At 41.2% G+C, this 72,089-nt stretch overlaps 2 protein-coding genes and 1 long non-coding RNA gene across 7 annotated transcripts; all 3 read left to right on the top strand.

Annotated features, from left to right (window-relative positions):
• Nucleotides 1-26,082: 26,082 nt before the first annotated feature.
• Nucleotides 26,083-58,556, top strand: LOC131221089 (chromatin modification-related protein EAF1 B-like). 4 transcript variants are annotated; one of them, XM_058216201.1, is made up of 23 exons: nucleotides 26,083-26,414; nucleotides 32,699-32,824; nucleotides 32,981-33,035; nucleotides 33,113-33,210; nucleotides 33,300-34,737; nucleotides 34,833-34,952; nucleotides 35,234-35,518; nucleotides 36,715-36,906; nucleotides 37,176-37,256; nucleotides 38,044-38,104; nucleotides 38,180-38,754; nucleotides 38,829-38,882; nucleotides 49,513-49,570; nucleotides 49,690-49,886; nucleotides 50,895-50,948; nucleotides 51,039-51,119; nucleotides 51,305-51,442; nucleotides 51,592-51,708; nucleotides 53,101-53,201; nucleotides 53,360-53,578; nucleotides 53,674-54,067; nucleotides 56,248-57,967; nucleotides 58,507-58,556. In XM_058216201.1, exons 1-22 carry the CDS (start codon nucleotides 26,410-26,412, stop codon nucleotides 57,877-57,879), a joined length of 6,081 nt encoding a protein of 2,026 aa, XP_058072184.1. In that variant the 5' UTR covers nucleotides 26,083-26,409; the 3' UTR covers nucleotides 57,880-57,967; nucleotides 58,507-58,556. The 4 variants fall into 4 exon arrangements, with proteins under 4 accessions (XP_058072184.1, XP_058072185.1, XP_058072183.1 ...); XM_058216202.1 differs by having other exon boundaries at nucleotides 32,608-32,824; nucleotides 53,113-53,201; XM_058216200.1 differs by having other exon boundaries at nucleotides 26,083-27,134; nucleotides 32,608-32,824.
• A 51-nt stretch (nucleotides 58,557-58,607) lies between these two features.
• Nucleotides 58,608-59,095, top strand: LOC131221091 (uncharacterized). Its single transcript, XR_009158979.1, has 2 exons — nucleotides 58,608-58,750; nucleotides 58,994-59,095. It is a non-coding gene; the product is annotated as an uncharacterized LOC131221091 (long non-coding RNA).
• Nucleotides 59,096-66,764: 7,669 nt separating this feature from the next.
• On the top strand, nucleotides 66,765-71,581 carry LOC131221086 (polygalacturonase QRT3-like). Of its 2 annotated transcripts, XM_058216196.1 has the most exons (4): nucleotides 66,765-67,264; nucleotides 67,663-67,902; nucleotides 70,382-70,508; nucleotides 70,539-71,581. In XM_058216196.1, exons 1-4 carry the CDS (start codon nucleotides 67,034-67,036, stop codon nucleotides 71,459-71,461), a joined length of 1,521 nt encoding a protein of 506 aa, XP_058072179.1. In that variant the 5' UTR covers nucleotides 66,765-67,033; the 3' UTR covers nucleotides 71,462-71,581. The 2 variants fall into 2 exon arrangements, with proteins under 2 accessions (XP_058072179.1, XP_058072178.1); XM_058216195.1 differs by having other exon boundaries at nucleotides 70,382-71,581.
• The last annotated feature ends 508 nt before the right edge of the window (nucleotides 71,582-72,089 follow it).

Genomic DNA, 72,089 nt, shown 5'->3' with positions numbered 1-72,089 from the left:
AAACCTGGACGGTGAGTATCAGTTTAAAATAAAAAAAATTTAAAAAAAAACAAATAATATAATATAATATTATATATACATATGATATACAAATGTATGGGGTGGGCCCCACGTGGGACCCACCTTCCATGGCTGGTCTATCGCACCAACTACACGCTACTGTGGTGGCGTTACCAGGATGTACGTGGTCCCACACCGTCTGTCCGTTTTGGCAGATGTGGCACCCACGACTGATGTATGTGCTACATCCACACCGTCCATCACCTGGACGTGGACCCCACCTGCCGTATGATGTCAGCCGTGTGTGGGTCTGATCATGGAGGTATGTGTATACCCACACCGTCCACCTGTTTGCCAGCGTAGGACCACCGTGATGTATTTGTATCATCTACACCGTCCAGACCATCTGGACGGTGCTGGACTGCTTGGATGCTGCTGTGAACTCCACCGTGATGTAATGTTTTATCCAAACCGACAAAGGAACAGTGGGTCCCAGCAGCATAGCTGCTGTGTTTGATGCCAGTGTGTCCCACTGCTGCTGACACTTACAAGTTTTGTGGGCCTTGATCATGATGGGTGTTTTGATCCACACCATCCACCCCAAATGAAATGGATTGGCTGGTTTCCACACACACCAGCTATATGGCTGTGTGTTGACGCAGCAGGTCCGTGGGACCCATCTCTGATGTATCTGTCCCTCCACACCGCCCATCTAGTTTAAGTCCCACACAGCAGGCAGCTGCTGCCGCCTTGGACGCCAGTGAGTTCTGTGGACTCCATTCACTGCACGTGTGTAGTATCCAAACCATCCACTTGTTAGGGCAGCAGCAAGGTCCAATCAGGTGGGACCCACCTTGGTGTATGTATTGTACACCCACTCCGTCCCTTTTACACACCTTCCGTCTGACGGGTCCACCTTGATTCATGTGTTTTAGCCACGCCGTCCATTCCGTTAGATTTGTGGCCACTTGATAGATGTGTTGCACATCCATGTTATCCATCTGGTGGGCCCATTTGGAATGTGCAGGCCGACCTGCTGGTTGTGCAGGCCCACATACTACGAGGCCCTTGTATGAGGCCTAATGCGGTAAACTATGTGGCCCATTTGATATATTTGTGGCCCATCCATGAGGCCCACCTTGATGTATTCATGGCCCATCCATGGGGCCCATTGACGTAGTCGGCTTGATGTATACAAGGCCCATTGTGATGTACATTAGGCCCTTGTGTGAGGCCATAGGCCCACTATATGTTTAGCTCTGTATAGGCCATTGCTTGGGAGTAATGCTGGTTAAATGACCACATTGATGGACAATGATGGTTAAATGTCCACATTGTGACCTTCCATTAGGCCTTGTTAGGCCCATTCTTACAGATCGATCCCGATTGTTGTGACCGATTTGCCGATTTGATTATCGATCGATCCGATTGTCGTGACTGATTTGCCGACTCTGATTATCGATCGATCCCGATTGTCGTGACCGATTTGCCGATTTGATTATCGATCGATCCGATTGTCGTGACCGATTTGCCGATTTGATTATCGATCGATCCGATTGTCGTGACCGATTTGCCGACTCTGATTATTGATCGATCTCGATTGTCGTGACCGATTTGCCGATTCTGATTATCGATCGATCCGATTGTCGTGACCGATTTGCCGACTCTGATTATCGATCGATCCCGATTGTCGTGATCGATTTGCCGATTTGATTATCGATCGATCCGATTATCGTGATCGATTTGCCGACTCTGATTATCGATCGATCCGATTGTCGTGACCGATTTGCCAACTCTGATTATCGGTCGATCCGATTGTCGTGACCGATTTGCTGACTCTGATTATCGATCGATCCGATTGTCGTGACTGATTTGCCGAATCTGATTATCTATCGATCCCGATTGTCGTGACCGATTTGCCGATTTGATTATCGATCGATCCGATTGTCGTGACCGATTTGCCGATTTGATTATCGATCGATCCGATTGTCGTGACCGATTTGCTGACTCTGATTATTGATCGATCCGATTGTCGTGACCAATTTGCCGACTCTAATTATCGATCGATCCGATTGTCGTAACCGATTTGCTGACTCTGATTATCGATCGATCCCGATTGTCGTGACCGATTTGTCGATTTGATTATCGATCGATCCGATTGTCGTGACTGATTTGCCGACTCTGATTATCGATCAATCCCGATTGTCGCGACCTATATGGTGTATATGTGACTCGTAGTTGAGGCCCATTGTGATGTATGTTAGGCCCATCGTGATGTGTATTAAGCTCTTGAGTGAGGCCCATAGTGTTGTATATTTAGCCCTTGTGTGAGGTCATGGGCCCATTATATGTTAGGATTTATGAGGGCCCTTCCTTGGGGGCAATGTTGGTTAAATGTCTACATTGTCGGAGCCGATTGTTGAGGCCGGTTATTGATACTGATTATGAGTATGTGACAGCATAACATCATCATACATGCCCATACGCATCTTCTGCATGTTTGTTATGAGTTGTGGTTGACCATTGCATATGTCGTTGGGCAGATTGTTATGAGACTCCCTGATAGGCGGAGGTTATCTCACATGAGTGCACGGTATGCGCAGGATTAATGTATGACTGTATTGTATGACTCATGCATCTTGCATTGTATGCCCTAGCGACATCAGGGCCGTAGCCTCCACAGGCATATCGTGGATGGCCAGATGGGACACCGAAAATGTTTGGTTCTAGCATACGGGCGCCATAGATGTCCCTGGGTGAAAATTTCTAAACCTCTGAGGCCAAGAGACGCCCCAACGTCGAGATCGAGTGGATACATGAGCGCCCGAGTGCCAAATACCAGGAGGCCGCGTCTCCCACTGTGCCGTGGTCGGTTGGGAGGGGGTGTGGCCTTACCCGCCCGAGGGTAGAGGGCATTACTAGGCTGAGTTTGACCAGCTCGTGAATGGGTCCGCTATCGACGTGCCGGATAGGTATTGACAGACTATTGGCTAGGCGGATAGTGAGGTTTCTTACGCTTACTTGGACTGTGCTGTTGGGAGAGAGACAGTGCCATTTGGAGTGTACTAAACTCCGGTGATGATCCCAGAGATGAACCGTACTGATATGTGGACTTAGTGAGTAGGAGTTGCATACCCATTCATTCATTCATCATTCACTATCCACTCGGGCTGGTGGTGCGCAACTATTTGTTACGTGTACCTTCGCAATGGCCAGGATTTTGGTGGGGCATACGACTACCCTGAGATCAGGAGTTTACCACATTATGTTTGACTATCCAAATTTAAGTATGGGACTGGTTTGGATAGAACTCCCTTGTGATGGACCCCAAAGCCTGCGATACTACATACTATCATCCCGACTTCACTCCAACTTAGTCATTTCATTCGCACTGCATGTTGCATTACATCTGCAGCATATGGTATGGTTGACGCTATTCATTTTACTTATCAGGAATGTATATTGCATTGCATCCTCTGCATCTGATATTTGGCTCTCTACGACTCTTCATTTGCATACTGATTTGTAGTGTGTATTTTAATATTGTATGATTTATGCACTTATCAATATTTTCGCTTACTCTGTTATCGTGTGATTTATGACCTTGTCAGTATCTCTGTTTACTCTGATAATTCCTGCTCTTGTCAGTATTTCTGCTTACTCTGATAATTCATGATCTTGTTCGTATATCTGTTTATTCTGATATTGTACGATTTATGGATCACCAGTATTTCCGGTCTTATATGATGATGACATTGTCTTGAATACTTAGCACTTATCTTGTGCACACACTTGCACCACCCTCTAAGCTTTCTATAAGCTTATGCACGATAGATGCGTGTAGGAGATGTTAGGTTGCAGCATTGTTGAGCTTGGAGCGTGCAACGGTCTTCTGGAGCTTGATTTTCGATTTATGTATTTTTCTTTCAGCATTGTACTCAAATGATTATATTAGTGGATATGTGATGATGATGTTGTTGCCTGTATGATTTGGGTATACTTGTGGTTATGCTTATTACGAGATAAATGTACATTGGCGAAAAATAAAAATAAAAAAAATCCTCCTTGTAGGATCTCAGGATCGGAATCTGGCGTATGAACGCTAGGATCCGAGAATGGGTTACTATGCAGGCTGTCGGCACCGGATTCGGCGATCGGGATTCCTGTGAATCCGATTTCTAGGTTTGGGGCGTGACAGAAGTGGCAGCAGCAAGGTGGCCTCACGATCAGACGGTCAGGATCATCTTGCATTGTGGTGGGCCATGAGGTATCACAAAAAGAGAGGGAGAGAGACAGAGAGAGAGAGAAACGTGAAGGGGAGGGACCCCGCCACTATTGGGCCCTCCCTTATACAATGCATACATCAAGTGGGTCCCACAATAAGTGGTCTCTTAAAACAAAATCAACAGTGGATCACCCACCTATTGCACTCCTTCTTGGTTCCTTGGCTTCGATCTTGATGGAGGATGATGAAGATTGGATGGCTAAGATGGGAGATTGGGGTAGGAAAGTGGGCCACACTTGGGTTGCTTGGGAAGCTTGAACGTTGCTCTCTTGGAAGATTGAGAGTGATGAGAGATAATGAGAGAGAGAGAGAAGTGATGGATGAAAAGAGATGGGATGGGTATAAGGAAGGGATGGGTTGGGTTGAATTTTGGGTGAGAGAGGGATGGGTGGAGAGAGAGAGAGAGAGAGTTGACTTTAGGTAAGGGTGGTGTAAGAGAGGGATGGTTGCTTGTACTTGACTTGATTTGATTGATTGATTGATTGATTGATGGGATAGGTTGTAGAGATTCTCTCAGAATTCGCACGCTCAGTATTTTTCTCGAAATGAACGCGGGTCTACATCTTCTGGTCTGGGTATCGCATCGACGCGGGAGACGCATCGTTGGAACCGCGGTGCGGTCACTGCCATACAAGTTTCGAGTCGAGCCGATATAGATCTTCGAGATGCAACTTAGGGTCGCGGGTAAACACCGATTACAAGTCGCGGGTTACCGAAATTCGACCGGGAGGACCGCGGAAGCCTGCGGAACGGTACAGACTATGATACGGGTCTTACACAAATACTTAAGGAAGATGGGCAGAGCAAGAAAACATAATGACCGGGTTGAACTAGTGAACCAAGATCAGTAATAAGGTTCATTGGTCAACCCCTACCTCGACATCAAGTATTGAAGGACGTACCAACTAAAAGACATTGAGCGTAAGCTCTTACCTCACCCATAGAATGCCGATCATCTAAAAATCTACTACCTATGAGGAACTCTGACGGGTGAAACAATTGTGCTTGATTAATAGCCTCAGTAGAAGCTAGTCGTGTTCGACTATGAAAAACCTCCCTCATTTAAAGGGAAGAAGGTTCTCTCCTTTTTATTTATATTATTTTATCTACCATTTTTATCTACATGTTCGACTGTGAGTAACCTCCCTTTGTAAAAGGGAAGAAGGTGCTCGTGATACTGCTACCGTTTATCCTTTACTATTTTATGAATTCTATAAGGAAAGAGCTTCTTCAAGTCAGGAGAAGAGAATTTCTTTCAAATCCCAACTATCCGAGCTGTACGATCGACCACAAGGACTTCCCTTAATTTAATGAAAGAAAATCATTCTTAGTGCTTGGCTTACTACGATGTCTATTATTTAATGGTCAACCTATTGATTCTACCATGCATAACCTATCACTACATACTCAACTTCGCAACTAGAACACTACATACTCGACTATCGTATCTACTAAGTCACCATACACAACCACCCATATATAAAGGCAACAAAATCGAGGAACATACATGGAATGAACTGACCTTCTCATACATTAGTTCAAAAGTTACTTCTCGAGCTCATAAAGTATATAGCTCGAAAGTAGGAGGCTACAGCTATGGGTAAAATGAAGCTAAACAAATGTATGAGACATATGAGCCGAGCAGCCGAACTTGATGACTATAGATTGCTTGAAGGCTGAAAAATCACCCTAAGTACCGACCTCGATCTCAAGGGACGACCTTGACCTCGGAGGTCAGCCTCGACCATAGACATCGACCTTGGAATAGAAAGAAGAATCATCCCCGTATACGAGTGGAATTACCTCTCGAGATCTCTATCGAAGATCACACCGATCAAGATAAAGTTGGATATATTCTTGAAGTTAGAGTCCAACTCCAATACGACACCTCTAGCATATCCAACAAATCAACTCGAATACGAGACCGCTTAGAAAGCCTATAAATATACTCCCACCATGGAACAAGGTGCACACAAATATACCGATTATACTACACTTACTGTGACTCCATAGGCCTGACTTAAGCATCGGAGGGTCCCCGACCTTAGTCGATGCCCCTAATGTATTCTCTTATACTTCTATTAATTTGCAGGTACTTAGCAGCTCACAGGAGGTGAGGTGGGACTTCTCTTATTCTCCGTTAAATTGCAGGTGGAAGGCAGGCTAACAAGGATAACCAGATTTCAGCATCAACATATATATATATGGGAAATGGTACTATACGGTCGAGCATATGAAACCCTAACATACGGTTGAGTCATGTCTCGTTTTCCATCGTTGGATGATAAATTTAAAAAATATACTGTATGCATGCCAGCTACATAAACAAAGGTAAAACCGGCGGAACCGACATTACCCATGTACTACTTATTGGGAAAGTTCTCGAGTCAGTGTGATATCCACACCATTTGTCATTTTAGAGATATCATTTTAAATCATGAAATCAAAAATTAGGCAGTTCCAGCTCTCAAATGAATCACACCATAGAGGGTAGCGGGACAATGATGACCACCGTTGAAAACTTCCTAGGATGCAGCATGATGTTTATTTGTTATCTAACCTATTCATACTGTCACACAGACCTGGATGAAAGGACAGAACAAATACTAGCTTGATCCAAAACTTTTGTGGCCCCTAAGAAGTTTTCAATATTTTCAATGGTGGACACTCAATCTCCTTTGTTTTCTGTGTTGTGGTCCACTTGAGCTTTGAATATGCCTTATGTTTGGGCTAATGCCATAAAATAATCTCACCAAATGAATGTACGGTGTGAATATTACACTTACATCATGGTTGGGCCACGACGACAACACAACAACACCGAGGTCATTGCACATGTTAGACGGGCGTAGATTTCTTAAAAAGCCTTTGGCCCTAAGTTCCTGTGTGGGGAAGTAGGTGGGACCACCGTGATGTTTGTGATAAATCCATCCTATCCATCCTTTTTGCAACCTTGGTTTAGTTTTCGCAACAAAAAATGAGCCGAATCCAAGTCTCTAGTGGGCCATACAATAGGAAACAACGCGGATTGAACAGTCACAGTTGAAACATTCATATGTCTACAAAAAAATTGTATCAGGCTCAGTTCTTTGTGTTTTTAGTTCATCCCAATGGAAAAGAACTCATAAACGGTTTGGATGTCATGTAAACATCAAGTTCGAACACAGGAAGGTTTCAACGACAGGTATTTTTCCCTAGATTTTCCCTCTCGTGTGGTCCACTTGAGTGTTGGATCAGGATCAATTTTATTTTTATCTCTTAGAACGAGCTCGTAAAACTGATGAACGGGTGGATTTCTCACAAGCATCACGATGGCCCCACCTAAGTTCACAAGAACTTCCTACAAAAGGCTTCGCGGGAAATTCACGCCCTGGCACACAAGGCATTCTGCTTCGACACGGTGGGAGCACATTATATGCAACCCCGACCTCACCATTGACAGTCGGCCCTAGCTGTTGGGCCAACTTAATCCATTTATTTTATATCCATGACGTCCATTTGTTTTTCACGATCATTTTATGTCATGAGTCCAAAAATGAAGAAGACTTAAATCTCAGATGGCCCATAGTAATGTCCATTGTAATGTTTTGTTTTCATCAAACCTGTTGATAAGGTCAACCAGACATGGATGAAAGGAAAATGTAAAGATAAGATTAATCCAAAACTTTTGTTGCCCATAAAAAGCTTTTAATAGTCATTCATCACTATTTCTAGTGGTGTCGTCCACCTGACATTTGAATCTGCTTAAGTTTTGGGATTACGTCCTAAAAATATATAATAAAAAGGATGGAGGGCATAGATATATAAAAAAATCATCAAAGTAGGCCCCACACAATAAGTGTAACAAAGGTGTTACTTGACAGCACCTAGTCCGCTCCCCTTTTTGTGAGCGGCTTGCGCGGGGTGCCACGCACCACCAATTTAGTTGCTGCAACGACGTCACCAATTTTGTGGGCTCCACCATAATGTATGTGCTATATCCACATCGTCCATTTATTTGCCTAGGTCAATTTAGATCATCAGCCTGAAAATTATAAAGATCCAAAGCTCAAGTGGATCTCACCACAGAAAGCAATGGGGCACCGTGACACCCAGCTTTAACACATTCTTGAGGCCTACCATGATGTTTATTTGCAATCCTACTTGTCTATAGGGTCACCCAAACATAGATGAAGAGAAAAAAACAAATATCAGCATGATCCGAAACTTCTATGGGCCTAGCAGTTTTCAATGATAAGCATTCAATCCCCAATGCTTCCTGTGATGTGGTCCGCTTGAGCTTTCGATCTGGCTCATTTTCATGAATGTGCCCTAAAATAAACTTGGCAAATGGATGGACAGTCTGGATATAACACATTCATCCAACATACCGCTAAGGTCACACCACGCGATCCAATGATCTCTTTCTTCACAGGTGAGTAAATTGCTCCACCAGTTTCACCGGTTTCCTTTTCATTAGAAGCTATTATTATCCAAGCAGTATATTTTTCAAATTTATCGTCCAACGATGAAAAATGGGACACGACTCAACCGTATGTTAGGGTTTCATACGCTCGACCATATAGTGCCATTATATATATATATATCACAAACAAATATTTATAATTCAAAATTTATTCATGTAATAAATTACCTATCAGAATTGATTTCAATTTAATTAATTTCAAGAGTTATATAAATTGAACAAATAAATTATAACTCATGCAACATGAGGTGGATGAGTCAATCTAACTTAGTTCGTTTCAACACTGAGGTCTTGGTACCGATTTCCTAGTGGGGGTGGCTAACAGTGGAGTGTGTACAAACATTGGGGTATGTACTAACAAGCTAACTCGAAAAAAAAAAAAAACTTATTTATAATATAAAATTTTAATAATTGAATAAAATCTAATATAAGTGATAAAAATAGCGTCTATGATTAAAAAATAATAATTAAATAAAATAAAATCATAAATTAAAACTTCAAAATGATCACCCTTACATTTTCCTTTCTTTTTTTATTTGTCATATTTTTTTAATTTTGAAATAGGAATATGTCTTAATGAATTTAAATGATTCTTAACATTTAAATCTAAACTTTAATAATTATCATAAGTCAATTATTTTCACACATATAGTCAAATTTAAAATCAGTGAAATTGAATACCATTTAATTAAATTATTAAACTTTCTCATTCTTAATTTAAAATATAATTTTAATCTACTTAATAAAATTTGCATCAATAGTACATATATAGTCTATATCATATTCTAATTAATAAAATCATTATTAAATATTTTTAATTAAAAATAAAATTTAATTGATTATATCATATTTAAGCTAGGACTAATTTAACTCTTATTATTATTAATTATACCAAAATTTAGATTTATATCTAATTTAAATTTAAAAGTAAAAAAATTACATTAAATTATATCATAAATTTATTATTACAATTACAATTTTTTTTATCAGATTACTAATTTGACCTCAATCTATAACAAAAGAAAGACAAAACTTATCATCTTGAATTTAATTTAACAATTATTTGACATAATCTATAAAAGCCAATGACATGGAATAATCTATTAAAATATCAAATGATCAAGTGAACTATTATGTTGAATTTAATTAATTAATTATAATAAAGAAAATACATTAAAAAAATGAATTTAAATTACATAAAAATCTAAAATTTTCATATTCGCATAAGATCACCTACCTTTGATAAAAGGAAAATAATTTATTAATTAAAACATGATGTGGCTCGAATGTAACTCGAATGATAGAATTCGATACTGTTCTCTTTCTCTCGACCACTCGTTTACTCTCTCTTGTTATCTATAGAGTTATCCCTTTATGTTTTTTATTTTTTATAAAGAGGAGAAGAAACGAAATGGAAGAGGAAGTTAGGTTCGCGAACGACGTGCAACTAAGAGAGGGAGTTAGATTCATCCGATTTTCGGATTAACATTGCACATTATTATTATTAAAAATATAGATTAGGTCAGATTGGCAAGACCCATTGCAAAAACGATTTAGATCGGATGAGGTCCCACTATGGTGGATAACGGAGAAGTGGTGGGTCTGAGTCCGCCTCCTGCGAAACGAATAAGAAGGAGATAAGGAGAGGAAGTCGAGAGGAGTTGGGTTTGGGTGATAACGTGCGCATTGTAAAAAAATTCTTTAAAAAAATATGTTGGCCCCACTGTGATGTCGTGTTGAGGCACAAAAAATATTCCATTGCATGTCCATTGCATTGGTCAGAGAATTCCATGGTACAGATCCTTCCCAGGGTTGTGCACTCCTTATTTTGGTAAAAATCAGTGAATAGGGGTATTTTGGTAAAAATCAGCGACTGAGGGTATTTTGGTAAAAAGCAGTGACTGGGGGTATTTTGGTAAAAATCAGTGAATGGGAGTATTTTGGTAAAAATCAGTGAATGGGGGTATTTTGGTAAAAATCAGTGAATGGGGGTATTTTGGTAAAATCAGTGACCGGGGGTATTTTGGTAAAATCAGTGACCGGGGGTATTTTGGTAAAAAGAAATGAGTGAGGGTATTTTAGTAAAAAGAAGTGAAGAGAGTATTTTAGTAAAAGGGGTGCATGGGTGTCATTTTAATGAAGAAGTGGTTGTACACCACTATTTAAGGAAAAATGGTTGAACACCACTATGTAAGGAAGGAGGGTGGAAGTTGTATGAAGAAAGAAGTAGTGGTGATCACCACTATGTAAGAGAGGGATGCCAATAAATACCCCTACACATGCCACATTTGAGGAGTTGTTGTTGGTTGGAAGACAATGAGGTTGGAGGAAAAGAAGGAAGGAAGACAAGAGACAAGAGAGATAGAAGGGGTTTGCGCGTAACCGCGCAATGGAAGTTGTTTGCGCGCAACTGCGCAATGGAGGTTGGAGAGAAACTCCTTTGCGCCACTCTCTATGGGACTTTGTCCAAATGCAAAGCATTTACGCCACTTCTTAAGGAGAGCCTTTACACATTCTACTTTGCAAAAACCCTTTGTACGAGCCCGTGCAACCATTTCTGCAAAGAAACCCTTTGTGCGAACCTGCACAACCATTCTTGCAAAAAGCCTTTGCGCGAGCCCGCGCAACCATTCATACAAAGATATCCCATGCGCCACTTCATATGGGCCTTGTCTTGAAGACAGGCTTTTGTTGTCTTAATATATACTCCATGCGCCACCTCTTTCTCTCATTGTCTTGAAGACAGGCTTTTGTTGTCTTAATGGATACTCCATGACTACCTCTTTCTCTCCTTGTCTTAATGTAAGGCTTTTGTTGTCCTGAAGCCTACCTGTAACACCCCGTACTTTTCAATACTCGGGTGTTACCGTGTAAGTTAGCTTAACATAAACATGAACCAACTTGAGTAAACATTCACATGCTTGCTAGCCTAAATCAAACCATTGAGAGTAATCTTCATCCATAAATCAAGTCACCCAATTGTTGATCAGAAATAACCGTTGATCTTCACTCAAGAAGGTTAGGGGAACCCGTGCTCCAATTAGATCGAAATTTTAGGGACATCAAACCGCTACTCTTACGTCAAGACAAAGTTAGACAATTTAGTGGTAAATAGCCATGAGTGGAGTACTTTCGGTAGAATCGACTATTAATCTGAAGAATAAAACCATTCATCTGCCACATAGCAGCTAAAATATCCAAGAGGACTCGAGTCATATCTATAGGGTGGTCTGCTTCTCAATTGAACCCATTACAAATAACAAATGAGGAAGCAGGATTACACTGTTTCATCGTTCCCGACCGGTCGATGAAAATTTATACGCCGACACCGGTTCATGACAAATCCAAATCATCCATCCGCTTGTTGGATCAATGTATAAATTAAATCTCATACCAATATGAATAGTAGGTGCCATCCTCATTGGCAGCTCAAGGAAACCTAACCGACCATCAGGGTTACCATTGTAAGGCTCATCATTCAAAGATACAACCAGCTTATTCTAGTCTATATTCAGTCCCCATATCACACCTAAATACCCGTTAAGATCTTAGGACCATTGATAGTCAAATGTTAGTCTATCCAACCATCAGATCATTTAAATAAAAGATCGTGAATGGCTAATGTGTCATTCGTGTGGGATGGCCCACATAACGGTCAACCAATGGGTGTCCTAACCACCCAAACAAACCCTTAATGCCCTTTTGGACATTGATAGTCAAATCAGGATCAATTTAACCATTGGATTTATATGGGCCAACAATTTGAAACCAATAAGGCCATAGGATTTCAAAGACGTGTAATTAACTATTAGGGATTTTAATTAAATCATTTTATAGCCCACATATCTACATGACCACCTTAAAATAAGGCCCTACAATTTTAATATAAAAATAATAATAATAATAATTATAATAAACGTTGAAATTATTGTAATAATAACATTTAATGTTCTAAATTTATGGAACACGGGTTCCAGTCATCTAAATGAATTCCTAGGACCATTTTAACCGCTTATATTCGAATTCGGAGTGATCCGACCGTCAGATCAGTAAGAATCCACCAACATGACCCAAAATAAAGATGTGGGGCCCACTTATCCACCAACATGACCCAAAATAAAGATGTGGGGCCCACTTAAGCAATGGATCTGCTGGATATGTGGTTATAGGCCTTTACTTGCGCCCCCTAGTTAGCATGGATGGTGCAGATTCCACTGATCAATGTGATGGACCCCACTTTAGAAGTTGAAATTGCACAGGAGGGCGTGCACCCGCAGTGCACTGAGCTGAGAAGCTCGGTCAAATCACTCTGACCCGAAATTTCTCTAAATAGAGAGATTTCTCTCTCCCTGTTTTCAGCAGCGGACGGACGTACGTCTGTGTTTTTTATCGTGGCCCACGAATTAGGGTCCACACCCATGATCCAGACCGTCCATCTAGTGCGAACGTTTCTTCTTACCAAATCCTAGGCAGTTTTACATGTAGCTGCATGCAGATATGGACACAAACCCAGACGCAATCGGACTATGGAAAACCACGTTTCCAGAAATGAAAAACTTCACTCTGCTGCTTGCCACGAGGGCAATCCGCGTGAAACCTCTCCCTTATCATGTCAGCCCTCTATTCCTTGAAATCTTAACCCTCCATGTGGATTGGATCCTCCATTCCTTGTAGCTGCACCCAAGAAAGAAAGAGAAAACGGCCGTTTCCCTTCTCCATTCGAACCCACCGACCCATCCTCCTCCAAGTTTCAATAGAGCTTGTCCACAAGCTTCCAAGGGTCCTCACAGACCTCCTGCAAGAGTCGGATTGGAGGGATGTGAAGGGATGGTGAATCTGCCATTAAAGCTCGGGTTTCTTCCTCGTTCGAACCGCACCGTCTGTCCGAGCTTGACGCCCACTGCTGGACATTTCTAGCAGCAGAAAGGGGGAAGGAGAGAAAGAAAGATAATAGAGAAGAAAGAAAAAGAAAAAAAAAAGAGAAGAAGGAGAGAAATGGAAGAAGAAACAGAGAGAGAGGGAGAGAGAGAGAGAGAGAGAGGGTGCACCTGCGCTGCACCGTGACTCACTGCCGAGTCCGCCGAGTTGGGCAGCGTCCAGGTGAGTCCTGCACCTCTGATAGTTAGGGAGAAAGGGAAAGAGAGAGAAAAAGAAGAGATGAAAGATGAGAGAAAGAGACAGTGAGGGAGTTGAGTTGGTTTCGTTGCTACCGAGCCAACCGGACTCGACTCGGTTTGAGTCACTGCTCGAACTGGTCAGCTACCTTGCTGGGATTTTCCAGCAGTAAGAGAGGAAGGAAGAAAAGAGGAAGAAAGGAAGAAGGAAAAGGGAAGAAAAGTGAGAGAGAAGGAGGAGGAGAGAGAGAGAGAACCTTGAGTTTTGTTGGCTGCCAAGTCAACTTGGCCAAAACCGAGTTTGGCTGGGAAGTTGGGATTGGACGTAGTCCGGGTTTGTTTTGTCCACGCCATTGCTAGGCATTCTCGCATGAAGGAAAGAAGAAAGAAAAAAGAGAAGAAGAGGAAAAGGGAGAAGATGGAGAAAATGGTTTGGGTGGTTGTGCTCTGACTGAGTCAACTCAGTTGAGCTATCGGGTCAACTCGGCAAATTTATTGGTGTGCAGCTGAGTTGACCCGGTTCAGGTTGAGTTTGGCCAATTGTTGGTTGAGTAGGAAAGAAGAGGAGTGAAAGAGGAATGAGGGAGAAAGAGAGAGTGGAAGTGTTGCCTAAGTTGCCACCAAGTCAGCTCGACAAGCTTCATCAAGATCGTTGTCGTTGGAATCGTTAGGGGCCAAATCAAGTTAAATCGGGTCAAGCTCAGCTAGGTGAGCCAACTTCATTTAAATTTGACGTCAAATCATGTCTAACTATGTTATTATTTACTAAATCTCTATTTAATACATAGATCCTCTTTGCTTGAACTAACTCAAGTCCAAGACGGTTTAGTGGAGGTGTTGAGTAGAGTTTGTGCATATTGGAGTGGTTCAAGTTGATGTCGTCTTAAATTGACCAAGGTGAGGACTCACCCTTTGAGCTTCCCACTTACTTTCATCAATCTAGATATAGATGATGGCATGATTCCCCTAACTGAGTTACTTTCCTTATTATTGAATGTGCTAGTTTGTTGTACAATTAATTCATATGTTAGAAGATAGACATCTCTCTTTAATTATAACATGCATAAATGATTTGATGCTATCTTTTGTTGTACCTGTAATAATTAATTTTATGCTTCCACTTGCGCTTAAATGATGAATTGAATGGAACGTACCTTGGATTTATCATCCTACGATCCACATTTGCCTTACACATCTTAGATCGCATAGTTGCCTTGCACGGCTTAGATCGGTTATTGGTGCCCTTCATGGCTTATTGGTTATATTTGCACATCTTGTTGATTTTCGGGTTATTATGCGGAGTTCGTTATGATTTTCGGGTGGAGTTAAAGTTCGCTTGTCGATTTTCTAACCATCTTGCGGAGTTCATACGATTTTCGAATGACGCCGAAGTTCCTATGTTGGTAATCTCTTCATCTTACGGAGTTCAGTCGTACGGTGATTTCCAGGTGGAGCTGAATTTCGTTTATCGATTTTCTAGCTATCTTGCGGTTTCACATACGATATGATTTTCGGGTGAAGTAGAGGGTTGTATGTTGGTTTCTTAGCCATCTTGCGGTGTTCAGTCATACCATGATTTTTGGGTGGAGCTAAAGTTTGCTTATTGATTTTCTAGCCATCTTGCGATATTCACGTACGATATGATTTTCGGGTGGTATAGAGTTTGTATGTTGATTCTCTCTTCATTTTGCAGAGTTTAGTCATACCATGATTTTCGAGTGGAGCTGAAGTTCGCTTATCGATTTTCTAGCCATCTTGCAGAGTTCACGTATGATATAATTTTCGAGTGAAGTATAGGTTTAAAGGTTGATTTTCTATTCACCTTATGGATTTCACTTGTACCATGATTTTCAAGTGGAGTTGAAGTTCGTTTATCGATTTTCTAGTCATCTTGCGGAGTTCACGTACAATGTGATTTCGAGTGTAATAGAAAATCGTATGATTAATTATTTGACTATGTGGACATATTCCCTTATATTACGATTGCTATAATATTCTGATTATGATAAGATTCTATTGATTGGTTTAATTTTTTAGTATATTCGTATGATTATGAAATGCCATGTTTACTTGCATTTCATATTGATTATGAATGATGAGTGCGCAATCTTAGAGGGTGCTCCTCACTGCGATAGCCATTGACGTTATCAAACCGTAATAGTTGGTGCAGATGTAGAGCGAGCCAATGTCGTTCATTAGGTCGCTAAAGCAGATCGGGTAGCTAAGGAGCTAGACGGGGTCCTTGCGGCCCGCATTGAGCTCCACCACTAGTTGATAGATTTCTATTTTTGCTTATATGAACTTTGTATTTAGGATTGTATAAGTTCTATATGGGCGCTACATTTGGATATTTATGATGCTTGAAATGTTTTCTATACAATGCATGGTTTACTCTAGCTTTATTGTTGTTGACTCTGATTAATGATAAACGGTTCAAATTTACACTGAATTTTATAAGCTAATACTCGAGTTTTTGGAAAACGAGTCATATACTCAGGTTCCAAAAACAGGGGCGTTACACTGCCCCATGCACCACTTTATGTGGAATACTGTCTTAATACAAAGCTTTTATTGTCCTAAAGCCTGCCACATGCGCCACTCGTTGTGGGAACTTGTCCTAATGCCTGGTTCTTGTCCTGAAGTAAACCTTGTGCACTCCACATTCCCTATCTAAACCTGTGCACTTCCATCTTCGGACAGATGACCTCTACACTTGTTGAATGTCTATAAAATAACTCTCTCATACCTCCATTTAGAGAGGGTAGTGAGAGAAAAAAGCAAGAAGGAGAATATTTTTTTTTAAAGAGTTAGAGAATCTCAAGAAGCCCATAAAGGAGAGAAATTCCTCAATTGTTGGATTCACAACAAAGGGGAGTGCACAACCTTTATGATAGAGTACCATGTGTTCACAAGTGTTTTCTCTAATGTGCACCCACACAACTCAGAATCAAGAGCTTTGAGTTCGCATAACCAAGCCCGCACAACCTATCCGCCTTGGTGATGAACATCAAAAGCATTGCAATGCTGCTGAAATTACCATTAGATTGTCTTTTCTATCATTCATTGTATTCTGTCTTCAGAATCAAGGGAATGCGAGTATGTAAATGAACTCAGACTGAATAAGATATCTTATGATCAATGTTTTCTCATATCTCTTTCTTTGTTATCATTGAATAAATTTCCCCAAATCAAACGCATTCGTTTCTTATTGAAACATGTCGTTATAAATCAACTTCATCCATAAACTTTTCCTGCCCCTATTAGGACATGGGCCCAAAAATAAGGTTGATCCAAAACTTAGGTGGGTCACACGAAAGAGAATGGTGGGATTAGTTCCCACCATAAAAAACTGGTTGTTACAGTTTGTAACCCAAACTTGATAGGTTCTTTTGTAAGACCTAGGCTCTTGTGTAGGGCCAAATCCACCAACACGGGTGTGTACGTATTAGTCTATATGGGAGTCTCCAGCGGGAGCAAACGTAGGTCTTTGTAGTAGAACCAAGGTTGTTGGTTAGCCGCTTGAAAACCAACTAAAGTCTTTTGTGAGAGCCTCCGATAGGAATGTCCGTTAGATATGTTCTTGTATAGAATAGCGATCCTTATATATGGTTGTAAAGGTTAAAGATGAACCTGATATAAAACATCCTATAGTGAAAAAATTTTGTACACTCATTGGTTGATTCCGTCCGTTGGGAGTGAAGTAGGGAAACTGAACCACTATACATATTTCTGTTTGGGATCATCTTTTGAGCACATTTATAATTATGATTGTGGATTTAATTTGATAAATTATATGTATGGATGATTAGATGAATGTTATGATTTAATAGTTAGCACATCCCACATACACATGTACACTATCATGTTTATAAACTAGTTGCTTGAATTGGAATATTATTTGTAGCATATCTTATTGGATCCATTATTAGCTTGGAACCCTTAGCGTTAATTTGTCTTACTTATTTTAATTGATAAATTAGTTTTAGTTAGGCAATTGTGCTTTAATTGGTAAGTTTTATTTTGTCATAATCAGTCCCCTTACGACATGGCCAAATTTTTATAGCTATGCCAAGCTTCTGTGCGTAAATATGGTATCCTACACCATATGTTATTTTACTTTGTTCATCTATTGCGCCAGCTCATTGCAATACATTGTACTTAAAGTGGAATGGATTGTTACTTATTCAGTTCAATATAGTTACATTGGTATATCCATTATTAAATTTTTTATAGGATCACCTATCTTTTAGATTAGGTTGAAATTTATGTTTCCTCTTCATCCCCGCTCACCTGAGAACTTGATAGATGACACATATGCATTACGGTGGGTCTAGAAAATAAAGCTTCCTAGTGGGCATCCTCATCCCACAATTTCCTATGGGTGACTCGTTTTGAGGTTTGGATGGAGTATTTCTTGGCTCACCTACTAACGTGAGTTGGATGGGCATAATAGATTTCATGGAGGAAATCATATCACGCATTGAGTTACTCAACATGCTTTTTATTGTACTGAGTAAACTTTGTTGGCCCACCATAAATGTATGTGGTTTATCCACGCCATCCATCCCTTTTTTTGGCTCATTTTTTGGGTTTTAGCCCAAAATTGAAGCATATCAAAAGCTAAGTGGACCACACCATAGGAAACAGTATGAATAATGATTTCCATGTTGAAACCTTCTTAAGGATCACAATGACGTTTACTTGTCATCCATCCTATTTATAAGACTACATAGACATGGATGAAATGTAAACACAAATATCAACTTGATCCAAAACTTCTATGGCCTGGTAGACATTCAATTCACATTGTTCTCGTGGTGTGATCTACTTGAGCTTTTGATATGCTTCATTTTTGGGCTCAAGTCCTAAAATTATTTGGTAAAATGGATGGACAATGTGGATAAAATAAGTAAATCACAATGGCCCCCACAAAATTTAATCAATACACAGTTTGTAGTCATTTAGGTGGGGCCTATGTAGTTCCACAATAATGTCCATATGATACATTAGAATATGATCATAGAAAGTTATGGTAGTATGTGATCTAAAACACGGAGTATATTAGGAATTCAAGTTTGCCACACTACATGAAAATAGTGGGAATGGTACTACAATGTTTAAATGACGTCCAACTCATTAATAAGATGTTCTCAATGAAGGGGACGTAGTATTGCTGATGACATTATCAATTGTGTATGGTGCTCTGTGGGCTCCACCATGATGTATATGTTTTATCCATGTCGTTCATTCATTTTCTAGATCGTTTTAGGGCGTGAGCTTACAAATGAGGAAGATCCAAATTTCATGTGGACCACACCATAGGAAACCATGGTGATTGAACACCCACCATTAAAAAGTTTTTAGGTACCACAAAAGTTTTGTATGAAGCTGATATTTGTGGTTTCCCTTCATGTATGTCTGTGTGACCTAATCAACGGGTTGGATGGTAAATAAATATTACAGTGCGCCCTGAGAAGTTTATAATGATGGACATTCAATCGTTACTGTTTTATTGTGGTGTGGTCCACTTGAATTTCGATTTGTCTTATTTTTTAGGCTTATGCCCTAAAATGATCTAAGAAAATAGATGAACGACTTGGATAAAACACACACATCATTTTGGAGCTCACAAAGCACTATCCAATATCCACCTTGTCATTGGCTGCTTCAGTAGGCAATGCTTGTTAGATGAAGGGGAGCACAAATAGTGACTCCTCTCTCTACCTGGTTTTTGGATTCTTATCCTAATTTGTGTTGAAGGGAGTGATGGACAAACTCAATTTGGTATGGACATCGTGATGGGTCCCATAGAGCTTTGATTTACAACAATGGCAAGGTTCGTGTTACAAGAAACTGGACGTTTGGATCCAACTCACGTTTCGCTCACATTGCAAAACCATCTTGGTGGGTTGTACAAAGTTATTTTCGTTACATGCATGGCAGGCACGGATTCAATCAGGTTGGCCCACCTTGATGTATGCATCATGTATCCACACCGTCCATCCATTTTTCTAGCTCATTGTAAAGTATGATACAAAAATGAAGTATATCAAAATTTCACACCACAAGGAAACAATGTTGATAACCATGAAAAACTTTATGAGTACAAAAGTTTTGAGCTAAGCTGATATTTATGTCTTCCCTTCCCTTCATCCAGGCTTGTGTGACCTTATCAACAGGTTGGATGGAAAATAAACATTCTGGTGGGCCCTAAGAAGTTTTTAATGGTAGCTATTTAATGATTATTGTTTCCTATGGTGTGGTCCACTTGAGGTTTGGATTTGCTTCGGTTTTGGGCCCAAGTCTAAAATGAGCTTTCAAAATGGATGGGTGGGCTGGATATACAACGCATATATCAAGGTGGCCCTACGGTCATGTCCCAACCTCACTCAATATGAGCATGTACTGGCTCCCTGCAACACTCTATAAAAGGGTCGGGCTTGGTTGCCTTTAGCTTGGATTTTGAGCAATTTCAGGTTGGGCCCATAGGGCATTTTGTTCAAAAATTGATTTGATCAGGCCCGAGCCCAACCAGTTGACAGCCAGTAACAAGGAGTAACTCAGTTCGGTCCTCGAGCCTGACTGGCCAGCTTAGCTCGGTTCGATCAGCAGCTTGGGCCAGTTCGAGCCAAGATTGAGTTGAGTTCGCCTGTACAACATTTTCACAGACACATGGTCTGCACCTTTAAAACCTCACAGTATGTAAAACAACAGCAGTGGTTTTACAGGTATTTTATCAAACACCTTGTAGGCAACATAAAAATCAAGAAAAAAATGGTATTTTTTCATATACGTACCTTCCTTGCCACCAACCACACTTCATTGAGTCATTTCATCAAACACTTAGTGAGCAACAACAATATCAAAGTAACCAAGTCACCGAACTGGTTCGATTTAAGTTGGGTTCGATCCAAGTCGAGTCAAGCTTGCAAGCTTGAACTCAATTCAAAATTTTTTCGAGCTCAAAAAATAAGCTTAACTCGGCTCGAACTCAGTTTCGAACTGAGTGGAATTGAGCTTTTTCGAGTCGAGTGGAGCGAGCTAACCAAGCTAACTCTGCTCATGTACAGCCCTAACAGGGAGTACCTCGTCGCGACACAGATCGTTGGTGCATCCCCACCCACTTTGATTTGGACGGTCCAAATTATTTTAAGCACCGGAAATAAGCTCTTGACTCACAATCTCATTTTAGATATGATCATAACCTTTGATTTTTAGAGTCTAATGGTTGCTGCTGAAAATCTTATTTCCATTGCTCTAGATACATCCATATACAGTGATCGTCACAATCATTATTTCAGCGTGATTTTATGTGGGTGTATCTTCTTGAATATAGTCCACAAGATAGACGGTTACGATCACTAAACCACTCAGCATGAGTGGACCCGTGGCAGCAACACATGCTAGTTAGAGAGTGGCAACGGAGGGAAAGACGATATGGTTAGGGATGAGTTTTGCTACTGAAGTGACGTCACCAAGTTTTGTAGGCCCCACCATGATGTATGTGTTGTATCCACACCATAAATTCATCTACATAGATCATTTTAGGGCATGGGTCAAAAAATGAGGCAGATTAAAATCTCAAGTGGACCTACCACAAAAAAAAAAAGAAAAGTGAAGATTGAACGCTTACTAATAAAAAATTTTAAAAGGTCACAGAAGTCTTCGATCAACTGATATTTGATTTTTCTCTTCATTCACATCTTTTTTTTTTAACTTATTAACAAGTTAGATGTCAAATAAACATCATAGTAGCCCTAGGAAAGTCTCAACGGTGGGTGTCACTGTCCCCACTGTTTTTGGTGGTGGGGCCACTTGAGATTTGGATCTGACTTGTTCTTTTGATCATCCCATAAAATGATCTCTCCAAATGAATAGACGGTATTGACACAATACATACATCATGGTGGGGCCCACAGAACTAGGTGACATCACTTCAGTGGGGAAATTGGCTACTCAACCCGTCAGTGGCTAATCCGCGTCCACTAATAACAGATGCTACACCGATTGCATACTAAGTAACCTTTATGGGCCCCACCGTGGTGTATGTGTATTATCACTTTGTCCATTCGTTTTTCCATTTCATTTGAGGGTATTGTTCCAAAACTAAAGCATATAAAATCTCAAGTGGACTACACCATACGAAACAGTTGGAATTGAACGCAAAGTGTCCAAAACTTTGCCACGTAAGTTTTGAATCATGTTGATATTTGTGATTTCCATTCATCCATATCTTTCAGACATTATGATGATAAATAAACATCAACATAGCTTATAAATGTTTCAATAGTGGGCAACGTCATTGTCATTTTCTATGGTTGTGGCCCAGTGGAGCTTTGGATATGCTTCAATTTTGGACTCATGCCATAAAATTACCTAAAAATCAGATGAATGGCATGGATAATGACTTGTACATCAATGTGAGCCCCATAAAATTATGTGCTATATGTACATCACAATGGGGCCTACATAATTGCTCGGTAGGGAGTAGATTAGGGGCAGCCCCTGCCTCACCCAAGAAGATGTTGCCCTTGCCATAGGGCATATATATATATATATATATAAAACATCCGGTTTGCTCATTATTTTTTTTAGATCATTTTAGGTCATGAGCTAAAAAATGAAGTAGATCCAAAACTCTGGTGAACTGTACAGTAGGAAACATTTGTGCTGGAAGGTGTTAGCATTAAAAAATTCCTGTCGTCCAATATGTTGATGAGGCCACATGAACGTGTATGATGACTAAAAACAAATATTAGCTTGATTCAAAACTTTTGTAGCCCATTAATGAACAGTCACCATATTTTTCTAAGGTATGGTTCACTTATGAATTTACTTCATTTTTTGGCTCCTGCTCTAAAATAATTTAAGAAAACAAATAAACAGCATGAATCTATAACAAATATATCAATATGGCCACACCATCTCGGGTGGTCACTATCATTCTTTCAGCGTGAGTTTTTGGAGGTGTCTTGTAGAATATTATCTACAACATAGATAGTTATGATTGTCATATGACTTAGCGTGTGGGCACCGGTGACACATGTTGGATCATGAGTCGCGACGAGGGAAAGACCGACTTGTAACAGGTGGGATGCTAGTTGTGTACTAACTCTCTAGGCTCACCATGATGTATGTGTATTATCCACTCAGTCTATCCATTTTTCCATCTCATTTTAGAGTATTGTCCCAAAACTGAAGCATGTAAAAATCTCAAGGGGACCACTCCAAGGGAAATTGTAGGAATTGGCCGACTATTAAAAACTCATTAGGGCCATAGAAGTTTCAAATTTAAATAACTATAAAGACCCCACCTCAGGGTGATAAACTAATTGAGTTTAGATGGTCAACCAAGACCATAATCATAAATCCCAACCTTAGAAGCCTAAAATCCAAAGATCATAATGCTAAAGCCCTAAACTCAACCCAATTAATCTAACTTGGAAATCCTATAAACCCAAACATTATAACTTGGAGTCAACTCAATGGATTGACTCATTGAGTTAACTCATCCAGTCATCTTACCATGCCTAACAACCCAATAAACTCACCTAGTTAAAGTTCAAGACCAAGCTCGAATAAAAAGCCCAAAATCAAGCATAATCGGAGTACAATGCACAACATCAATACATCATCATTCACAGCATAGCCTCCACGCAAGCATGGGAAGCTGTATGTCAAAGCAGGAAATCCGCGTGTGAATTGGCGACACCTTGGTTGCCGCCAGCCACGTGGCATTCCCCCTCTTTGGGCTCACACCCCTCGAGTATGAGGAATCTCTCTTCAATAGCCCTTAAGTGTGTGGTTGGTGTATATTTAATCTGATACCCATCTCTATACCCAAACATACCATTTTACCACCTTATCCAACCCATGAGATGATGCCATGTGGCAATCTTAAATCTAAATCATCTAATCATATTTTACCACTGGACTTATCATGAATCACATAAATTTTGGGCTCATAGGCTATAAAGACCCCCCCTTCTTATCATCAACCAAAATCCCCTCGAGTATGAGGAATCTCTCTTCAATAGCTGCTAAGTGTGTGTATTTAATCCGATACCCATCTCTATACCCAAGCTTATCATTTTACCACCTTATCCAACTCATGAGATGATGCCATGTGGCAATCTCAAATCCAAATCATCTAATCATATTTTACCACTGGACTTATCGTGAATCACATAAATTTTGGGCTCAGAGGCTATAAATAGCCCCTCGTTATCATTAACCAAAATCCATTAAATCCTCATATATTTAGAAAACACCTAAGTATCTAAGAAATCCCCTTCCATCCCTCCACCAAGCAGAGTGAGAGAAAGAGAGTCCAACTCTGGTCTAGTTTAGCGTAGCCAAAGTCCAAATCTCCTGAGACACTTTAGCTTTGATCTAAGCTACTCAATCTCGCCTTTGCGATGCTATCATCCATTCAACCATTCAACTTCAATCAGCCTCATTTAACTATAAACATTAGCACTGTGCAACACTCACTCCCCTCTCATCCCTATACTCCTCAAATACATCATAATTGCATTGTATTACATCATTTTTTTTTGCATATAATTGACTTGAAAGTATACTATGTGGCTTGCCGATATAATCGGAGCCTGCCCACAAAAAACCTAACCAGTTAGCTTATGTTTTGTCATAAGCATTAATACAACACCAAACATTCATAGCATTTAACACTTGGTTAATTGAACACATGCTCTCCGGCTTGCTAGTATAGTTGGACCCTGCCCATCAGAAATTCGAACTGATCGGGCATTGTCATCATTGTATTAATTATATCCTTTGTGTGTGAGAATTAATCATATCCCTCATAAGTTAATCAGATCTCATGAAGTAAAGATCGTACGTTCATATGAGTATAGTTGGTGCTGAATACTTTTCCTTTTGGTAATCGTGGCCTCTTATTCATAAACTCTAAGCGTAACTTAAAGAGTCATCTTAGGACAAAAGATCCTTGGATTCTTAGTCCTAAGTGCTTATACAAGGTTTAAAAGACTGTAGATTCCAAATAATTGATTAGTGATGACTCTGGTCAAAACACAATACTCTCTTAATTACAACCCCACAAAGGCCCTTTATAGAGAGGCACCCCTTTGAAAGTGAGTCAATTCCATTCGGAATCCATCATCCACATTGATCCTTGTGTTTTCCCTTCATCCATATTTGTTTAACTTTATGAACAAGTTGGATGACAAATAAACATCACAATGGCTAGAGCTAGGCATCGAGTCGAGTTGGACCGAGTTAGGGTTGACCCGACTCGATCCATTTTTGAAATAGGCTCGACCTGAACTTGACTCGACATGGTATTGAGTCCAGCATGCTTGACTTAATCCGAGTCCGGGTTTGGGTTGGATTGATCTGAACTGAGTCTGACTTGGCATAAATACCGAGTCAGAGAGAGAGAGAGAGAGAGAGAGAGAGGGGGGGGGGGGGTGCAGTGATGGTGGTGGGTGGCTGTCAGGCTTGGGAGAAGAGGAGGGAGGGAGGGAAGGAGGAGGGTAGTGATGGTGGTGGGTGGTTGTCATGCTTGAAAGAGGAGGATGAGGGAGGGAGGGAGAGAGAGAGTTTTCGATCAGGTCGGGTGCGATGGATAGAGTTAAAGATACTTAGAAATTAGTATTTTTTATTATATATATACTTGAATATGAGTTGAGCCCGTCGAGTTGAGTTATTGAGTAATTCAGACTCGACTTGACTTGAGTTTGGATTGGGCAAAGCCTACTCGGTTTTGGGCCGACTCACCCATTTTGTTCAGATCGAGTTAGGGCTGAACGATTTAGATACGTCGAGCTAGCGAGGCGAGTCATCTCGTGCCGAGCTCTAACTGTGGCACAGGAAGGTTTCAACTGCGGACATCATTATCCCTACAGATTTTCTATGGTGTGGTCCACTTGAGCGTTGGATATTCTTCAATTTTGAGATCGCGCCATAAAATGATCCGGAAAAGCGGATGGACCGCGTGGATAATGACAAGTAAATCTAAGTGGGCCCCACAACATTATAAGCTACACGTATATCACAGTGGCCCATAGAGTTTACTTATTACGCTACTCAGTACGGAATCCACGTCGTGGAGCAACTTAAACTCGCGTCCCTCAAGTAGCACACACGATTCGCACGCGCGCATGCAAATTTAATTTAATTTTTTTAAAAACGAAAATGACGCCTATGTCCCCACAAGCTCTATTTCGTTGAAAAAAAAAAAAAAAACGGAGAAGAAAAAGGGGAAATAATGGTTTTCTCGCAATAATCCGGCATTCCCCAAAATCGCACGACGATTTCCTTCTTCCCTCCTTTCTTTCGATCCCTCCTTCCAAACCAAGCCCTAGAAAATACAAAAACCAGAAGAACCTCTCTCTCTCTCTCTCTCTCTCTCTCTCTCTCTCCCCAAACCCTAATCCCCAAATCATCCTCCTCTGTCTCTGAACCCTCGAAACCCTAATTCCTACCCTTCTTCTTGAAACGCTAATTCCTGCCTTCCTCTTGAAACCCTATTCCCAAGGACTGTCGGAACTCTTCCTTCGCGCATGAGGTAAGAAGAAAATGCGAATTCCTTCAACTCTATCATTCGTGGATTGCGTTTGGTTCTTCAACTGCTTCAAACCAATGCCATTTCGAGTCTGAATTGAGAAGAACGTGGAAATTAGGGCAATTTAGCTTCGAAAACCTCACTCCATCTCTCCCTCTGCCTCTGTTTTGTATGAAGAGGAAGATATTTCTTCTTCCGTTTTTTATAGTTTCTGTTTGAACTGGATTGGTTTCGGAATGTAATATTTCTGTGAATTGCGATTCATTTCGTTCCGGTTTTTACTACAATTGCGGTTTCGTACTATTAGGGTTTTTGCTTGCATTATTCATTGCACTGATAATGGGAAGTGAAGTTCGGTAGCAATTGTGAATAGCAGTGGTGTGGACACTGACTTGCATTTTCTTTGGAGCTGCTTGGTGTTGTGTCTGTCGAAGATCCTAGCCGTCCGGTCTTGGGCCCTTCTCTAATGTCGAATGTGGACCATTGCTGTATTTTGTTTCTCAACTGCCTATTTGGAGGACACCGATTGAAGGGTTAGGATGGTCCCACTGGGGCAATTTTCGGGGAGATGGTTCATCTCTGTTGGGTCTACTAGATCGGTGGTGTGGATTGCCAAACCATGGGCCCACCTGTAGGAACTCAAGGCTTGAGGACGGCATACATATTCTCGGCTGAGGCGTGTATCATTTTGCTTGCCTCTCTACAGTACGCGGATTCTTCAAAGTAGGTAACATGTCCATGGATGCATCTATGTCCGCTACTTCATTGTCCAGGGTAAAAGTTTACACTTTGTCTGGGAATCACAAGTCTCTCCCATCTGTGAATGATTGATCAGATAAAACGGTGCTTCTGTTTTGAACCATTGGCTGTTCAGGTGGGGCCCACTTTTCAATGATCTAGGCTGCCCATTGTTAGGGCCCATTATGATTTGGCATGCCACATAAAACTATCTATGCCAGTCAATAATAGCTGTCTTATTGGCAAATGGATGGTTTGTCTAATAGTCCATAATGAACGGGAATAGAGTAACTGGTTGTTTTGCTAGAACTTTTGGAAGGAGGATCTTTAGGCATGGTGAATTCCTGATGAGCCCACCACATGAACATTTTGGATCACAGAGAGGTGGGGCCCACCTTCACTGTTACTGGAAGCAAACAAGCTGTTTTAGTTCCTCCTGATGTTATATGTCTTTTTTCTTCCAAAGGCTGGTGATGAAGGTTTGACCTAGATAAGGACTATTTCAAAGGTGGACCTTTGGTTTTGTTTTTGTTTTTTTTTTTGGATCCAAGTAGAGGAGGTGTCACTTGGAGACTCAATTGGGCATTGTGTGTATGTTCTGTTAGCTGAAGCTAAGTATCATAGTTGTAACCTCTCTATATTTGTGTAATAAGATTATTGAATCGCATGCGATAATCCGGTTGGTTGACCAGGACTTGTCCAATTTGATCCAACCTAGTACTAGTAGTACCTTTGTTCCATTCTTCTTTTGCTTCATCTATTGGTTTGAGTCATTCATAGTGTTTTGAGGAATTGCCTTCTTTCCACGGAAGTCTGGGTTGAAGGTGATTTCATGCACATTGTCATACGGGCTAAAGCTTGTTAATCCAAACCACCTCATCAAGATAATCATCATTGATCAGTTGGGATGCCTAAGCTATGCCTCATGATTTGGTTTCTTCATTGCCACCATCATCATCATCTAAGCCTTATCCAAATTAATAGGGCCGGCTACATGAATCCTGTTATGCCATTCCAATTTGTCAAGGGCCAAACCTTTAGTTAGACTACAGGTCATCATCTTTTCTTACTACCTCCATCCACATCCTCTTGGGCCTTCTCCTCGCCCTTTTAGAGCCTTCAACTTGTACTAACTCAGTCCGACACACTTCTTGGTCTTTGTTGCACACGACCAAACAATCTAAATCTACTTTCCCTCATCTTATCACCTATTGGTGCTACTCATGTTCTCTCAAATGCATTCATTTCTAATTCTGTCCTTCCTTCTCTTGCCACTTGTCCTTCTCAATTCTCAACATCCTCATTTCAGCTACACCCATCCTATGAACACATTGTTTTTTAATTGCCCAACATCATAAAACATGGCTGGTCTTATAGTTATGCTATAAAATTTCCCTTTTAGTTTGACCGGTACATGATGATCACATAAAACTCCAGAGGCACATCTCCATTTGTTCGACCCAGCTTGAATTCTATGGGCAACATCCTTTTCAATATCTCCACTCTCATGAATTACTGACCCAAGGTATCGAAAGTGGTCATTTTGGGTAACTTCCTAGTAACTAATTCCTGATTCACTCCTATTATTACTAAATTTGCATTCCACATACTCTATTTTAGGTCGACTAATTTTAAATCCTTTAGATTCTAACATCCCTCCATAAATCCGTGCCTTTTCAATCTATGGGCAACTCATTCATAATCAATGCAAAAAGGTATGGGCTCAATGCTTTCCCTTGGTGTAAGCCTACAATAATTGGTAACTCACTCATCTGGTCAATAGTGGTCCCCACATTTCTTATGTTTTTTTTTTTTTTTTTTAAGAGGTAACAAAGAAATTTTATTGAAGACTGTGAAAATGGGAAAAATACAAAGATAAAAAAGAAAACCAAGAGGGAAAATCAGTGAGCTTAGCTGATTTAACATAAAAAGCCCATTCCGAAACTGTAGATGTAACCAAGCGAATAGTTTCCAAAATCGTGCATTCTTTGTTTCGAAAGCAACGATGGTTATGAGCCCTCCAAATAAACCAAAAAATTCCGGTCGCAACGAGTTTCCAAATGGCTTTCTGTGACTTTTCCACACCACTCCCATGCTAGGCCCACAATAACTGATCAACTGACTTAGGCATTACCCACGTGATATGAAAAGTGCGAAAGAAGTGCTCCCAAACTCGCCGGGGCGAAGGCACAATGGATGATGAGATGGTCAACGGATTCTGTTGCCCTCATGCACATGAGGTAGATATTCGGAAAGATGAGAGACCTTCTTTGAAGGTTATCTATTGTTAGAACTCTTTTCTTGCTCACAAGCCAAACGAACGCTGCTATCCTTGGGGGAGTGCCATACGACTAGTGGAAATAAGGGAAAGAATGTGATTGACTGGAGCAGGAAGGCTGAAGCCGGAGTAGCAACCCATATAACGAGTGCACATAGAAACGACCGGAAGCATGAACTTTCCAAACCAAAGAGTCTTCATCTTGCTTCGAGGGCATGATAAGGTTCAACAAATTGAGAAGAGTGAGAAGCTCATCCAACTCCTCATTTGACAAATTTCGCCAAAAAGGGGAGACTAAATTACAACAACACCGAGATGAGAGAAACATTGATCCACCATGACGAACCGGTCGGGAGTGAGCCTAGCCAAACCTTGTAAAAGATCTTGGAGCGGAATATCTCCACACTAAGTGTCCAACCAAAAGCGGATACGGTTACCCTTTCCCAAAGAGAAAGCAATACCCGTACGAAAGAGATGATCGGTAGCAGAAATGGCTTTCCAAATATGAGAAGCATGATAAAGTGAAGATGATTTTGTACCTCAACCGCAAGGTTGAACATCATATTCAGAAACAATAATCTCTCTCCACATCTTCCTACTCTCAGCCGCGAATCTCCAATTCCATTTACTTCTCCCTCATACATATCCTTAACAATGTCAATATATCCTCGTGAAACTCCTTTCTTTCCCAACTCCCACTAGATTAACTCTTTAGAGACTCTATCATATGTTTTCTCTAAGTCAATAGAGACCATATGGAGATTCTTCCTCCTCTACCTATATTTCTCTATCAATCGTCTAAGTAGGGAAATAGCTTCTGTGGTAGACCTCCCAATCATGAAACTGAACTGATTTTCTGATATGTTTGTTTCCTGCTATAGTCTTTGCGCAATCACTCTTTGCCTAAGTTTTATATTATGGCTCATAAGTTCAATACTTCAATTCCATGATAGTTAGTGCTGCTATGTGCCTCCTTTGTTGTTATAAATATGTACCACGGTACTTTTCCTCCATTCGTTTTGCATGAGATAAGCTGATCATGAGGCGGGTCAATAAACAAAAATAGGGTTTCAAAGAACTTATATTTTACTGGCAACTCTACCCCTCTGGCGATATCTATTCTTTTTGTTTGAGGAAGTTATGTTATTGATTGAAATGGAGGTCCAGTCTATTACCGATGCAGTTTCTTTATCATCATCAAACTGCATTACTCTATAAACTGATCTCTGAGACCTGGTGCTATTTACTTCTCCACACATTTAGTCAATTGAATTATTGTTACTTTTTATCAAAAAATTCTACTTGGGGGTCCTTAATCCTAAAGAATGAGATGGCTTGTAACATGGATTCATGAACTTGTGTGGTGGTTAAGTTTGGGAGAATGTTCAGACCAAATAATGTCTTATGGCGATCCATTGATGTCTCAAGGCATTGAACTTCTGATCAGAAAAGCAGATATCTCAAGGAAGACTTATAAATTAATGCTGTCCCATTTATCTTTCGTGGCCAAAAAAAAAGAAGGAAAAAGGAAAAAAGAAAAACAAGGAGAAAGATGATAAGGTGCTCACATTTTTGATGCTTTATGAGGCAGAAGAGAGTGAGCGATCTGATGCCTTGTTTTTCATGGCTTTTTGGAAGCAGTTAACTTAGATCTGTGTATATAATGTTTCTTGGCAATTGGCATTCCGAACGAGCTCTTTTTCCATAGACACGGTCTTAATTTTGACTAGGAATAGTGGAGAATCTTCAAACCTTGTGGATTTAGTGGTGTAATTTGTTGTCTGAATGTTGTGAAGATTGAGACCATCAAGAATAAGATTTAATTCTCAATTCAAAAGAAAAAAAAAAAGGAACAGAAAGAATAGGTTTAATTCTATTTTGATATGGATATCTGCCACCAATCTATGGATTGAAGATGAATCTCATACTGTTGTTAGGTCTAACTGTGCTTTCCATCTTGGTGTTGTGCCTAAATTTTCAATCAATGTTAGCGCTGATAATAGTATGGGTCGACCTGCTAGCCAACCGGCCCAAACCGCTTAAAAGACAGTCGAATTTATCGTGTTTAGGGTTGGGCTAGGTTAGAAAACATGAACAATTTATGTAAATGGGTTGAGCTCAGGACCTCGGGTTGAGTTTATTAACTTTCTGGTTGAGCTTAGTTTCAACAACCTTGTGCTGTTTAGGTGGTAGAGATGCTTGAAACCTTGCTAAAAGTTGCGATCAATTTCCCCCCTATATGATTTTGTGATAGGTGGGTTGGGTTGGGTTGGGCCCGAAGGAATTTGCTCATGTGTCAGATCCGTCATTTCATCATAGATCACGGGACAGGCCTGGCCTAGATTCTTTACCCATTTATTAAATGGGTTGAGCTCGGGCTGAGTTTGACCTGTATGAAGCTGAATCCGACCCATTCCCAGTTTGTTGATTTTTTACGAAATTCATGAAGAGCTACCTTGTGATATTCAAATATTTTCAACATAATTAGCAATAGCATCCTATCACTTCACATGCTGTCCCTCCCACTAATTGATTATTGCCACCTTAATCACTATTGCTTTGTGTTTTGTATTCAAATCGTTAAGATCTCTAATGTCACAAATCAGTTGTGGGTGCTCTAGATAATCCACAGTACAAAAGCCTACAATCTCAAAAGTCCATTGGGTCGAGCTGTTTGATGGCTCACCTAAAATTGAAAAATACTTGCAATTAAAAAACTCGATAATGTTTAATTAATTATTTTAAATATAAAAAATGTATTGTAGAATGTTTTAACGAAGGAAAACTTGATATCATTAAAAATAAAAATAAAAATTAAAAAAAAAAACCATGGAAAACTTGATTTGTTGAATGTTTGACTCGACTCGAGAAACTTGATGGAGATGAGTTTATCTTTCCTTTAATCCATATGAGATTGCTCATACCATTTTCAGTTGTTGGTTTGGTTAGTGAGACTTTCTCATTGTTCTCTTTAGTACTTTGAAATGTATCTTTCGTTATGGTATGCTTTTCTAAGATCAAGCAACTAGTCCTTTATGAAGAAATCAGGTAACAGGGTGCCCTTGCATCATCATGAGCCATCCAGGCTAACATGAACTTTGACTTAATTGTTAGATTTAGCTCACAGAACCATCTCTTTTGCTTCATCACTCTCAGTCTCACTATTTATCTTTTGACTAGTAAAAATTGGAGGAACTCTTGATCATACGATGGGAGATTGCTGTAGAGATACCTATTGAAGAGTAAGTAACGAAGAAATGCATGGACACAGCCCAGGGTCTGCTCTCTTATTAAATGCGGAGGTTGATTCCATGGGAGGAGTCATTGATGGAGTAGGCGTAGATAGCAAAACCTCTCCCCGCCGTGCGGCCATCGAAAAGGCTCAAGCAGAGCTTCGGTAACACTGGAATAACATTAGTTTGCTTCTTCTTCTTCTTCTTCTTCTTCTTCTTCTTCTTCTCTCTCTCTCTCTCTCTTTTAATTTTTTTTTAAAATTTATTTTTTATGTGGCCATTTCACATGGAAGCTTTGACTTGTTATTTGTTGATTGTAGGCAAGAGTTTGATGTGCGTGAGGAACGGAGAAGGGAACTAGAATTTCTTGAAAAAGTAAGATGGTGGGATGCATTCGTTACTCAGTTTTCATGTATGAAATTGATGTTAACTGCACATTCTATCTCTTGTAGGGGGGCAATCCACTGGACTTCAAACTCGGTCCCGCAACCTCAATCAGCGTACAGTCTACTTCACTCACAGATCAGCTTGCTGAGCACTATGTGATTAGGTACTATCCCTCTAAGTGCTCATGACAAGATTGTTAGTAACAAATACAGTCTCTTATGGGTTGACAAGTGGTTTGTTTTGGTCTTGTAGTGAAGCAAAAGGTAGCTTTGCATTGACTGCCTCACCTCATGGAGATTCTGTCGACAGCAGCGGGAGACCAGGGGCTCCTCTGGGTCGGGAACCAAATATTGCTGATAATCTTTTACTTTTCGATGGTGAAAATGATACTCTTGATGGTGAGAGGAAGGGTGTACATCCCACTAGAAGGGGTAATATCGCCTCATCAGAACAGTCTTCCCAGCTGGATGGAAGTAATAATGCAAAGGAGTCGGAAGACTCGGCAATATTCCGCCTTGGGGTGAAAGGCCAAGCATATGCTCGAAGAAATAGATCCAGGTCAAGTCGTGATGCAGTTTCAACTGATTTACATCCATCTGGCCATGGTAATGGATCTTCCATTTTTCCTTCTCGCCACGGTTCAAGGGATGCAAAGGGTTCATTATGTGAAGTGCACATGGATAAGGATCACGCGGTTTCTTCTATTTGTAACTCGAAAACAACAAGTCCAAATGGTAATGTGGTTTCCAAGATCCTCACATCTGATAATCAAATGGATATGGAGTTGGATGCTGTTCAGGCTCATGATGCAATGACTGATGTGCCTAAAGTTCGACAGTCAGAAGACAGGGTAGATACTGGAAAAACTGAACATAATCAACCTGTGTTAGTTGGAGAGAGGGAAGATGGAGTTTCAGTTAGTCCTGATCGTGTGTCCTATGCAGCTAAAGCGAAGACAGAAAATTTCTCTAGTGTTGTTGGTCAGCTTAATGGGTTTAGGACTTCAAATAGAGATGGCACTGACTTGGAAAATGAAGGTCAAAATAAAAGAAATCACATTTTTGATTCTGGGCCTGCAGTTACTACAAAAAAAGGGTTAGATTCAGAGTTCTCTTGTACCCGGGTTCGTCATAGCTTAGATGGAAATGTTGTCACTGACCAGTGTTCAGTATTAAGGAAGATTAGCAGCAGTCCTGATGGAAGTTCCAAAGAACAGGCTCCAGCTATTGAAGGGACCTCTTTGGTAAAAGACGCTAACCAGGTTAAAGAAAATGAGTCCAAAGCTTGTGAGGCGCATGCTGTTGCTGATAATGATGTTAACCTCAGCAACTCTGGAATTCAGATCAAGATTGAAGAGGAGATATGCCATAGCAGATCTAATTTGCATAGCGAATCGAAGCCTGCCACCAACACTGAGGGCATGGAGCTGACAGATCATCTTATTTCAAAATTGGAAGGAAATGTGAATAATTCATTAGGTGATAAATCCAATTCGAAAATTACAGGTTTGTGCACTCAAGGTAGGCCTTTATGTACTTCTGTTTCCTCCAATGTGGAGCCTCCAGAGACCACCGTTCCTGCGAAGGGGTCTCCAGCTGCATCTGAGCTTCAAAACTGTACAGAGAGCTGCTCAAAGCTAGTGGACAAGATGCATGAAGATGCTATTTTGGAAGAGGCTCAAATGATAGAGGTTAGTCCATTGCTTGTAGTTCCAAGTTCTGATTTGTTAAATGCAACTACTATTAGTTTTAGCTGGGAAGTTTTGACTTCGATGTTAATGTACAGGCTAGACTTAAGAGGGCTGGCGAGCTATCCTTTAGTAGTTCCCCTTCAGTGAAACGGCGGAAATCTCACTGGGATTTTGTCCTTGAGGAAATGGCATGGTTGGCGAATGATTATATGCAGGTCTGCCTTTCAGGAACGACCCACTACCTGTTTTTTGTTTATTTGACTTTAACTTTTCAATGCCATTGTCAATCTAATATAGAATCCATGTTTGACCCTGCTTATTTAGAAGGTTTCTTTAGACCTGATTATTTCACCGATTTATATGTTATAGTTTGAGTTTAGCTTGTGATTTGTCATTAATCTTTCTTGTGATAGTGGAAGATGCATTTTCATCTTTAGTTACTGCAATACTGTGTCTGTCATCCTCACCTCTTTTTTCCTATTAATTCCTTGAATAGGAGCGTCTTTGGAAGACAACTGCTGCAACTCAAATGTCTCACTGGGTTGCTTCTACTGGTCGGTTAAAATTTGATGAGGCAAATCTATGTCGGAAGCAGAAGAAAGTGGCTCGCATTTTCGCAAAGGCTATCCTGCAATTCTGGCATTCAATGGAGGTGCTTCTAAAGAGTAATGATTCAGGTGTTCACCTTGAGGAAGAATGCGATTCAGCTTTATTTGGATTGCGGAAGGCTAAGGTTGGGGCAGCTGTCAAAGACAAGATTGAAGAACACGTCAAGTCGCTGGTTGTTTACTTTGTTCAACTACTGCCATGCTATTACTTTGGATTTGCTCTTTAGATATTTATGTTTAAACTTTAAAGGACTTTTTCTGCATCGTTTTAGTTTTTACTGGTGGATATGATTCCAACTTTTATGGTTCTCTACTTTTGACTTCTCAAAAAAGAAAAAAGAAAAAAAGAGAGGATAAAAAGAAAAAGTAAAAAAGAAAAACAGGAAAGAAAGAGAAAGAAAAGTGTTAATTCTAACTTGTTTTCTTTGACCATTCATTATTATCATCAAAGCCTTATCCCCCAACTAATAGGGGTTGGCATTGACCATTAATTTATATACTCAATAAATAGCTGAACTAGGACAGTGGTGCCATGGTATTACAGGCTGGCATAATTTAAGACAGTTTATTTCCCGTCGTATTATTCCTATACCCTCTCGCCACGTCTACTCGAAGGAACTGCTAATAAAGCATGTAAAAAAATGTATGACTAAGTTGACAATATATGGATTAAGAATAATGTGTTGCCTTCACGTCTGCATGACTAAGAACATTTTTGCATTGCGTTTATATGTGACCATGCATTCTTACACATTCTTTGGGCATCCTTTCATGTCTGATGTAGAAGGCTTCTTGTTTTAGGGCTTCAGAATGGGTTACTCTAGTTAAAAAATGTTGCAATGGTGCTGCCTCTGTTCTTGGGCATCGAGGCATTTCATCTCTAAAGGTTTTGCTTTTATGTTTATTTCCAGGATATGGCAATTTCCTGTAAACTCTCCTTAATGACACTGGGATGTGTTTTGTTTTTTATTAATATAATTAACTGAAAAATTTGACACTCTAACCCGAGGCAAGGAAAATGAAAACCCCAGCTTAGAGGTCTAGGTCCATATCACATTGCCATTACACTGGAACTAGTCTCCTTTATTGGCTGGTTTCAGACGTTCCTGCATGCGTGTCAACGTGGTTTTGTGGGTCCAATTAAAGTGTCCATGTGGCATGAATCTGTGGTTCTATATGAAGGAACATTTTTTGTTCTTTGGTTTACGTTTACGTGATTCACCAGTATCCATCTTTTCATTCAATTTCATAGTTCATGATTCATGCATTACTTGAATGAATTGGATGCACTTGCTTGTTAAGTTGTTTGTTCCTTACTTGAATACTCTGTAAACTTGTGATGGGTATTTACTGATTCTTGCTGTTGCAGGGGACTGGCAAAAATTTGGAGGAGAGAGATTCTGGACGAAATCTCCGTTTTCCACTTCAGAGATATGCCGTAAGGTTCTTGAAATATAACAGCTCCTTGGATTGTCCTGTTCAAGCTGAAGCACCAACCACCCCGGAGAGGATATCCGATGCCGGCATTTTGGAAGTGACATGGGAAGATCGATTTTCAGAAGTATGGGCTGGTTCTTTTCTACTTTTTTGGTATTTAGCATATCAAGTTTGTTGTTTCTGAAGGCTGATTGGTTGAAACCATGTCTATCGTTTTCAAAGACTTTACATGTGTTTATATTTTTCGTTCTTTGAGGATGTTAGACATGGCAGGTAGAACTTCTGTCCCTAACTTCTTGTCTTCATTGTAGCTCGTGCTATGTGGCTACACACCTGGTTGCTTATGAAACATTAGACACTGATTTTATTTATTTATTTATTTATAATTGTCAGGAAAGCCTCTTCTACACTGTCCCCCCTGTCGCGATGGAAAACTACAGGAGATCTGTGGAATCCTTTTGGGCAAAATATGAGGTGAGCGCATGCTGGCAAATTGTTCTTTATGCATCTTTGTTGTGTGAGAAATAGCACTGGCAATGTCATCCTTATGGATATCTATTTTCAATATCTTATGCTTGCCAATGCCCATACTTGATATGTAAAAAATCATTTTGACTATCCGATCCTTAGACATTGAGATTATTCCTGGCTATATTTGTTCTTTCATTTGTGTTGTAGTTGTTGTATATAATCAGTAACTGTATTATGTGTGGCAACAATGCCACCTTGTTTTCTGTGAAACTGCTATAGTGAACATGCACATTGATTCGAGTGAAAACCTGGCTTGATTGTCTCCATAACTTCGTTTTCTTTGCCAAACCTTGCCAAAGAAGGGAGCTAGGAGAAGATACTTGTATTAGGAACTGCTTCCCTCTTATTTGATGTATTTATTGTACTACTTTTATGTCTCGGGTTTTCGTTTCTACTTAACTTTCTTTGTACCATTTCTTTTACTTTTGATTGAAAAAATAAAATTGAACATTATTCATAAAAAGTTTTTTTTTTTTCATCCTTATGGTGTCACCCGTTAAAAGGAACACTTTTGGTGTATGACCCATCCACATATGCATTTCTTATTTCCTAATTTCTTGCTTAAGAAGTAAAATTTTTGATTTGAGCTTTTTCCATAGCTATGTTTATGAGTAGTATGTCACTCCAACGATTCAGCAACTTATGTGGTGTTTATCTTTCTCATTGGTAGTGTCCATTCTTATGGATGAAAAGTAGGTCCAAATCTATCTTATCAAAAAATTCTTTTCAGAAAATCGGCAATGCTAGGCGCCAAGAGGAAGTCGAGGCATCTTTGCATGATTCTGCTGCAGGTATTGTTTCAGAATATTTTGATTCATTCCTTACTTATAAACGTCATATACTTGACATCATATATTTGAATCCAGAGTTTGGAGCTCGAGAGAATGCATATGAAGACGATGAAGGAGAAACAGGGGTGTATGATTTACATGGATCTTTTGAAGGTAGCAAGTCATCAAAATTCGCTCAAAGAAAGAGGAAAAACTCACAGAAGTCATATGCTACCAGACCATATGAAGTAGGGGCTGATTCGTCTTATGGGCACTGTGTAGAAAGCAAAATGGGAAATCAACCATCCCTGTTAACAGTAAAAAGGCCTTCCAGTAGCCTAAATGTCGGTTCCATTCCAACGAAGCGCGTTCGTACAGCTGCAAGGCAAAGGGTTGCCAGTCCTTTCAGTGCTGGAGTTACTGGGGGCATGCAACTGCCAAATAAAACTGATGCTTCAAGTGGAGATACTAGTTCTTTCCAGGACGACCAGAGTTCATTGCATGGTGGATCCGAACTCAAGAAAAACTTGGAAGTTGAGTCCACTGGAGACTTTGGAAAGCTGACAACACTTGATAGCACAGAGATGTCCACAAAACCCAAAAAGAAGAAGCCTAAGAATTTGGGTTACAGAAACACAATGAATTCAACAGATTCTCTTGGATTTGTTAAAGTAAGATTGTTGCCTCCCCCATGTTTATTTGCGATTTTACTTGTCAAATTGCCTGAATGTTAATGATATTGCAGGGTTCCACTTTTGAACAACGGTGGCAGCTCGATTCGGTGGTTCAACATGAGCAGGTGACTATCTACAAAAATAGGTTGCTTGCTATATAAAGCATATTTCTTTCTCTAACAGTAAAACTAACGAAACTTTCATAGTTCAGAAAATGTGCTAATATTGTTATAAGTCATCTATAAATGAGTTGTCTGGCATATGATTATTGGATCGCTAAGCATGCGATCTCACATATGAATGGGTGCACCAATATTTTTGGAAATCTGAGCTCATTTTCCGTTCTGTGTTTTGCTAGAGAATACATAAGATTGGGTGGGTATTTGACAACATCCAAATCTTCCCCATTTGAATGATGCAGTTGATGTTATTTCAATTTGTCACAATTATTCATTACCAAAATTTCTTTGATAATGACACTCAAGAACTCTTTTCCTGATACATAATTTCCCTTTTTTTTTTTTGGAAAGATGATAATATTATTAAAAGGCAAAAGCCAAGAAAGCAAGAAAACAAGCGAAGAAGAAGAAAAGAAAAAAAGAAAAAGAAAAACAAAGAGATTGAAACTAAGAAGACCTATAAAAAGGAACAAAAACAAAGACGAAAATACAAAAGCTCAAAGCTCAAACCCAACCCACAACCCACAAACATTAACCTAGAGCCCAATCGCTGATGGACCAAAAGACTCTACATAGAACCCCGCTGACTGAGATTTTCACATCGTTGAAACATCGATTATTCCTCTCTAGCCAGATGGCCTAGAAGGTGGTGAGTGGACCAAGGCTCCACCTCCTTTTTCCAAGTTTCCCAACACCTCCAACATCCCAAGATCTAATGTGAGCTTCAATCGAACAAGGGACCACCCAAGAGACATCCGCTTGCTACAGAATCCCTTGACCAAACTGCACTGGAGAAGGGGCAATGAAAAAGAAGATGGGGGACAAACACCACACCCTAGAAGAAGAGCAGGCATGCATTTGGTAGAACAAGGCCCCTCTTTGGAGGTTGTCAATTATGAGGATGCAACTTCTACTAGCCAGCCAACCAGGCAAAGGCCGATACTTTTAGAGGGGCCCCATATGACCACGGTGGGTCCATGCAACTTAGAGAGGTAGGATCCACAGGGGAGGAGACAATATCATAGAAAGACTGCATTGAGAAGGCATCACCTCTTTCAGGCATCTAAGAAACAAAGTTAAGAACCTTAGGGGCAATCTCAAGCTCCTGCACTCGAGAAAGGAGCATGAGTAACCGGGCAAATTCCTCGTCTTTTAAGCTCCTCCGAATGGGGGAGTCCACACTCCACCCGAGCCAGGGAAGGAAAAACACTCTGAAACTAGGATATCTTGGTTTGGGCAAACTAGGATATCTTGGTTTGGGCGTAGTCTGGCTAGAGTGGGAAGGAGTCTTTAAGAGTAGCAACTCCACACTAAGGGTCAGACTAAAATTTAACCCTTTAACCGTTTCCCACTAAGAAGGAGAGATTGCTGAAAACTAGAACAACTATCTTATCCACTTATTTCCAAAGGGTAGAGGATCTGTACAAGGAAGATTTCTTAGTCCACCCATTCAACTCTACACCGTACTTAGCCACCGCAACCTTTTTCCGCAGAGAATACTCAAAAACAGAACGCTAGATCCACTTACCTAAGAGGGCTGAACTAACTAAATCAAGGTGCTTAATACCCGCTCCTCACTCAGTGACCGGCTTGTAGACTTCATCCCACCTGAGGAGAGGGAACTTCCTAGTGTGGGAGCCACCTTGCCATAAGGTCTTTTGAAGTTTATCAATCTTCAAAAGAACAAATTTAGGGCAACGAAACAAAGACATGAAATAGAGAAGGAGGTTGGAGAGGGATGGTTTGATCATAGTTATTTTTCCCCTCAACTATAAAAAGGCTACTTTTCCGAGGAGGTAACTTTCGCTCTGTTCGGCACCCTATCCTAGAGTTGCAGAGCAGGCTTACCCACACACATAGGTAGCCCAAGATACATTTAGGAAAGGTTCCCATACGACAACAAAAAATAGAGGCAAGGCTCGTAACTTCCTCAACAAACTTGTGAAGACTTAAAAATTCGCTCTTAGCACGGTTTATTTTAAGCCCCGAGACTACTTCAAACTAGCAAATAGACATGGTAAGGCAGATTACCATTGGGCTAGAGGGTTCATAAAAGATGAGAGCATCGTCGACGAACAAAAGACTGGTTTATTCTCTTAGGAAAGTTATCCACAACAAACCCTTTGAGTAGACCAATATTCCTTGCCCTTTGGATAGCATTATGTTCAAAGCCTTAGAGACAATGATAAACAAGAAGGGGGATGGAGGGTCTCCCTACCTAAGCCCACTAGTAGCCTTGAAGAGACCAAAGGGGGAACCATTAAACTGATTGGGCGAAAGTCCTTCATGCATCCAACACCCTTAACCTTAGGAACCAAAGCTATGAAAGAACATCCCATTTTCGACAGGATTTGACTAGATTGGAAGAAGTCCTGGACAAATGCAAAAACACGTTGCTGCATCAGCTCCTAGAAAGATTGGAAGAAGTCCTGGGCAAATGCAAAAATGTGTTGCTGCATCAGCTCCCAAAAAGATTGGAAGAAGGCGAGGGGAAACTCGTTAGGGCTACGGGCTTTATCCTTGGTGAAGTTGAAAATCGCAGTCCTGATTTCTTCTAAAAGGAAATGTTTCTCCAGGGACGCCTTTTCCACTGAGGAAATATGGGAGAAAGGAAGATCATCAATGTAAGGCTTGTCATAGCCCTCGTTGGAGAGGAGGGTGTAATAGTTAACCACAACATTGGAAATATTATCTTTATTAGAAGGGCGATCCCCATTCACAAGTTTGGGAAGAGATAACATAACACCTCGCTTTAGCACTGGCTACCTCATGGAAGTATTCAGTGTTTTTATCTCCTTCCTTGTGCCAGACAACTCATACAACATTGGCACCATTTGATTTCTTCTTCCTTATTTCTTAAAGCATAATCTGAAGACAACTTATTTCTAAGAGTCAAATCCTCATTTGACAAAGGGTCCCCTTCCTCCTGGATGTTTAAAGCTTGAATATATGCCAGGATAAAAGACATCTCCAACTCCCTTTTGCTGAACACCTCTCGTGCAACAACTTTAGTGCCTCCTTGAGCATATGCATTTTCTTAAAAAGCTCAAAATCGGGTTTGACCTGAACCGAAAAAGTTGACCACCTGCCACTGATCATGGAGGAAAAACCCTCCACCTCGAGCCAAGCTAACTCGAATATGAAGGTCATAGGAACCCAGTTTATTTCCCCATCCTCCAAGAGGATCGGGCAGTGGTTCAAGATCGACATAGGAAGGCCTCTCTGACAAGCTAAAGGGAGCCTTTGAATCCGTTCAGTGGAGTCTAAAAATCTATCTAGTAGAGATATAGTTGGGGAGGCATGACCATTCGACTAAGTGAATTTCACTCCCCTTATGAGGAGGTCAATACGATCGTGATTCCCTAACCCAAAAGAAAAACCATGCATACGAGTCGAGACTTTAGTTCCATTGAGTTTTTCATGAAGCAAATGCACCACATTGAAGTCCCCCTCTAAAGACAATGTTAACTGAAAACGTACCTGACCAACTGTCCTCCCTGCTCCAGATGACAAGCTCCTAGAGGACCAAGATACCTCCCAAGGAGCCAGAGGCATCAAGGGCTGCCCATTCGATACCTTCCAGCTCCAAATAGAGGAACCATCTTATTTTCTACAGATTGTTGCTTGGATTCCTGGAGGACAATCAAACGAGCCTTAGATTTGGAGCAGATTTCCTTAACTTTGGATCGCTTATGGAGGCAACCCAACCCACGAACATTCCATGACAGGATCTTCATGGGGACACATCTCCCCCCTTTTCCCCGTCTCTCGACATGCGGGATGGCCTCATCCACCCTATCTTCGAAAACACCTAGACTCATTTACTTCCTATTTCCTTTCAAAAGTCTGGGTAGGCCTTTAGGGGAACCAAAAGATGGGATTCCAATTCCCGTGTTAGCCATAAGGAAACACAAAGCTACATCCTTGTCTCTCTCCCCAACCACCCCAAGCAATCGATCGACTTGTTGGCGAGGCCCGAGAGGCAATGGTTTATCTTGTGACGGATGTCAACGGTTCATGTTTGCTTATCTCTAGCTTGTTACCTTAGTCGATACAAATATGTATAGGATAGCACCTAATTTTTCCGATTTGGCAGTTCGATCTATATGATTTATTAATCATGGACATTGATAAGATCTTTTCATTTAGTAGCACCGTAGGATGGCATAGCCTTAACGTTAATGGTGAGGAGCTTCAAACAAGGAAAGGCAATGCATAACCAGATCCAAAGAACTAGTTTGTAGAACTTTGGAGGTTAGGTGGCAGCGGTATTGCATCTCAAGAAATCACCATAGATCCAAGCAAGAGTAAGACAATAATATATGAGGAAGAGAAACATTCCCCTCTTTTTCTGCCACTATAGGATGACCCCCCCGACCAACTCTCTACCAAAAAGAAAAACATAATTATCTACGCAATTCAAAGTTTTGTGGGAAGGGTATCTATGATTATGGCTGTAAGTCCATAGTTTTAAGGTTGAATATTCATACATCTGAATATATATTTCCTAGTCCCCAAAAAAGAAAATATTAGGAGGCAATTGGAAGGAGAAGAAGTTAATAATTTTTTAAATATGTTTGGTTGCAAAATAGGTAGGTTCTCATCGGCTTACCTAAGCATCCCTCATTATTGCATTAGAAAGTTGACAAAAAAAAGGGGAAAAGAAAAGAAAATAATCTTTGGGATGTAGTCGTGGAAAGAGACAAATAAAGGCTTTTAGCTTAGAAAAGTAGGTACTTGCCCTTTGGCTTCGGTGGTTGAATCGCTTTAATAAAATAGGCTTTGTTGATCATTTCAATCTATTTCATGTCCTTGTTTAAGTGCTAGTCAGTTTTATTAATGGATTGGAGAGAATACATGGGGATTTTCAATTGTCTCCTTATCTTCTAGAGGGTTGTGGCAAGGAGATCCCCTATCTCTTTATTTGTTTGTGGTAGTTATGGAAGCTTTTTGCAGAATGATCAACAAAGGTGTGGAGGAGATGTGCTGGTGGAGATAGTTTAGTGTGTGTGAGTGATTCAGGGGTCAAACCCTGACATTGTTACCTTAAAAAAAAGGCGCGTAGGAGCTGGTGAGAGGCTTTACTATTGAGTCTCGACAACTCAGATTTTCATATATCAAGAGATGATAAGAAGCTGTCTTAGTGGAGGAATAGTTATTTATCCCTATGGGGGTGTATAACCCTTACTAAGGTAGCAATGTCGAATTTGCCGATCTATTTCATGTTATTATTTAAATGTCCTAAATCGGTCTTGGCTTAGATTGGAAAGAATTAGGCGGGATTTTCTTTGGAAGGAAGTGAAAGATAAACAAAAGTTCCATCTTATGAAGTGGGAGGATGTTTGCAAGCCATGAGAACAAGGGGGTGCCAGGTTAAGAAACTTGGAGGGAATTAATGTAGCCTTATTAGGAAAATGGGTTTTGGAGGTTCGGGGTGTAAGAGGGCTCTTTATGAAGGGAGGTGGTGGGTAGGAAGTATGGTATAAATGGGGGGTATGGTGGAATCGGCCCTCGTCGTTTTATAGGTCCTCTTGGGTTTGGAAAGCGGTAGCTTCTATAAAAAGCAATGTGTGGGAAGGGATTGGGTTCTCCTTAGGAAGTGGGTCCAAGATTAGGTTCTGGGAAGCTATTTGGGTGGGGGAGCAGAAATTGTGTGAGGCGTTCCTTAGGTTAGTGAGGCTGGCATTGGGAGAGGGTATTTTGGTAGCTGGTTGTTTTTCTTTCCAAGGAGAGGAGGTTATCTGGGCTCTGCCGTGAAGAAGGAATTTAGATGATGAAGAACTCAAGGAGTAGGTCAACCTTCTGCAGCTGCTCTCCAAGGTGAGGTCGATATTATCAAGAATCAAACTTGTTTGCGTAGGTACAAGAAAGGTCGGGGAAATTTTCGGTAAAATCCTAATTCAAGATTTTAAGCAGATGTTAGTTCAATGTCGGGGTTAGCCCATCTACTTTTGTTTGGCGATACGGTGCGCTTTCAAAGGTGGCTGGCTACCTTGGCATGGCTAGTAGGGAGCAACAAGGTTCTCATGGTTGATAATCTTTGGAAAAGGAAATGATCCTTCCAAATGTGTGTTATGTGTTTCGAAGATGAGGAATCAATGGATCATTTATTCATTCATTGCGGCTTTACATGTCAGCCTCACGGTGTGCCTAATTGGCAAGTCTGTCGTCTTCACGACTTTCCTTTTACGGGCTGCTCCTCATCAAGGCCTTTGAGTGCCGATCTTTGCTTGGGCCAGCTTCGAGGCTCTACCCTGACTTTTTATTGGTTCCTCTTAGGGGCCCTTTATCATATCGCGCATGCATCTTCAAGCAATTGGGGGCTATTGGTGTGATAAGTGACAGAGTCATCGATCTTGAGTTGAGCTGGGGCGTCATTTCATTCTTGTAACAGGAGTGAGTGCATTGCAAGATTGGACAACGTCGCTCCCTCGCCTGCAACGGTAGTATCTGTCTTTTAAGTGAAGTCATTTCCTAAGACGGCTCACCCCTTTCTCATCGGTCCATAGAGACAAAATATAGGACTCTTGCCAACAGTTCATTATGGAAGAAAGGACTTACTAAGTCAGGATTACTAACTAATACTAATACTAAATATAATAAAAAAGATCTGTCTTTTTTGTATGCTTTCCCTGATTTCGTTGTTGTCGCGGGACTAACGCAATCGGCCATCTCACGAAGATCTTTGATTCGAACCTTCGCTTCGCATCTACTCTCTTAGAGGATGATCCACGCCTTCGCTACCGCTCAACCTTGCTATTGCATTGATTCGTCACCGACCCTTCCATCTTTCATTCCATCCATGATCGGTCAGATCAATTCCATAATCTTGCTTGCCTGGATCGGACTTTTAGTGTTTGGTAAATTCTAGGCATCGTTGATATATTGTCGATGTATTGATATCGCCAATATTTTTTACTGTTCCAGGTGTTACTTCTGTTGCCAATGTATTGCTAATATTTTCAACTACGTAAATTCTGAGTGTCGCTAGTGTATCGGCAAAGTATTCCATAATGGTAACTATGGCCATAACAGCTGCCACTGTTACCTTTACGATTCGGTTCGTAACGACTGAAATGGACTTTACGATCTCGTTTAGTTGTTTTATTTTTTATTTTTAATTGAAAGAAAAGAGCCCAAAAACTAAGGCTGAAAGTTGGGCTGGTTGGGTTGGGTCGGTGCTCAACCCTAGCCCAACCCAAGTTTCCTGTACCCCAACCCTAACCCAACTCAACCTTGGGTTGGGAATTCTCAACCCAAGCCTAACCCAAGAGGGTTCGGTCGGGTTGGTTGATACATGCTAATATTTTTGTTATTACATTAGTCTATTATATTTCAATACACGTCTTATTTTTTGTACCTATGATTTTATTAATTATATATGTAGTTCTTTATCGTAAAGAACTTCATTTTTTCTAAACAAACAAGCTAAAATGTAGGACAACTACTCCTTTAAAAGTCATGTTGTGTAGCACGCAATCTATTTGGGAGAGAAATCCATCATATCTTGTTAGCTTGAGTCATCAGAAATGGTATGGACCAATGAGACCCGATGGCCTAGAATTTCCTGTGCCTTCAATACAAACTATCCGCACTTAATTATAATTTATAAGTTGCTTATACATCAATCGGGTTTGGGAGGATCTTTCACTCGCATTTTTTTTCCACCAAGAATGTTTTATGGATTTGGGGCCGTGTGAGGTGGGTGACTCGTGTGAGGCGGAGCCCATGGATTTGGGGCCCACGAGGGGACGGAACCCATGGATTTGGGGCTCACGAGGAGGGTTCGGCAAATGACCTAACTCATGGATTTGGGGCCTGGTATGAGATAAGGGGATTAATTCGCCGTGCTCTAACAGTTCGAGCTTTTAGAGCAAGTGGTTAATTGTCCTGCATCAAATTAGTATCAGAGCGGGAGGTCTTGTGTTCGAGACTCCTCACCGGAGGTGATTAATGTGGGGGCATTTTCACACTGGGCTCGAGTGGGGTGGCTTGTGGGATGTAGGGGCACACTCGGGGTGGGTGGCCCGCATAACCTATGGATTTGGGGCCCAGGTGAGGCGGAGCCCATGGATTTGGGGCCCATGAGGGGGTGGAACCCATGGATTTGGGGCTCACGAGGAGGGTTAGGTCCGATTTAGGGCTCACGAGGAGGGTTCGGTTGAGGACCTAACCCATGAATTTGGGGCCTGGGCTATGAGATAAAGGGATTAATTCGCCACGCTCTAACAGTTCGAGCTTTTAGAGCAAGTGGTTAATTGTCCTGCATCACCTACTTTCACATGATTTTCAACAAGCAATTGATATTTCACGATCAGAGGTGTCTAGATTCCCTGCTAGCGAGAGTGGCTTAGAAAGATAAAGGAGCACATGGGCTGTTTGAAAATGAATTGATAAGCTAACGCACTACTGATTTTTTGCCCACTAGCAATGCAACTACTCCTGAGAAATACTCAAACTGAACTAGTTGAAGCCAATGAAACTTAGAGCGATATTGATACTTCAAACACTAATCGTAGGTTTAAATCCCAAATAAAGAAAATCTTAACTACCTTTCCAAAAAAAAAAGAGAAAAAAAAAAGAAAATTGTAACCGAATCATATGAATTGTATTGAACCGTACGGTTATTGTATTGAATTGTACAAATTATAATATAGATGTGAATTGTGTAAATTGGTCCAAATTAACATAAAAAAAGAAAAAGAAAATCGTAATCAAATCGTATGAATTGTATCGAACCGTTTGTTATCATATTGAATTTTACGAATTGTAAGATAGATGTGGACTGTAAATGGGCCCAAATTCACATAAAAACAGTTTTGTGATTTGATATGATTTAAGCCCTATTATGGTTTGTGATACGATAACAATTTTGACAACATTGTTTTTGAGCATGATGCTGTTTGCCGTCATGTGGGATACTCGGTATAATTTAAGCCCTGTTATGGATTGCGACAACATTGTTTTTGAGCATGATGCTGTATGCCATCATGTGGGGTCTTTGGTACAATTTAAGCCCTATTATGGATTGTGATACTATAACAATTTTGACAACATTGTTTTTGAGCTTGATGTCGTATGCCATCATGTGGGGTCTTTGGTAAGAAAGGAATGGATGGATCTTTGATAGTAAAGTATCTCAACTGGGACTGATAAAAAGGGTGATAACCTCCTTGATTATTTGTAGGCTCTTGTTAGACCTGAGTACTTGGGGACTTTACATTTTGGATTTTCTTTAGGATTGGAAAGTGGGGGTAGAAGGGAAGGTAGAGAGCCAAAGTCAAATGGGAATTGCTATGGGTGCTCCATTAGAAACCTACATCACTTTGGGAAAGATGGTGTTTCAAGAAGTATTATTGGGGTGGTTGTGATGGCATTTTGCTGGCCACGCAGCGAAGTGGGGCTGAATTTAGTAGAGTCGTCCTCTTTCTTCAGGAACTTGATTATTGAAGGAGATGCTCAATCCATCATTTTGTGGATCTCTTCTTCTAAGCCATGGCCGTGGAGGCTTTTGCTTGTATTCTGGAGATTAAATCTTTAGTGATCTCTTTGGGAGTTTTGTGCACATGTTCTGAGGGATGTGAATGAAGTAGGGTTTCTTGTGAGGGAGTGATGAGAGAACACTCCCTTTTGACTGCTTATGTATCTTTATTGCTGTCCTTTTTGTTTGAATAAAATTTATCGCCTATAAAAGATGATTTTTTTTTTCTTCACTTAACAAAAAAGATATTTTAATCATGGAAAATCTCTTTGTATCTTCTGCAGTACCCTCATCATCGTCATCGTCATCTAAGACTTAATTGGATTGGCTACACAAATCCTGTTCTGTCATTGCACTCTATCAAGGACTATTAACCTCAGTTAAACCACGGGTCATCAAGTCTTGCTACCTCCATCCATGTCCTTTTGGGCCTTCCCTTTGCCCTCTTGAAACCTTCAACTTGAACCAACTTACTCTTAACTGGTGCAGTTCTGTCTCCATTGCACATGGCCAAACCATCTAAAAGTCTACTTTCCTTCATCTTATGACCTATTGGTACTACTCCTAAGATCCCTCGACTGCATTCATTGCTAAATTCTTGCCTGAAATGTATTTGTAGGGTTTGTTTGCATTGAGGCTATTCAAAGATACCGATCACTTTTGATTGCTGACAGGTTCTAACGACATGGGGGCCACGGCTCCGTGTCATCATTGCCGTTGTCGTTTTGTGCAAGAGGTACTATATTGCAAATTGCAATGTGTTTCATCTTTTTATCCTGACCAAAATGAAATGCATTGCGATGGCAGGGTTCCTTTCTGCAAAATGTCAAGGGCTATGATGGCATGGAACCTTCGGACATAAAATTATATTTCAATGATTCTGCAACTGCAGTTTTGTTTGTGAAAAATAGATACTCTTAATTACAGTCTCTCTACTGATATATCTAAAATTGCATCATCATGGAGCTTCTATATTATTACGTACTATCCTTTTTGAATGTTTTCCTCCACTTATCATATGCCATACTTTAAAGAAAATCTATGTTCTACTTTTTCACATTTGGTCTCATCACATGGTTCACTTTTGAATTGCAGAAGGATCTTTCTAAGAAGAGATTGGAGAGTCAACAGTTCGATTCCAATGGCAATGCCGGTAGGTCTTTTGCATGTATTTATCTCGTATGAAGCTGGTTCAACTGACTGCAATAAATGTTACATGTTCTTTTGCTGCTTTCATGTACCATGCTAATGATTAAACTATTTGTTCCTAAGGTATGTATGGCCAACATGTTGCCAAGAAACCCAAGATCTTGAAGCAACTTCCGGATGGTTCCCCAGAATCCATTACTCCAGTGAATGGGTCTATGCCTTCACCAGTTGCTTCTCAAATGAGTAATATGTCCAACCCAACAAAGCTTATCAAAATGATTGCTAATCGGGATCGGGGCAGGAAATCTAAAGCATTGAAGGTATGTGTAGCCTCCATGGTGATCTGATTAATGTTTTGATAGTCCTTTTCAATGACATGCTGATGGTGTTTGCTTACTAGGATGTAGACTTCCTACTTAATACATGATTGCATGTGTGCCATATGCCTATAGGTATCTTGTTTTCATCATAATCAGACCAACAATGTCAATTCATTGCATTCCCAGTAAGTGCTTGCTTGATTCAACATATATGGGCCGCCACTTATAGGCTAGTGAATTGGGATTTCTGTTTCATCATTTCAATTTTTTCTTTTTAACCATTCTAATATCATGGCTTATGGATCTCTCTCAAGCACAATCTTTCGTCTTTTGACTTTCATGTTGGTTTAGCTATGCTTTTTATGTTCTTGAGAACGCATGGAATCTTATCATTGATGGAAATGTAGTTCCTGTTGGAAGCTGTATTATTTTGTATGATTTTTTACTTTTTGTTAGTTTTCTTAGTTGACAGATAGATGATATTGATTTTTTTTTTTTTTAATTTTCTTTTATTGTTCAGTTCATATTCCATCATAGGTCTTTCTTTTCTTTCTGAGCAGTCTTATTTTGTAGGGATTTGGGTACTGTTGTGACTTATGTGGGACCGTTGCCCTTCATGCTGTTCTTCTTCTTCTTCTTCTTTTTTTCTTTCCTGGTTTGTTCAAACTTGGCTGCAATTCTGCATATTCTTATTCATACCCATCTCTGGAAATGTGGTTGATGTCGGCACTCTGTTTTTGCAAATTCTGTTTGGTCATTTTTTATGGTTTTGACAAATCAAAAGCTATGCAAATGGAATAAATATGAAATCTAATGTTCACCATGGTTTTTTTATTTATTTACAAGGTATGCCACAAAACTCTAAAGAGTGCTTGTTACCTCAAAAGATTGCATTATAGCAAAGTCAAATGCTTGTAGAATTTTAGTGCATGTTACCTCTAAAGATTGCATTATTGCAAAGTCAAATGCTTGTAGAATTTTAGTGCCTTTGTCCTTGCACCTTTGCAGATGCCTGCTGGACAGTCAGGGTCAGCAAGTCCATGGTCAGTTTTTGAAGACCAGGTCAGTGTGCTCCTTCTGACCATATTATCACTTTGGATATTCGCAAGGACAACGGAGATCTCCCTAACACATTAAAATTTCTTATTTCAGGCACTTGTTGTCCTTGTGCATGATATGGGTCTAAACTGGGAGCTGATAAGTGATGCTATCAACAGTACCCTGCAGTTCAAGGTGAAGTTGTATTTGGATCTTTTCCTTTGGTTATGCTTACTTTTGGGCTGTCCAAAGCTGCCTGTTTTCTGGTGCTATTAAGTTTTCAAACTTTTGTTTTGAATTGTTATTGCTGAAAAGGAATTTTTTTGCCCTGTGATTGGAGACTCAAAAATTGATGTCATTTCCACATCCTATACTTCCAGTGTATCTTTCGAAAACCTAAAGAATGCAAGGAGCGCCACCATTTTCTGATGGACAGGAATGCTGGTGACGGGGCTGATAGTGCAGAAGATTCCGGGTCGTCTCAACCTTATCCTTCCACCTTACCTGGCATTCCAAAGGCAGGATCATTTTTGCTTCCTGATCTCAGCCTTTTTATTAGCTATTGGGGAAAAAAATAAATAAATTCTGCCACTTAATAGTTCAAAAGATTTTGAGGATGAAACACGAATAATCCGGTCTTGTGGCTTGTGTTGGCACCCTACACCAGGGTAGTGCCAGACAGTTGTTTGAACGTTTGCAGGGACCAATGGAAGAAGATACTCTAAAGTCTCATTTTGAGAAAATCATTGTCATTGGGCAGCAGCTGCATGCCCGCAGGAGTCAGGTTTGTTCCTTCCTACTCAAAGTATACTACCCCAGGTTTGTTCCTTCTCAGAGTATACTACTCAAGGTTCCAAAATCGGATGGTAAATCGACTGGCCTTTCCAAAAAAGGAAAAGAAAAACGGCATGTTATGGGTCACATAGGACCCATATTGGACTGTGTCTTATATCAGTGTGATTTTTTATTCTTTATTTTCACAAGAACTGAAAAAATCATAAAAAAAAGGAAAAAAAGATTGTGAGAATCCATCTTTAGTTTGTGTTTTGACATGTATTCAATGGTGTATAGGACCATTTTTTGGTAATAATTTTGTTTGTTTGACCTGCAAAAAACTGAGTTTTTAGTCCCTAAAATTGTGTGTCAAAGCATTTAGGAATTAGAAGTTCCTTAGTTGTTTGTCATTTCTTACTGGAATGGGTTTTGGTTACATATTTTAACCTAACATTGAGTGAATAATCACAAATTATGCAAATTAAAATGTGGTTAAATCATAAATATCATGAATGCAATGTAGTGAACCACATGATATTACGATCAATCACATGCGCATTATCCCAACTTAATCCAAGATCACAAACAGAAGGGTTGGGGAGCCTTTTGCCGGATGTTTTGGGGGTAGCGCCTTGAAGCATAATGTGTTATGCATAAAATAAATATCAAGTTATCTGTTCAATATTTATCCTTCTAATTGATATATTATTATTATGATATGCCCCTTTATTAGGTCAATTATCACAAGATAGTTAAAAAAAAAACCCTTTCTTCAAAGTGATCTACTATTTTTATTTATTTCTTTCTGAAAGATAACACAATTTTATTAAACAAACAAAAATGAGGCTACAAAGAGACAAACTGAACAGCTGAGATAGTGATCCAACTACACACCAAGAAAAAAGAGATTACAGCCCTGATTCAAATTGGTCTACTTTGCTTTGATTTGTCCAATCATGCTCAAATCTTGTGTTTTGATATCCAAAATAGGCTTGGATCTAGTTGAATATTAGTGTCTAGCATCCACAAAGGTTGAAACTAAAAAAGGTGAAAATAGCAAGAAAAATTGAAAGAAAAGCACATGAGGGGCTCGTTTTAAGTTTTTAACTTCATCAGTTGTGTCCCATGATACTTGGCCGTATTGGAACTGCACCCAAGGTGGCTGATACATACCTGTATTACTGCACCCAAAATGGCTGATGCATACCCGTTTTGCATCTTGGGGTGAGTGGGTATGGCTGTATTGGTCGGTACACTACCGATATTTGGATCCTTGATACTACTGTTCACTCTGCATGGGCAAGTCAACTTTTCTTTGTGCAAGTCCATTTTTTTTAGAGGCATGTTATACTTATTTACTGTGTTAAACCTTCTCATGACTATCATTTGATGTTCCATGAAGAGTGATAATCAGGAATTGAAACAAATTGCACCAGTTCACAATTCTCATATTATCGCTCTTTCCCAAGCATGCCCGAATAATTTGAACGGAGGCCCTCTAACGTAAGTTCTGGTCGCTTTCTTGAAAGATGTAATTTCACTGCCTCTTGTTTGTTTGCACCTTTTGTCTCATGGACACTTCATTCTCCTGCATCTAATAGTTTGGATTCATCATACTGATCAAAGTTTATTAAAATTTTCTTTTATTTGATATAATGAAGGCCGCTTGATCTTTGTGATGCAACTACATTGAGCCCAGACGTCATTTCGCGTGGGTATCAGGGTTCTCATACTAGTAGCTTAGCAATTCCAAGCCATCAGAATCCTGTGACACCTGTACTGCCTACATCCGGTGCAAACTCTATGCTACAAGGATCTTCTGGTATGGTCCTAGCCAATAGCTTACCATCACCATCCACTTCGCTGAATGCACCTGCTAGGTATTACATAATTAGACAACTTCACACGTTCAAACTCTTTTATTATTCCAATTGTTTACTAGAGTAACAAGGCTGGATTTTTGTATTTCTCACAGGGACGTGCATAGATATGGTGTGCAAAGACCGTCATCTTTGCCCATGGATGAACAGCAAAGAATGCAACAACAGTATAATCAAATGATTTCGGGTAGAAACATTCAGCAGCCTGGTTTGCCTGTTTCCGGTGCTTTGCCTGTTTCTGGTGCTTTGCCTGTGCCAACTGATCGTGGAGTTCGTATTCTACCCGGTGGAAGTGGAATGGGCATGATGAGCGGGATGAATAGAGGCATGGCGATTCCTCGGCCTGGGTTTCAGGGAATTGCTTCATCAGCTATGCTGAGCATGGTTTCATCTGGTGGGATGCCAAGCACTGTTAATTTACACACGGGAGCAGTTTCTGGTCAGGGAAATTCTATGTTGAGACCTCGTGATGCTTTGCAGATGCTGCGGGTGAGCCTATATTTCAATATTATTTATTATTATTTTCTGTTTACTTTTCTTTTCTTGATTAGTGATGAGTGGCTTCGGTTAATAATGTGAGGTTCAAAGGACGCTATCAACTGTTTAACCCTTAAAGGATAGGAATCCTATTTTACACATTGATTTTTCCCTATAAATGCATGAAGCATGCTTTAGAGTTTCACTGCAACTGATACTTTTCAGAGAATGTAGTGGTTCCACTTGGGAGCAAGAAACCATATTCTTTGACTTGTTTTGACCAAACCAAAAGTTGGGTTGGCCTAAATGTGTTTGAATGGCATGACAACTCACAACAGTCCATAGGCACAACCCATGAGTGACTTCTCCCCATCTTTCTGTTGGTGTTCTGGTTCTAAGAAGGGAAGTGCAGTTTAGGGCAGGGGAATTTCTGGCAGCAGGAGCACATGGCTGCGACTTTTGTAACAGGCATATATGAACCATCAATAGTATGGGTGAAACATTGGAGGAAATCAGAACACACTAAACTCTCAGAGCAGAATGAACAGCGTCATGTGATCAGATGCACCAGATTAAGAAAAATCTACGAGGATGAAGCTGTGCATGACCGGGCAGAAGCAGGTGCAGCAGAGGGCCGACTGCCGACATAATCTAAAAAAATGGCGTAGATCAGTCAGCCTAAGAAAGTTCCAGTTAGCCACAGTTAGATATTGGGGCATGAATGTGATGCTTGTCCTGGGGTTAATATTGAGTAGGGAATTGTTGGCTTATGAGTTGACGTGAGCCTTTGTCATGGCTGGTCAAAGAGCCTGGGTAAAAGAGAGGTTGCTATCTGGTGGGCAGCTGATTGTAGAACTTTTTGCCTATCTACCATTAATGCAAACCCCAAAATGCTGTGAGAAAGGCTAAGGTGATGATATTGGAGAATAGTTAGCTTAGGCAGTTGGGTTTTACCTTATTCTGCCATGTCCACACACGTGAGGGGGCTCAATTTGGATGAACCTTTCTGTAAATTTTATGATTGAATAGCTTTTTCTCCCCTATTATATCTTGCATATACTTGAAGAGAGATCCCTCAATTTGGTGGTTCTACTCACTCAGAAACTTGTTAATTGGTAGATTGTTACAAGAACATGTTTGGAGATGCATTTCTAGTGGCGAAGTCAACATGCATTGACAAATCCTGTGCTCCCAAGTTAATGGAAGCCAAATGGACAATGTATTGAGGAAATCATGCGTAATTTCAAATCCATTCTGAACAATTCTGGTCCATCGATGAACGGTTGGACATTTTCTGGGATTCCCACTTTGGGAACGAGGATCATGATGGATGCCGTGCAGTGGATGATGGAGACGTACTGATGAATGGAATTTAGTTATGTCTTCCCAATGATGTAGGCAATGTGGAGATTGGTCGTGCTTCCCCTTGAAATTGACCCACCAAATGGCTTCGCAGGAGGAATCTTACGTGAAGGGTACATGCATAGAGTTCTGATATAAGGGCATCATCCCCCACGGCTGATGCATGGAGGATGCCTGGATTTTCAACAGATAATTGTGTGGAACATTGGAGGTTGCTATGATTGATTTGTTGAAGACTCTGTACATGTACTAGTTGAATCCCTGATTTCTTTGGAAAGCTTGATCCACATGCTTTTTCATGATTGGTTAATGTTTTTGGTGGGCTAATTGTGGATGACAGAATAGAGAAAGGTGCATTTTTGAAGATGAAGTTGAAAGGATATGTTCAAATCTGATTCAATAATGTAGAACAATCAGGCAGGCATGGGCAGCATCTTATATCGATTGGGGGGAGATGAAGATCAGGTTGAGAGAAGCATCTCCCATTAGATGTGGGAGGTGTCTGGGCGCATCTCTGACTTGTTTTTGTTTTTTTAATTTTTGTTGGAGGTTGGGCCAGGCTGGCTGAATGATGAGATGGTCACTGGCTTTTGGCTGTTTTTGCTATTTTTTATTTTCTTTCTCGATGAAATCGTCATTTCTCCGAAAAGATAAAGTAATGCGGGTACTGAAAAGTATGTGTGATTTCCTATACGTGATTGAACTAATGCCCCAAATATTGATATACGATGTTGTCATTCTGTATAGTTTCATTTTCTGGCGTAGATGTGTATTTGTGGGTATCCTGCATCTGTTTTTGGTTGCCTAATGGTGTCTCGTTGCTGTTGTAGCCCGGCCAGAATCCAGAGGATCAAAGGCAGATGATGATGCAAGAGCTTCAGATGCAGGTCACTCAAGGGAATGGCCAGGGTGTCACCCCTTTCAATGGCTTGAGCACAGCATTCTCTAATCAGACGGTTCCTCCACCAGTTCAATCATACCCGGTGCAACACCAACAGCCGCATCAAATGCCACAGCAGCCACACATGCTCAACAATCCCCACCACCCTCATCTCCAAGGCACCACCAACCCTAACTCCCACCCGCAGGCCTATGCGATGCGTATTGCTAAGGAGAGGCAACGGATGTTGCATCAGCAGCACCAGTTCACCACCCCCAGCGCTTCGATGCCTCATGCTCAAACACCGTCTCAACACCCCATGCCCCCACTACAAAACAGTTCTCCGATCCAGCAACAAGTTTCTGCTCAGCCAGTGTCTCTTCCCCCTCCAATCTCTCAACACCCCTTAACACCATCATCTTCTCCGTTGAATCCTATTCCTCAAAGCCAACAAAAGCAGCACCATGGGCCGCATGGGCTCAGTCGGAATCTTCAAGCGGGTGGTAACCTTCCAAATCAGATGCTAAAGCAACAACGGCAGCGGCAGCAGCAGCAGCATCTTCAACAACAGCAGAGGCCTCATCCACAGCAACGGCAGCAATCCCAACAGCAGGCCAAGGTCATGAAGGGATTAGGCAGAGGGAACATGATGCTACACCAGAACCTCCCTGTCGATGCCTCCCATGTGAATAGTAATGGCCTTCCTCCGGCCCCAGCAAACCAAGTTGCTGAGAAAGGGGAGCAGCAGGTCATGCACCATCTGATGCAGGGTCAGGGCTTATTTTCTGGCTCAGGTTCGATTCCTGTTCAACCAGGGAAGCCGTTGATGCCTCAAATGTCGAGCCAGGGTCAGCCGCAGCCACATCAGCAAAAGATGTTTTCTCGTCCGCCACAACCATCACCGAAGCAATTGCAGCAGATGTCTTCTCATCTGGATAACAGCAACCAAGGCCAGGCCCAGGTTCCTCCAAGTCACACATTATTGGGTGCGTCCCAACCATCCATGCCTTCTTCTTCTTCACTGTCCTTGGCATCCCAGCAACAGCAGCAGCTGCAGAGGCAGACGAGCCAGTCACAGCAAACTGTTCAGAGAATGCTTCACCAGAACCGTCAGACAAGCTCAGACTCTACAATACAATCGCCTGCTGATCAAGTCCAAGCAAATCCGCAGTCGGCAAATGGCGCGTTTCAGATGGTCCCTAATGCGACTCTTACCCAGTGTACAGATTCGACTAATGCTGTCCCTCCGATGTCGTCCTCTGCATCCGTTGCACCATCTCAATGGAAACCGGAGCCAATGTATGATATGAGTACCACAGCTCCAACCCCTCAGCTGGCTGCCATGGGAAACACGCCTCAGCCAAATTCTGTGGGAACCGAACCAATGTCCTCATCCAGCCAAGGATTAGCACAGAGGCAGTTCTCAGGCAGTGGTGTTCCAGTCCATGGGCACCATATGAGTGGGCAATGGCAGCAACAGCCACAGCCACAACCGCATCAGCCGCCACACCAACAGCAGCAGCATCGACAAGCAGGTCAAGGTGGTGTATATGCTCGCCCCTCTAGTTCTGGACCAGGTTGAATCAAAGGTCCAGGTTGAGTGGGATTCCCAAAGCAGCGGTTCCGGACCATGCTAGTTGTTTGCATGCATTTGTAACATTATTGTACAGGTAAGTTTTATCGAGTTCTATAAATACTTAGATGTACAATATGGCCCATCATCTCTGGAGATAATCACATGATCAGGACCACCTGTCATCTGGGTTTGTTGTGGATGGGCTGCTGCAGCCCACTGCCTTTGCTGAGCGAATGATGCTGACTGTCTATACTGTAAAGTTGAATGTGGACCATGGCAAACAAGTGCTTCATATATTAGTCCAAAAAACAATGGTCATAGCCATCCTTCGGGCTGGTTACTTTTCAATGGTCCTGATTCAACTTCACATATTGGTGATGACAATCATATCTGAGCATGTGTTTTGGACATTGTTGGCTCATTGGCAATTGTGGCCAAAAGATGTATTGTTCTGATCATCTGACCATCTCTGCATTTGGTTCCCATGGGTCCCAAGTCCCTACTTCCATAAAATGAACTCTAGAGCATGTCTGCTGATGTGCATATGGGAGAAGATGCACTGATTTTGCAGGGACTATTCAGTTTGGTGGGGGCCTCTTATTCTTATGTTTGGACTGATGGCTGTTTGTGCAGTTGGAATCTGGTCGTTTTGGATTTGGTGGAGCCATCCGTTCCCACAAGTATGTGTGTGTGTGTATATATATATATATATATATATATATATATATATATATATATATATATAGAGCTGTGGCACAGGTTCCTGGCTGCTACTGTCGAAAGAGGGATATTACCAATCAGGGGCACGGTCTTGTTTCTCTCTTTTTGGCTTCCGTTGCTAGTCCTTGTACATCACAAGTACAGATGCGAGGTTGAGGTGTGTGTGTGTACAAGGGTCTTCCATTCCTCCTCTTCTTCTTTTTTTTTGTTCTACCACTCCAATGGTGTGTACAACATGGGTCTTTATTCCCTTTTTGCCCCTTAATTGATGATGTATTATTGTCGTTTTGGGTTAAACATGCAATACAAGGCGATCTGTTGCGGGAAGGAAAAAAAAAACTTTCCAAGGTGTATATAAGATAGTCCTGGAAATTCCAATCTCTTTCTGTGAATCTTGCAGGGATTGCGCTTTCTTTGTGGGGTTCTTCTGATCTATATCTTTTACAGCATGGAGTTCCTGTCCTATTCCTTCAACAGGAGAGAATTTTGTTTATAATCTATATACGCGGTGCACAAACCAGATCTATTGTTTGATCATGTATTGAGTGTGTATCTATTTGATGGGCCGCCTCTTGGATGTGCCATGGGCGAAAAATATCATGAAATCAAGCGTTCTCATCAATCAATAGTCTGAGCTTTGATGGTTAGTAATTGCCATGGACAATGCCCTCCTTGTTGATTGTGGGAGTAACAATCACTAGATCCTTGTAGATTTTTACGTTGTGGTGCATCAAAGAGCAGCCCACGAAATGGATTGGTTGGATTGGTGGGGATGTACACTGATTGGGAGGTGGGTGCGGGTATATTGGCCCAGTATTGATCCAGAAAAAAAAAAGATGGACAGAGAAACACTTAAAGTTTATATGCCAATATTTTATTTTATTATGGTTTGATATGAAGCAATATTCCAAGGACCCCATCGCCTATAACAGGCAGTAGACTGGTGTTACTAGCATTTGTGGAAATGAAAAGCCTGCCAGGTGAGCGTGACTTGGCTGCAGCCCCATAACTAGAGCTGGGCAAGGGATGACTTCACTTGTTCGGGCCCGACTTGACTCGAACCGAATGGGTGAGTCAGTCCTAAATGAGTAGGCTACTCCCAATCCGAACTCAAATCGAGTTGAGTTCGAGTTGCCCAGTAACTCGACCCAACTTGACCTGAAACTCGATCCAGTTAGACTCGACTTGATCCGAAACTAACTCGATTGTGATTTGGGTATATATATAATAAAAAAAACCCCGAGCCGATCCCAAACTCTCTTCCTCCCTCATCCTCCTCAGACTCGACTCGATCCGAAACTAACTCGATTGTGATTTGGGTATATATATAACAAAAAAAACCCCGAGCTGATCCCAAACTCTCTTCCTCCCTCATCCTCCTCTTCTAATCCCGGCAACCACCCTCTCTCTCTCTCTCTCTCTCTCTCTCTCTCTCTCTCTCCCACCCTCCTCTTCCAAGCCCACCACCATCCTTCTCTCTCTCCCCTCTCCACTCCCTCCCTCCTTCCCTCCCTCATCTCTCAATCTGAATCGGTGCCAACTCGAACAGACTCGGTACTTTTTACCGGGTTGGACTCGGTTTGGATTCGGATCAGTTTAGGCATGCTGGACTCAGTACCAAGTCAAGTCGAGTTTGGGTCAGGCCTATTTCAAAACCGGATTGAGTCAGGTCAGCCCAAACTCAGTCCAACTCGACTCAATGCCCAACTCTACCTAGAACTCGGTCTGACTTGACTCAATGCCCAGCTCTATGCATAACCAATGACGTGGTTGGGACCCTGACCATAGGGTATGGTCCCAAAAATGAAGCAGATGCAAATTTCAGGTGGTTCACACCACAGGAAAAAGTGGTTATTGACCATTAAAAATATACTGTGGGCCACATGTTTTGGATGAAGCTGATATATGGTTTTTTCCTTTCATTTAGGCCTTTGTGACCTTATCATCAGGTTAGATGGTTAAAAAAAAAAACAGTATGGTGGACTCTAGAAAGTTTTTAATGGTGGGCGTTCAACGACAATGACCACTGTTTTGTATGATGTGGTCCACCTGCAATTTTTATCTGCGTCATTTTTTGGAACATGCCCTAAAATAAGCTGGAAAAACAGAAGGATGGTGTGGATATACAATGCATACATCTGAGGTGGGCCCTATGATCAGGGTCCCATCCACATCACCATACTTCCAGGCGGCAGGTGATGAGATTTTCAATCAATATTTATATTAAACATGGGTTTGCTAATTCCACATGCTGATGTAAACATGCATGCGAGATATGAGCTTTTCTTCCCACGTGGGAGGGTCATTTTGGTAATTTCCAGTTAGAAGAAATGGTAAGCAATGTGTTGATGTCACTAGGAAGAAAAGAAGGATTTGTTTGATATGTTTTGTTGGGAGTGGTTAGTTGCTCAAGAAAGGGGAAAACCAAAGACAGTGAGAACCAAAAAAAAAAAGAAAAAACATAAAAGAAGCACATATTCCTTTCCCTTTTCTATTTCTCTATAATCCCCAAGATGTCCATCATTACCCTCCCTTCATTTATTATCTTTTCGTTGACTATATATTACCATTTTCAAGACAATATAACGGCTTTCAAAAAGGGAGCTGATTAGGTGTTACCCGGCCTTATGATTATTTATTTATTATCCACGCCGTTGATATCCAAATCTCAGGTGGACCACATGACTAGAAAAGGGAGCGGACTAGGTGTTACCCGGGTGAGGCCCGCCTTAATGATATGTTGTAAATCTAAGCTGTCCATCCGTTTTTCAGCCCAGTTTAAGAAGTGTTCTAAAAAGTTAAGCAGATCTGGATGAAGGGAAAATATAAAGATCAGCTTGATAAAAAACATTTGTGGCCCACACAAGAAGCTTTTAATGGTCATTCACCACTGTTTCCAGTGGCGTGGTCCACCCGAGATTTGGATCTGTTTATGTTTCAGAATCACATCCTAAAATGAGAGCGAAAAACGGATAGATAACATCGATATACAAAAATATTATGAAGGTGGGCCCCACACGGTAAGGGTAATACCATGGTATAGTGTGACCCGGGTAACACCTAATCGGCTCCCTATCTTTTCATTGACTATATTACTATTATCAACCCATTTAACGGTTTAAAAAAAGAGAGCCGATTAAATGTTACCCAGGTAGCACCCACTTGTGGGGCATACCTCGATGGTTTTTTATTTTTATTTTTATTTTTTATTTTATTTTTTTTTTAAAAAATTTATCCACTCTGTTTACAGCTCAATTTAGCACTTGATCTTGTAACTTAAGTAGATCCAAATATTAGGTGGACCACACAACTAGAAACAGTGGTCAATGGCCATTAGAAATGTTTTGTGGGCCACAAAAGTTTTGGATCAATCTGATCTTTGTATTTTCCCTTCATCCAGGTCTGATTGACATTATCAACAGGTTGGATGAAAAATAAACATTACCATGGGCCTTTAGAAAGTTTTTAACGGTAGGCATTCAATCACCACTGTTTCCTTTGGTGTGGTCCATCTGAGTTACGGAATTGCTTAATTTTTTGGGACACTTCCCAAAATGATATGGAAAAATGGATGGGCGGTTTGGATATACAGCACATCATCAATGTGAGCCCCACGGTAGGGGTAACATCCATTGAGTCTTACCCGGGTAACACCTAATCCGTTCATTTAAAAAAAAAAAAAGAAAAAAAAGAATAGTCAGCTGCAGGCCTACTAAAAAAATGTAGTGCACGTAACTTCCCATGTAGGTGGGCCCCACTTTTCGGCAATCGAGATCGGTCAATGATATGGATGGCTGATTTTATAAATTTTGCACCGACCCGATGATCTAATTATAATGGTTTTTTTCTTTTTTCCGTGATCGATCCGAGCCGTTGGCCCTTTCAGATTTAACCATCTCTGCAAGGAATGGTCTGGGAAACAAATCATGGGAGCTGCCAGATAGGCTTCACGGGAAGTTGGAATTACCTGTCGCTTTTCCTTTCTTGATATTCCACGTTTAAAATTACCATAATACCCTCGATTCCTTGATACTGGGGCGGAGAACCGAAAAGGAACAATGCATGGGCCCACTGATGGATGTCAGATGGCAATTTACTCTAACTGGGCTGTGGGGCCCACTGCGATGTCTGTGTGACATCGACTCCGTCCATCAGTACAGTGAGCTCATATCTGGATGAAAATGATGGACAAAAAAGACTTTATGGGGCCCAACATAATCTTTATGAGCTATACAACCTATCCATGAGGTCATTTTCTGAACATTGAAGGAAAAAGACAAAAATATAAAAAAATAAATATCAGCTTAACTCACGCCTGGATATTTGATTCGACAGCATGCTACTGTCTATCAAGTGATTTGATCGCTGGTCCCACCAACCAAATCTCATTAAGGGCATGTTTGGCCACCTGCTGGGATTAAGCTGGATGGAATTGAAAAAGTAACATTAAATGCACGTGTAAGGTATTGTCTCTGGATTGGGTGTATCCTATGCTGGCGTGTTTGGAAGACATGGGAGTAACTCCTATCCAGCTGGATTGAAGCCAAATCCTATATGGGAAAGATAAATCATGGGATTGCAAATGTATAAATCATTTCTATATATTTTTTTGTGTCACCATCGAGGTTGGCTCCATTTGGACAATTTGACTCGTTCACCAAGAAGGTTAGCTCGAGCAGATCTTATGGATCTTAACTTTGACTGGTTTGGATGATCAGGGACCCCACAGAGAGCCTTGAAAGGTTTCAACAGCATGAGTTCATTTCTCCATATGTGGTCACTTGAAACTCGAATCTGTCTCATTTTTTGGCCCATGGCCTAAAATGATATAGAGAAACTGGTGTACAGTGTGGATATATCATATACATCATGGCGGGGTCACGAGTGGGACACCCCACCCCACCTCCACGAGCAGTGACGTGAGTGGGTCTTACCAACCCATCGTCACCTATAGTGTGGTCCACTGATGGTTGGATCAGCTTGATTTTTGGTTTTAGTGGTCAAAATAACTTAATTAAAAAGGTGGATGATGTGGATTTAACAGCTACCTCATTATGGGTCTTATAAGTAGAAATCCACTATAAAATTCTATGCATGTGAGTGTGAGGTAGGAGTTTTTCGGTCTCTGTGGCCCACCTAGGATGATGATAGACTTCATTTTTGGGTTTTAAGGATAAAACAGAATGGAAATTGGATGGACAACTTGGATGAAACATACACATCAAGTTGGGACCCACGAGTAGAGGCCCCTTCCCTTACAACTCGTAGAGGTGGGATTCAGAGAATCAACGAGGGATGGCAAAATCCCACCCATAACCACTGTGTTTGAGCACCAATCTCAAAATGATTTTCATCCTCCATTCCAAACATGTCAACCAGTTGTATTAGATGAGATTATGAATACCATCTCATCTAATACCACCTAATGCACCTGGGCAAACAGGCCTTAAAGTGTTTCCCAACCTTATAGAAACCCATTCCAATCCAAAGGGGTGAGCAATTTCCCAAGGGCTTGTTTGGGAGCGTAGACTTGAAGCCTCTGGACTCGGAAATCGGAAACCCCCTGGATTGGCAATCTTCCCGTTTCTTTCACTCGAGAGTATGAACCAACTTTAATTCAAAAATACCTATGCATGGTATATTTATAAGTTTGAATTTAATTAGTAAATTAACTTTAATATTCTTAATTAGTGAGATATATAATTTTTGACATTATAACCGTGATAAGCCTTCTAAAATATATGCTTAATCTAGGTATGAGCCCAAAAAATCAAGTGGGCTGCACCACAAAAAAACTGATGAAAATGAGGGACATCAAAGTCTTTATGGGGCCCACCATAGTCTTTATGAGCTATACAACCTGTTCATAAGGTCATTTTTTGATCAGCTAAGGAAAAAAAAAAACAATAAATAATAAATATCAGCTTAATCTATACCTGATATATATATGGAAAAGGTACCATGCCCTCGACCTCACGATAAGCTCCCGTGAGGTCGAGCTGTGTGGGCTCCACTGTGATGCGTGTTGACCATCAACACCGTGCATTTGATGGGTCCCCTTTAAATTATGGGATATGCCAAAAATCATCCGTATACGGAACTCAGGTGGGCCATTCCATCTAAAATCATGTGAAGACACCGTTAAAACATATAAAAGCACTTGGTGGGGGCCGCCTGAAATTTGTATGCATCTAAAACTTGGTTTGAACCCTCATCCAAGTGGGACACACATAATGGATGGGCTGGATTTGCAAAACACATCTCGGTGGGCCCAAAAAATGATTATGAATGTTTTAATGGTGCACAGCCCCTCTCCACTTCTGTATGTGGTGTGGCCCACACAAGTCACGGATTGACTTGATTTTTGAGACCTAGGCGCACGATGAAATGGTGCATCTGACTGATGGGGTACATGTTTGAAACCCATCACGGTGGGGCCCACACAGCTTGACCTCATGGGACGGACTCGTGAGGTCGAGCGCATATATATATATATATATATATATATATATATATATATATATATATATATATATCGCCGCTTGGAATCAATGCCAGGACCTTGGTGTTGAAACTGGGTATCTTTCACTAAGTCTACCACCTGAGCTGTGGATGTGCGTGTGCATGTGATATTTGTGATCGGACAACGTGCTACTGTCGATGATGAAAGTGATTTGATCGCCGGTTACACCAATCAAATCCCATTAAAGTGTTTACCAGCCTCATGAAATCCAGTTCCGATCCGAAGGGGGAGAGCAATTTCAATTTCGTATGGTATTGCCCAATAGGGTTCCGAATCTATCTGATTTTCAAAATCAGATCTTATCATGGGCTGACGGAATGGACGGACAGAGGTGAGATTATAGGGTATCCCTGTAAGCCGGAGAATTCCTTTCACCTTGTGGCCATCTTATCCGTTCGTAATTTGATTACCAAAAGGATGAAAAGAAAACACAAATATTAGCCATATCTAAAACCATCCGCACGAGGAGGTTTCAACCACCCACGTTCAATCCTTACTTTTTTTGTGTGTGTGTTGTGGTTCACTTGCATTTTGTATCTAAATCATGGTTGTACTAGTATACTAACATGAACTGACAAATCAAATGTACGGAGTGGATATGACACAAACATGATGGTGGGTCCCACAGAGCTGGAGGTCACGGGATTCCTGTAACCCCAGTCACGGACGCGGATTTGGGTACTACCCCACCGGACCTATCTAAAGTGTCACCGGTCTGTGGGGTCCATTGTGATATATTTGTTCTATCCATACCGTTCATTCATTTAAAAAGATCATTTTAGATAATGAGCCCAAGAAAGGAGACAGATATAAGGCTCAAGAGTACCACACAGGAAACAGTATGGATTGAACACCTACCACTGAAAACTTTAAAAATTTATGGAGGGCCACAAAAGTTTTGGATCAAGCTGATATTTATGTTTTCCGTTCATCCAGGTCTATTTAACCTTGTGAACAGGTCGGATGGTAAATAACTATCAAGGTGAGCCCTAGGTAGGTTTCAACAGCATCATTGTCCCAAATTCTTCCTATGGTGTGGTGCACTTCACCCTTCGATCTGCCTTAAGTTTAGGCTCTAGTCATAAAATGACCTCTAAAAATGGATAAATGGCATGGATAACACAAAGACATCATGGTGGACCCCACAACCTGCCCATGTCTATCTAGGTCCTCGTTGGGGTGGTACCACCGAGGTGGGTGGGATCTGGATCTGCTTCTTTTTTTGGAATCATACCTTAAAATGAATTTTCAATACCGATGCACGGTGCAGATGTAAGGCACATACATCAAAGTGGGCCCCACATCGAGGGATCCCACCCACCTCGGTTGATCCGGGAATCCACCGAAATCGCCCCGGTAACGTCATAGGCAAGCAGAGTCCCATCGATGCATTATAGGTGGTGGGACCCACTAGGAATGGCATTTTGGTAAATTAAAAGGGTGATGCGTTAGAGGTGGTGGGGCCCACTAGGAAGGGCATTATGGTAAATTAAAAGGTATGATGATTAGTGCAGAAATATTGAAGTTGGTGTGGGTTGGTGCGGACTCTGATGGTCTGCTCTTTTAAGTTGCACCCACTTTTACAGTTATACAAACCCTCACATATTCTATTCTCTTCCATGCTGCAAACGTAAGGAAATTTTCTCTCAGAGAGAGAGAGAGACAGAGAAGAGAGAGAGAGAGAGAAGAAAAGTCCAAAAGAATAATTCATATAAAGAAGCAACGTGGTGCAATTCCTATGACCCAATTGAAAAGAAGAAAACCTCAAAGTCTCTTTTCATGTTCTTCTTTTCTTTCCCTCTCTCTTTCTCTCTCTCTCTTCATGCTTTAAGGCCTATTTAATTCTCATGCATGCCTTTCTCTTCTTTCTAAGGTAGAAAGAAAGAGAAAGATAAAGAGAGAAGGGAAGAAGAAAGGATGGCATGGAATGGTATGGCAGTGTTTGTGTTTCTTGGGTTGGTTTGTTTGATTAATATCATCCATTCCCATGCTTATGAGGACAATTCAAATGTGGGTCATCATTTCTTCAGTAGTTATCATGATCGGATGGTTCGGATTGAATCAATCAAGGCTTCTTTACTTTCCAAGAATGGCATCTCCCTTCCACCTTCGCCTTCTCCTTCTCCGACACCCACTTCCCCACCAACGGTAACATCTTTTTTTAGTTGATATTATGGTAGTATGGACGGTTGTGATGATGGGTCATGTTCTTTTCTGGTTTTTTTAACATATGAATGGATGGTTGTGATGGATCATGTTCTTTTCTTGTGTTATTAACATATATGGAAAATGATGGGAAATGGTACTATGAGGTCGAGCTGTGTGGGCCCCACCGTGATGTGTGTCGAACATCTACCCCATCAGTCAGATGCACCATTCTATGGTGGGCGATGGGCTTAAAAATCAAGTCAATCCATTCCTTGGGTGGGCCACACCACTTTATTTTAATGGTGTTAATGTTTTCATCTATTTAAGTAGATTTTATTTATTTAATGGCATTGATGATTAACATAACATTCTTGTCTTTGATATCTTTGATTGTGTAGAAGTCGTCTAGTCCACGTGTCTATAATGTAACGGCCTATGGTGCGGACCCCACTGGCGAAATGGACAGCACAGATGCGATCCTGAGCGCTATTTCAGATGCATTTCGTGCTCCTGATGAGGACAGGGTTTTGATGCCAGGAATCAGAGATCTTGGGGGAGCAGAGGTCCACCTTCAGGGAGGAGCGTACAAGATCAGCCGTCCATTGAGATTGCCGGCCTCTGGTGGCGGAAACTTCATGGTACGTGAGTTCCTGATACAGTCATTGTGTTTATCGAAGTCTTGGTGGGGCCATATACACACATGAGCACGTCCGTACGATATCTGAGCCGTCCGTTGGGTGGGCCTCATCATTGGGGTTAGTCAGATTAACAAGCAGACTGGCGAATTTATCAAGTGGGCCCGAATGTGGACATTTGGCAATGTGGCATTTTTTAACGTGTGGCCCACTTGATTGATTGAACGGCCTGACTTTGTGCTTCGTCACCTACACGGGGGGCCCACCCACCCACGATGACTTGCAACACATGACAATTGGGCACGTGTCATGCGTGTGGATGAACGTGGTTGAGGTAAGATTTCACGTAGGATTGAATTCATGGGATTCAAATGAAAGAAAAGGGTCAACGTTGGAGTGGTCAATCTTGACCGTACGTGTACCTGATCTTGTACAAGATCACATCATCCGGTGGTCCCACCAGCGCAAAACCACATTGGTGGATCCTATCTCACCGTTGAAACCGTTTTATCGTTGGGATTTTGGGACCGTGGCATGGCCTACCTGGTGATAGGGTCCACATTCGTAAAGGGGGACAGACACGTGTGATTTTAGATTGAGGGCATGGATTTCTACGTGCTCGACAAGGACGCTGAACGACCAGTTCTTTTCCCCTACAAATTTCGATTGTCTACAAATGACACGTGGCAGAGCCAAACGGCAGCCACGTGGCTTTTCATTTGACAAGTCTCGTGTGTTTGAAAACTTGAAAACTTGAAATAGCGTCCAAGCTTAAATGGGCTATTTTGGTAATGGGCCCATGATATGAGTGGGCCATGCTGGGCATAGCCGAGGCTTATTGAACTCAGACCGTGTACATAACTTCCTAGATTGAGGTCCATCTTGGTCCACTAGATAAGCAGCTAGGTCCGTCCCTGGCCCACCTACCCTTATGGATATCCAAATCCAAGCCCAACCCAATTGATTTCTGTCCTCAAAATTCAAGCCCATTGGGCTACCTCGCCATCCAAATTTAGAGGACGGCATAGTCGTACCGCAATCCAGACCGTCCAAATTGCTGACCCAACTGTGGATGGAGCTTACTAAATAAGTTGAGCTAAGAAGATAACCCTAGCCATCTGATTTTCCCTTCGACTTTGGACCACTCAATATTTTACTTTTAGCCATCCATTTGGTAGCCATTAATTGGACGGTTAAGATTTGCTTTTATGTGAATGGGACCCACAATTTGGATGGTCTGGATATGGTGGTGAAAAACTAACATTGGGGCCTAAGCATTGAAACCACATAATGCTGATTCCAGTCGACAGTGCATACACCGAACATTCAGTATATGAACCCTACAAATTAACGGTGATGTTGATGGATAGCAACGCCCAAATTGAGAGGGTGGGCTGGGCCCACTCTATTAATTAGGTAATGGATAGTATATACACCGAATGTTCCATGTATTTCCCTACACCCCACATGCCTTTTTTATCCTTTCTAAACACGCTATCCTTCTACTGCAACGAATTGGTGATCTTTACATCACTGCTCAATCTCCACCGTCCATTTTTTATGTGCTTCAAGAGCAAGTTTCCACCTAATGAAAACGACTGTTCTCTGCTTATCTTATTTTTCTGATTATTGTATTATTCTTGTGGGCCCAGTTCGGTGCAGACGGTGTGTAACGGTGGGTCGGAAGTCGCCTTCCCTCTCTGGAGTCCAGCACACACTCCAAAAAGGATTTTCGAAAATCCCATTTTGAGATATGTGCTGGGATTCGGTCACACTTATTTGGATGGTGTGGGATGTTTGCACCAGCTTTCGGGACATTAGGTCGGCAATGGGCGTGATGGATGGGTTTTGGGTCCTGGCCCAGTCCTGATGTTGAGGCCCATCCGTAAATGGAAGCTGGGGCCTGAAATCCTTGACCGATCACTTAATGGGGCCAGAATTCGGCCTGATCAAATCCGAGCTGTTCAAAGTAGGGCGATAACATGGCATGGCCCACTGTGATGTTTGAGTGCCATCCAACCCGTCCATTAGATGCGTCCCCCAATGACATGCCTCGATTTCAAAGCCCAGTCAGATCTATGACTTAGTTGGGCCACACCAAATGTAAAAATGGGGGACATTAGGAAGGGGATACCCACCATAGCAACTTCCAGATGGAATGTGGGGTCCAACATTTTTCTTATTTCTCATCCAATCCATTCATCAGCTGTGCCCCAGCCTGTTTAAGAGACCCAATAAAAATCAAAACATGCGAAAATTTAGGTGGGCCACAATAAGTGAATATATAGGCTGTTGGCCTATTGTACATTGTCCCCTATGATGTGCCCCACCTGAGTTTCTGATAAGGATGTTTCTTGACACGTAGTTTTCCCATCAAGAGTCCCACCCAACGAACGGTTGGATTCTAAAAACACATCACAGGTGGGCCCTGAACATCTCAAAAACATACTAATTACCATAATCTAATTTTGTGGTGTGACAGATCCATGGAGGATCTCTACGTGCATCTGGTGACTTCCCAACAGACAGGCATCTAATCGAGCTATGGCCATCTTCATCCTCCAAACTAACCTCAATAGAAAAGGAAGAAGCTGATGGGCCCACCCTAGAACAATCTGCAGCCGTCGAATCATTCTCCTCATCCTATGAGTACATCACACTCAAAGACCTCATGCTGGACTCTAACTACAGAGGAGGTGGCATTTCAGTAATCAATTCACTCAGAACCTCTATACAGAACTGCTACATCACCCATTTCACTAGTGATGGAATCCTAGTCCAAGGAGGACATGAGACGTTCATCAAGGACTCCTTCCTGGGCCAGCACATCACAGCCGGTGGAGATCCTGGCGAGAAGAACTTCTCTGGCATTGCAATCAATCTCATGGGCAATGACAATGCTGTCACTGACGTGGTCATTTTTTCAGCGTCGATCGGTGTCTTAGTAGTGGGCCAGGCTAACATACTAACTGGGGTCCACTGCTACAATAAGGCCACAGGATTCGGTGGGACCGGGATTTATCTACGACTACCGGGTCTGACCCAGACCCGGATCGTTAATTGCTATTTGGACTACACTGGGATAGTAGCTGAGGACCCGGTTCAACTCCACGTCAGCGGATCGTTTTTCCTCGGCAATGCTTACGTGGCACTTAAGTCTATCAAGGGTGTCATACGTGGCCTCAACATCGTAGATAACATGTTTTCCGGTGATGGTAGTGGGGTTGATATTGTTAAGTTGGACCAGTCGAATGGGCCATTCACGACCGTTGATCAGGTCGTTGTTGATAGGAATGATGTACAAGGGATGGGTCTTAGATCGACGGTTGGGAGGGCGTCTGTGGATGGGAGTGCGAGCAGGTGGGCCGTTGATTTCTCTCGCGTGCTTTTGTTTCCTAATCTTATCAGGCACGTGCAATATTCGTTGCAGGTGGGTGATGGATCGTTTCCTAACCATGCGTTAAGGAACGTATCGGGGAATCGGGTTGTGGTTGAGTCGGATGTGCCGGTGGATGCTAATGTGTATGTGTGGGTGGATCAAAGTACGGGGAGTGTTGGGTGAAATGATGAAGGGTAGAGATGAGAGGGGAGAAGAGTGGGCCACTGGAAGGAGTTGGGCCATGAAGAAATCAGTAGGGCACTCTCCCAAATGCAGGAGAAGTGATGTGTCATTTCATCATTTTTAATTTTTTTTAACAATTGTTTAAAGCTCTTCAAAATTTCAATATATAGGCCACACGATGTTATTTATTATCTATGGTTTTTTCTTTTTGCTGGTCTCTACAAGCTATTGTAGAACAAGCTTATTCTACAAGTGCTGCAAGTGGGCCCACCGGGATGTGTGTATGGGACTTGCGTTACGTGGTTAGGCCAACAACGCGTAACTACGTGGTGTCAGGATTCTGTGGGGTCCACCGTGATGTATGTGTTTTATCCACGCCGTTCATCTGTTTTGTCAGCTAATTTTAGAGCAAAAGGAAAAATTCGAAGCATATTCAAAGATCAAGTTCAACACACCACTGGAAGCAGTGGAGTTAATGACATCCACCGTTGAGATCATCCTAGGGCCCATGGTGATGTTTATTTGTCTTCCACCCAACCTGTCCATAAGATCAGGCAGACATGGATAGAGGGAAAACACAAATATAAGCTTGATCCAAAACTTATGTGGCCTCTGAGAAGTTTTCCAG

The sequence above is a fragment of the Magnolia sinica genome, chromosome 12 (assembly GCF_029962835.1).
Source record: "Magnolia sinica isolate HGM2019 chromosome 12, MsV1, whole genome shotgun sequence".
In the NCBI taxonomy this organism is placed as follows: domain Eukaryota; kingdom Viridiplantae; phylum Streptophyta; class Magnoliopsida; order Magnoliales; family Magnoliaceae; genus Magnolia; species Magnolia sinica.
Note: the sequence above shows the minus strand (reverse complement) of the source record. Positions and strands in the feature narration are given on the sequence as shown.

Excerpts from the sequence above, each read along its gene's own strand:
- LOC131221089 (XM_058216200.1), top strand. The coding sequence starts at position 32,685 with ATGCATGGACACAGCCCAGGGTCTGCTCTCTTATTAAATGCGGAGGTT. Across the intron at positions 38,755-38,828 it reads ATTCTCTTGGATTTGTTAAA|GGTTCCACTTTTGAACAACG; the intron begins GTAAGATTGTTG and ends ATGATATTGCAG. Across the intron at positions 51,709-53,100 it reads TGCATGCCCGCAGGAGTCAG|AGTGATAATCAGGAATTGAA; the intron begins GTTTGTTCCTTC and ends TGTTCCATGAAG.
- LOC131221086 (XM_058216195.1), top strand. The coding sequence starts at position 67,034 with ATGGCATGGAATGGTATGGCAGTGTTTGTGTTTCTTGGGTTGGTTTGT. Across the intron at positions 67,265-67,662 it reads CACCCACTTCCCCACCAACG|AAGTCGTCTAGTCCACGTGT; the intron begins GTAACATCTTTT and ends TTGATTGTGTAG. Across the intron at positions 67,903-70,381 it reads CTGGTGGCGGAAACTTCATG|ATCCATGGAGGATCTCTACG; the intron begins GTACGTGAGTTC and ends GTGGTGTGACAG.